The sequence below is a fragment of the Lathyrus oleraceus genome, chromosome 6 (assembly GCF_024323335.1).
Source record: "Lathyrus oleraceus cultivar Zhongwan6 chromosome 6, CAAS_Psat_ZW6_1.0, whole genome shotgun sequence".
NCBI lineage: Eukaryota > Viridiplantae > Streptophyta > Magnoliopsida > Fabales > Fabaceae > Lathyrus > Lathyrus oleraceus.
The window spans coordinates 495,724,219-495,796,307 of NC_066584.1; the positions used below are offsets into that span (position 1 = coordinate 495,724,219).

Below are 72,089 nucleotides of genomic sequence, written 5' to 3' on the forward strand. Positions count from 1 at the left end.
CAAGTTCACTAATGAACTTTTTGATCCAAACAACTTCCTTTGTTGAACTTGGGGCAGCAATATACTCGGCCTCAGTTGTAGAATCAACAACTGTATCTTGCTTTAAACTTTTCCAACTCATAGCGCCACCATTTAAGTATAACACATAACCAAATTATGATCTAAAGTCATCCTTATCTGTCTAGAAGCTAGCATTAGTGTATCCAATTACATCAAGCTCTTCTTGACCTCCATATATCAAGAATGAGTCCTTAGTCCTTCTCAAATACCTAAGGATATTCTTGACAGCTACCCAATGAGCATCACCGAGATCAGATTGGTACCTATTCGTTGCACTTAAAGTATACGAGACATCTGGTCGAGTACATTGCATGGCATACATGATAGGTCCTATTGCAGATGCATATGGGATCTTATTCATATGATCATTTTCTTTCTTATTTGAAGGGGATTGTGTTTTTGATAGACACATGCCATGTTGCATAGGTATGAATCCTTTCTTGGAATCATTCATATTAAAGCGTCTCAGCACTTTGTATATGTATGTTCTTTAACTTAGGCCAAGCAGTTTTTATGATCTATCTCTATAGATCCCGATTCCTAATATATAGGTTGTTTCACCTAGGTCTTTCATAGAAAAGCATTTCCCCAACCAACTTTTTACTTGTTGCAAGGTAGGGACATCGTTTCTAATGAGTAATATTTCATGTACATATAATACCGGGAAGACGATAATACTCTCACTAACCTTCTTGTAGACACAAGGATCATCTTCATTCTTGGTGAATCCATATTGTTTTAGTGTTTCATCAAAACGAGGATTCCAGCTTCTGGAAGCTTGCTTCAATCCATAAATTGATCTTTATAACTTGCATATATTTTGGGCTTCTTTTGGTATGTCAAATCCTTCAGGCTATGTCAGGTACACATCCCCAAGAAGATTTCCATTAAAGAAAGCAGTTTTGACATCCATCTTCCATATTTCATAATCATGATATGTAACAATAGCAAGTAAAATCCTAACAAATTTAAGCATTGCAACTGGTGAAAAGGTTTCATCATAGTCAACCCCATGAATTTGTTTATATCCTTTTGCAACCAGTCTTTCCTTATAGGTATGTGCCTTACCATCCATGTCAATCTTCTTTTTGAAGACCCACTTGCATCCTATAGGGTTAACTCCTACATGAGGCTCTACCAAGGTCCAAACTTGGTTTGTGTACATGGAATCCATTTCAGATTTCATGGCTTCTAGCCACTTGTCAGACTCAAGACCAGTTATGGCCTCTTGGTATGTCACAAGATCATCTTGATCCATGAGTAATACATCACCTTGATCAGTTATGAGATATCCATATCTCTCAGGTAGGTGATGTATCCTGCTTGACCTACGTTGGTCTTGTTCTACTTGAGCAGGTTGATCTTCCACAACTACTAGTGTTTCCTGCTCTAATTCCTCCATAGGTGTGTCAATGCTTTGTGATTCTTGAATTTCTTCAAGCTCTATTTTCCTTCCACCGATTCCTTTGGAAATAAAATCATTTTCCAGGAAGACTCCAGTTCAAGCGACAAACACTTTGCCCTGAGAAGTATTGTAGAAGTAATATCCTCTTGTTTCTTTAGGATACCCCACAAATAAGCATTTTCCAGATTTGAGCTCAAGCTTAGTTAAAATTTGTCGTCTCACATAAAACTTCGCAACCCTAAATCTTCATATAAGACATATGTGGTTTCTTACCACTCCATATCTTATATGGTGTCTTCTCAAACTTTTTGGATGGAGCACGGTTAAGTGTGTAAGATGTTGTCAATAATGCATGTCCCCAAAAGAAGTTTGGAAGATCAGCGTGACTCATCATGGATTGAACCATGTCTAACAAGGTTCAATTTCTTCTCTTAGATACACCATTCCATTGGGGTGTTCCAGGAGGAGTAAGTTGGGATAGAATCCCACACTCTTTCAGATGGTCATCAAACTCTGCTTAAATATTCACCACCTCAATCTGATTGAAGAGTTTTAATATTCTTACATAGTTGGTTTTGTACTTCATTCTTGAATTCCTTGAACTTTTCAAAGGACTCTGATTTGTGTTTCATTAAATACACATAACCATATATACTGAAATCAATAATAAATGTGATGAAGTATTGAAAACCTCCTCTGACTGGTATGTTTAGTGGTCCACATACATCAGTATGTATGAGGTCCAAAAGATCATTAGCTCTTTCACCTTTTCCTGTGAATGGAGACTTGGTCATCTTTCAAATTAAACAAGATATGCATGTCTCATATGATTCATAATCAAAAGAGTCCAAGGGTCCATCTTTATGGAGTTTGGAAACACATTTCTCATTTATGTGGTCTAATCGACAATGCCAAAGGTAAGTTGGATTTAACTCATTAGGTTTCATCCTTTTAGTATTAATGTTATAAGTAGGCATTTCAAGATCAAGGACATATAGTCCATTGTTCATTTATGCAGTATTATAGAATATATCATTCAAATAAATGGAGCAACAATTATTCTTTATTATGAATGAAAAACCAAACTTGTCCAAACAAGAAACATAAATAATATTCCTGCTAATTGCAGGTACATAATAACAGTTCTCTAACTGAATTATTAAACCACTAGGTAAAGTTAATACATAAGTTCCTACGGCTAAAGAAACAACCTTTGCTCCATTTCCAACTCGTAGGTCAACTTCTCCTTTTGCCAAATCTCTACTCCTTTTTAGCCCCTACACATTGGTACAAATGTGAGAACCGCATCCAATATCTAATACCCATGATGCAGAAGTAGATAGATTAGTTTCAATAACAAAAATACCTGAAGTTGAAGTTTCTACTCCATTCTTCTTATCTTCCAGGTACTTTGGACATTTCTCTTCTAGTGTTCGGTCTTACCGCAATGGGAGCAGGTGTCATGCTTTGTTATGCCTCCACTAGGCTCCAAAGCAGGAGCAATGGGTTTGGGTTTGGCAACCTCCTTTCCTTTTCCTTTACCACCCTGCTTGGTAGGTCTTTTGTTCTGCTTCTTTCCATTTCCGATCATCAGAATGGACTTCCCTTTTGACTTCAGATTCTGCTCAGCAGCTCTTAACATGCCTAGCAGATCAGGAAGAGTTTTGTTCATACCATTCATGTTGAAATTAAGGACAAATTGATTGAAGCTCTCTACAACGATTGCAAAATCAAATCAGTCGCAAGTTCCTTTCCGAGGGGAAAACCCAACCTCTCAAGGTTCTCCATATACCCAATCATCTTGAGCACATGGGGACCTACAAGGGCTCCCTCATCTAACTTGCCTTGAAAAAGGGCTTTTGAAACTTTAAACCTTTCATGCCTTGCCTGCTCTTGATAGAGGATCTTCAGGTGTCCAATCATATCGAACGTTGTCATGTTCTCATGTTGATTTTACAACTCCGAGTTCATGGTAGTTAGCATGAGGCAAGCAACTTCATTGGCATCATCAAAATGCTTCTTATAAACATCTATTTTTGCCTTAGGTGCAGAACTAGGAGGTTCCTCTTTAGGAACAGGTTCCTCTAAGACATACAACTTTTTATCATGCTTGAGGATAATCCTCAGATTTTGGTGTGAATCCATAAAATTTGTCCCAGACAATTTTTCCTTATCAAGGATTGATCGCAAAATGTTGTTAGAAGTGTTTGTTGTCATGGTAATCTACATGAAAAATATGAAAATATAAGTATCATTAAAATAACATATTTAATTAGGCCTTTAATTAAATATGCTCACACTATTTTACTCAAAACAAATGACCCTCACCATATGATTCGGAAAATCCCGTTGGAAGATTTTCTAGTGGGTCGAGATCCACATTTCACTTTGTTTTAAGTTCGCATAGGAGGATTACACAAAACTAGGTTATTTAGGTAGGAACTCCTTCCAATTGTATCTAATACTACTCTCGAATATTCTAGTTGGGTGAATAACTCCTTATTCTAATCCATCATATGAATCATTTCTAACTCTTGCTTCTAAACGTATATAATCTTATTATAATTTGTTTAGTTAAGTTTGACACATTATTTTAACAATTGGATATTACAATTTTCCCATCGCACCTTACTAATATAGAACATGCACCTCGCGTAGGCGAAACCTACATTATTTGATACTAATCTTGGTGAGTGCTAAAACTTGGAAAACATAAAATTATTATTTAATTTGAGGGGATTTGTAATTATTTTGATCTCACCGGCTTATTTGTCATATAAATCTTCTCTCACATGCATCAACATACATTCACATGCATCAACATACATACAAAATGAAACAGTTATGGCTCCTAGTACAATTGTTCTCCCAAGCTAATGAGAGAACCTAAGCTAACCTAATAACGATCTAAGCTTCTCCAAACAAGATCTTCAAGGTTGTCCTCCTTTGATATTGCATTCTTCTCTTTCTTCATAATATTACATTACATAAAAGAAACTCGTTTTACATACGAGGGAGTGAGATGACAAAAGAAGTTACATTAAGAGATTAAAAGAGAGGCACGACACGCAAGCCGTATTTTAAAATCCCAAAATCAAAATAAAGGAAAACTAAGGCCATAACTGATCACCACAAGACAATAATAATAAACACAGAGTTAGCCGGGGGTTCCGCTGCCTGGTCAGCGGACCGTGATTCAGCTACCCTTAGGCAGAGCAGTCACAGTTTTCATAAGACCAGCTGCCTTAATTAACTCCATGACTTCCTTTACTTCCACTGCCTCTTTTCCCAATTCTCTTTCAACAGCTACCCTTCTTTGAGTCCCAAACTTCCATTTGGCAGCACCATCTTCTTGCTTAGCTCCAGCCATGGAAGGGGAGCCTGGGACGTCACCTGGTATCATACGCAGAGGAGTCACGTCCATCAAATCTTCATCTAAAAATTCCATGGAGGAAGTTCTTGTATGAAAGGGTTTTGAGCTGGATGTTGATGGATGTTGAGACATGTTGTTGAACTTCTGAGAAGAGTTTCTTTGCCCTAACTGAGGTTCTTTGAGTAGATTGATGAAGATGGAAAGAATTGTGTTCAGGCAGAGCGTGCTAATGAAATAGATACTATTTCCAATACTAGGAGATGATTCATTATTAATGTGGTTTTTTCTTTTCATTGGGCAGACAATATTTTTGTTACCTTTTCCACTCCACATTAATTGTCATATTTTCTCAAGAAACCAAGCCCCTAATTTCCCCCTTTCATATTTCAGTTGGACATCATACAAATCCCTTGCAGTCTTGTTAGTTAGTTGCATTTCATGCTGTAGAACTATGAGTTTGTTTTCCACATATTTTCTAAATGAGTGATGGAAGCAAATAATGTACTTGGTCCAGTTGTGCTGAATATGATCTTTGGACATAGGTCTACCATACAGGTTGTCATAATACAATGTCAAAGCATCGAGTGTGACATTGTATATAATTATCAGCAGTTTCATCTAACCTGGTTGAGAATTGTTGCTTTCATCTGATATCTTTTCTATCTCAATTTTCCTTGCACACATAGTCCCTTGTGTCTTAGTTCCAGCAAAGCTCTTACTAACTTCAGACTGCATACCACCAGTCATATGTTCCCCTTTTTCAGGTGTTTGGGCCATCATGACCTTCTCTTCCATGAGGTTAGGTTTTAGCTTCTGGTGTAACATCCTTGTCTGCCATTTTTCATTTCCCTTGAAGGTTCTTCTCGCAACTGTACTCATCTTAGAGGGGTCATCCATTTGAGAGCTCCACATGTAGCAGTTGTTTTTGGTCCTGATTCCTTTCATAATTACTTCACTGTCTTTGTTAACAATCAGACATTCAGTTTTAGTGAAGATGATATTCAGACCTTGATCCCCTAGTTGACTGATGCTTATTAGATTTAAAGTCAAGCCCTTGACCAGTAGAATATTGTCAAGTTTAGGAGCTCCAGGACACTAAAGCTTGCCTATCCCCTTTATTTCACCTTTTGCTCCATCACTAAAGGTTACATAGCTTAAGTCATGAGGGTGAAGATCAGTTATCAAGTCTGAGTTTCCAGTCAAGTGTCTAGAACATCCACTATCAAAATATCACTCTTCTTTGTGAGCTATTAGACTTGTAACATTAGTCTTAGGAACCCATTGCTTCTTGTTGATAGGCCTGTGTTGTTTGGGTCTGGGTTGATAGTGAGTCTGTTGATGAACAGGGGTAGGGTAACCATACAGCTTATAGCAGAAGGGCCTTGAGTGTCCAAATTTCCCACAGTAATGACATCTCCATCTTTGGTGTTTGCCTTTCTGCTGTTTTCTCTTCTGATGATGTGACATATGATGTGACATCTTAGGACTGCTCTTACTATTGCTGTATTTAGGTTTAGCTTGAGGTTTGCAACCAGTGTAACTACCTTCAGACTTAGATTTATGGTACCCTATTCCAGATTTGGCTCCTGTGATTAGTCCAGTTTGGAGAATCTTGTCTAAGGAGTCAGATCCATTGTTTAGCATCCTTACATACTTGGTTGTCTCTTCTAGTTTTGAGTTTAAGAGCATGACTTCAGTTTTTAGCTTGACGATGGTTTCCACATGTTCTGCCTTTTCCTTCTCCAGTTGTACTATCTTCTGGCTCTCAACTTGTTGACTTTCATCTAGCTTGACCTTCAGAGCCACAACTTCTGTTTTCAATTTGGAGATGGTTTCCAAGTATTCTACCTTCTCATTTTTAAGTTGAGTTATTTCTTTCTTCTGGTTTAAAACCTGCTTGTTCAGCTCTACACTTTTATGACACAGCTCTCTGTAGGTAGAAGCCAATTCCTCAAAGGTTACTTCACCATCACTTGAGTCTTCATCAGATCCCCATCTTCTTGTCAAAGCAGTCACAAGATTTGCAGCCTCCTCTGTATCACTCTCATCTGACCAGGTGGCAGCAAGACTTATCTTCTGCTTCTTGAGGTAGGTTCCACATTTTGTTCTAATGTGTCCATACCCATCACATTCATAGCACTTTACTTCTTTTCCTTCTTTGGGCTTCTCCTCTGACCTTACTTTTCTTCCATTGTTGATGTCAGATGAGATGTTCTTGACATTTGCCTTGGATCTTACATCCATTTTTTTAACAATCTATTAAACTGTCTCCCCAGCATTACAACTTCATTGGCCCATTCTTTATCCATATTTTGACTGTTTTCCTCTTCTGTGTTGGATATGAAGGCAATGCTCTTGGTTTTCTTTTCAGTTCCATCATTCAATCCCATCTCAAAGGTTTGGAGGGAACCAATTAGTTCATCTACCCTCATGTTGGAGATGTCTTGAGACTCTTCTATGGCAGTCACCTTCATTGCAAATTTCTTAGGAAGTGACCTGAGTATTTTTCTTACCAACTTTTCATATCTCATCTTCTCTCCCAGGGCTCCTGAAGTATTAACAATCTCAAGGATACTCATGTGAAATTCATGAATGTTTTCATCTTCTTTCATCCTTAAGTTTTCAAACTTGGAGGTGAGCAGCTGAAGTCTAGACATCTTTACCCTAGAGGTACCTTCATGAGTGGTCTTGAGAATGTCCCAAGCATCTTTGGCCACTTCACAGTTATTTACCAGCCTGAAAATATTCTTGTCTACCCCATTGAATATTGCATTCAAGGCTTTAGAGTTTCCAAGAGCAAGATCCTCCTCCTCCTTGGACCATTGTTCTTCAGGCTTCTTCTCAGAGGTGGTTTCTCCTTCTTTAGTCATGACAGGATGCACCCATCCTGTTATCACAACTTTCCAAGCCTTGTTATCAAGGTATTTCAGAAACGCTACCATTCTAGGTTTCCAATAGGTATAGTTAGAACCATCCAAAATTGGTGGCCTATGAACAGATCCTTCATCTCTCTCCATTGTACTAGAAATTATTGCCCCTAGATCTCACCCAGAACCAGAGCAGGATGCCTGCTCTGATACCAATTGAAATTCTGGTATCAGATATAAGATGTCGAAGGTAATGTCACGACACTAATATCTGTTAACACACAATGGATAAAAAATACAGAATGGTAAAGCGAATAACACAAGCAATTGTTAACCCAGTTCGGTGCAACTCACCTACGTCTGGGGGCTACCAAGCCAGGAAGGAAATTCACTAAAATAGAATTAGTTCAAAGACTCTCTGTACACTTCAACAAGTTACAGTCTTTCTCACCTAATCTCTACCCGTGCAATTTCTACCTAAGCACTCTTAGATATGAGAACCCACTCACTTCCCTTACAATCACACACCAGTGATTTTAAACAAAAATCCCTTGTGAAAAGAAAATACTTTTCAATTACACACTCTTGATTTTACTTCACAGTTTCAATCAAGAAGACACACTCTTGATCTTGCTTCACAACTTTGATCAAGAAGACACACACTCTTGCTTAACAGCTTTAGAGTGACAAATTACAACCACAAATCAGTCCAATTCAATCATCAACGGATGACTTGAATGACCTACAAGTCTTACGACTAAACAGACACAAACCCTAGCTCTCTCTCTATATTTCGCTCAATCTTGGTTGTGTGTTCAAACAGGTTTTCTAAGCTCCAGCAGGTACAACCAATATCAGAAGCCATGGTATTGTATGTGGCATTCTGAAACAATCCTGCATGCACATGTTCTTGAACTCCAGCAGGTACATAGGATATCTTATGTTAAGACATCACATAAGACATCTTGTGAACACTCTTTGTTTTACCAAAATTGTTGCCAACACTTAGAATCAACAATAGGGAATGTTGCATAATCCAAAGTCCAAAATTTCAGATCAAGATCAACAACCCATCAATTTTTTTTTTGGGTTTTTGTTATTTATTAAGTGTTTTAAGGTCCTAAGACCACAAACAAAATCAAAATGCACAAACAAATATATACAATCACAAGATATGGCTCAAATGAGCAAAGTAAAAATAACATAAACATAAACAAATTAAATGAAATGTAAATGGCAATGAATGATAAATAACTGAAAGTTAAATTGCATAAAGTAAATGACTTGAAAGTAAATCAATATTAATAAGAGTTAGTCAAATGTTAGTCAAGATTAATTGAATGTTAGTGGTATTTTGTTTTTTAATTGATTAAGTCATTCTTTGGAGAATACTCAACCATCCATTCACAAGCATGGATCCTTGAACCAAGACATCTTCCATAGGATGGAAAAAATGCCAAGTTTCCACACAATACCATGAAGGATGGGAGACTTACAATCTCACTTACTAGAATGATATGCCTTTATGGTCAAATTTAGCTATATGTTAAGCAATCGTAATTGGACTTATGTAGAAGTCACAACTATCTGAGGTAAGGCAATAAAAATTTAGGTGTTAATGCATGTTAGAGATTTGGTATAATTAACCAAACTCCTAAAACATACCACACACTCAAAGAAAAGATCAAGAGGGATGAACCTATCTCCTCCATACTTATATTGGTTCATCTGACACAAGGTCATTGATAAACCAATCAGCCTTAGGATATTTGAGATTTCATTGGTCAATGAAAGGAATGGGCAAGAATAGGGATGAAAATGAAGAGGGATGAGAGGTAGAGAAACACAAATTGGTCATTGGAGGAATTTTATCAAATTAAAATCATTCATTCATTTTGGGAGATGAAATTTACATTTCATCAATCCTCTAAACCCAATTATTTTAATCCAACAAAAGTCAAATTAACCTTGACCAAGGCCCAAACAAATAGTCAAACATCATAAGACCATAAAAATGGCTCAACATAATTTTTACACAATTAATCAATTAAAAATAAAATTAAAAATGCATTAAGATTCAATTTAATTTGGTCAAAACCTAAAATCTCTTCAAAACACCAAATACATGGACAAGAGATTTATCCTAGGTCAAACAAGGTCAAAGACCTTAGACAATTTTTTTTAATCATTTTTGAAAAGTCAGAAGTATTTTTAAACAATTAAAAATATGCACAAAAATATTTAATTCATGAAAAATATCAAAATTAATCCAAAAAATAATTTTAATTTAGAAAATGAAAGAGAAAAATATTTAAAGATTTTTGGTGAAAGTCCCATATTTTTTGGATTAAAAATGAAATTATTATGAATTAAACAAAATAAAGCAATTAAACATAAAATAAAAAAAAAAGGCCCATCAGATCTCCCTCATTAATTGAGGTGGCAGATCTGATGTCCAAAACGCGTGCTCCATCATGTACCACAGTCAACGCGTGTACACGTATGGTAATTAGAAGTGAAGGCCATGATTAGAAGATGGGGAAAAGATCTGATAGTTCAGGACATTGCCAACACATCACCGGAGCTAGGGCTCTGGTCTTCTTCTCCGGTGGACCTCACCGGACTGGTCCACCACCAACCACCACTAAAATGAAAAACAAGGACATGTATTTTTTTTAAAAAAGCCCAAGAGCTCGAATCTGACCTCAATTTCTCCAATTCCAAGTATATAAAAAGATACAGGGATTTGAATTTTGAGGATCATGAACTGAGTTGCTTCGATTTGACCTCAAAGCAACTCAATCTTGTTGCCTACATTGGTAGGACTTCAACCAACCAAAAATCACAAAGAATAATGAAGAATTGAGAGAGAATCGAAGAGATGAAAATTATGAAAAATTACCTTCAAAAGAGCTTCAACCTTGCTTGATCTTGATCCCAATTGTCCTTGACTTGGATTCAGAAGCTTGTAGGAGGTGATTAAGATCAAAGAGAAGCTTGAACTCTTGGAGTTTCAATCTCAAAACAGAATGAGATTTGAAGCTCGATTTTCAAATGAAAACCTTCAAGATTATCCTTTAATGGTGAGGGTTTGGATTGCAGGTTCAAAGCTTGGGCATGAGGTCCTCTACTCTGAGCCATGAGGGTTGTATTTATAGCCAATGTGATTCATTTCCACACACTTCCAAATTTTGCCAAATTTAGCAATTTGCATTGCATGCTTGCATGGGCGTGTGATAGGCCCATCAAGTGATGTATTCAAGTCCAAAAATGCTTGTGTACAATGCTGAAATCATGTCATATGGCCATGCATTTGAAACTGGAAAGTGAAGGTAAAATTCATCCAAATGGATCTTTGAAAAAACCCATGCGCAAGTCTTTCATTTCTTGGCCAAACGAGATGATATTGGACTTTTTGGAAAGGTGATATCACAGGGAACAACTTTCATGTTGAACACTTTTCCATTTGAAGCTTAGATCATGATGAATTTTGAGGTGCAAGTTTGGAAAATCAAACATATTTGAAAATTTTCTAAGTACCAAGTCAAATGTTCACTTCTTCCACCTTGAATAACTTTTGCTATGGGCTTCAAATGGAAAAAGTACCTTCATCAAAGTTGTATATATTTCAAACCTATTTAATTTGGTCATAAAGTTTAACTAATTTGGATTTGTAATGAAGGAGTTATGTATTTTAGAAGTTGAGGAAAATCACTTGTTCAATGGTAATTACCCAAAATGACCTATAATGTTTCCTCTTGGCACATGTATTTGAAAGTTGAATTTGAACTTCTTCCAAACATAAAATTGAAATAGTACATCTTGAGTTGGATCATGGAACTTGAATGGATTTCAACTTATAAGAATTGAGGAAGTTATGGTCCTTGGAAGTTGACCTCCTAACTAGGGTTCAGACAAAATAAGCTATAATCTTTCACCATAAAAAATGACTTTACAAGCAAAACTAGATCTAGATTTCAACATGAAAGTTGTTTGTAATGTCATACGGAGTAACTTTCCTCTTAGAATCATTTTCATATGACACAAATTGTAGGAGATAGGGTCTAGGGAACCCCAGTTTTGACTAGTTGACTTTCTCTGGTCAACCACCATGAACCAACTTGCAAACTTGAAATTATATTGATCTTTGGGACTTATGGAGGATCATATATGTATAATATGATGTAATATGAAGTATCCCTTCAAATAATTGATCAATTGTTGAAGAAACTTGTTGAGGAAGTCACAGAAGATACCCAGATGAATTAGGGTTTCCAAGGCAAACAACCTTCAAACTCTTGATTAGTTCTTGATCAAAATGATAAATAAAGATCATAGGGATCCATATATGATGTCTAGAGTAAATGTGAACCATATATTGATTGATATCCTTGCATTGAGGGTCTTAAACCCTAGATATAAGCTTGACAGAGCATGGGTGAACACACACACTACCTACAAAAGTAACAAACTATACATTGACATATTTTTGGTATTTTGGTTAGTAAAATAATGAAAAACAAAGTATGATACAATCAAATGTGCTTGGTGACCTCTCCCAATGCAAACCCAATGAATGAAGGGTAAGGAGGATGCCAAGGTGTGATCCTAAAGCTAATGCATATGATGAGATATCATGAGGGATCTGAGGGTCAAAATTGGGATCTTAGAGCTGTCCCTATTTAAGGATATTCTAACTGAGGATGTGAAGGTTAAAATCTTCGTATCAACTCATAAGAATGGACTTAAATAATAACATATAGAAATAAATTTTGGCCCCTAAGAGACCCCATGATGCATATGATATGAATGTTAAAACTAATCTCTGTGGGGAAAATATTGCCATAAAGGAAAAGAATCCGAAGAGACTGAAAGTTCGCAGGACATTAATGCATTCCATAAGGAAAAACTCACTGGGGAGACAGAGACTATGGGGATAAACTGTTGTGCGTAGGCCAGACTACGACTTGAAAACTGCTGGAGACACGAGGGGAAATTTCCATGAAAATAAATCAATGGAAAAACTTGGTTAGGGATAAGGGAAATCTGTAGGGGAGACGGGTAAATCAGAACAAAACTGAAATACTCGAACCAAACAGGGGATTTGCGACTTCACTAGGGAAATACTTACTCAAACTCAACTGGGGAAGAATAATCTTCAACACAGGAGTACCTGAAGTATATTATCTTTTACCGGTTACTAGGCAGGAAGATAATATACCCTGACAGAAGGACATTCGTGACCGATTAGGGTAAACATGTCAAGGATGACTCACTGAGGAAAAATAGGTGTATTCGTTACCGGTCACTGGGTAAGAATAACCTTTTGGGGAAAGTATCAAATAGGTTTTACAACTGCCGGTTACTGGGAATAAGACTAAGAAGAGAATATATGACACCGTTTAAAGTGAACATATCAAGGATAGACTCAGAGGAAAAAAAATTCTCATCGGTTAGGATGAACATTTCAAGGATAGACTGCCGAAGAAAAGTAGGAATTATATCTATCAGTTACCGGATAAAATACCAAAAATAGAATATCTGTCACCGGTTAGGATGAACATATCAAGGATAGTGTCAACAGGGGAAAGCAGGATTTACAACTATCGGTTACTGGGCAGAAGACCGCAAAGAGGAGAAAATTCGTCATCAGTTAAGATGAACATATTAAGGATTAACTCTCTGGGGAATGAAATAGGGATTAAAACTACCTTTTTAGTGGGTAGAAAACCACAAAGGGAGAATATCTGTCATCGGTTAGGATAAACATATCAAGGATAAACTGCTTGGGGAAACGTGAAAATGAATCCGTTGGACAAAGTAAAGGAATAAATTACTTCTACCGGGTATTGGGTAAAAGTAAAGTACTTAAAAATCGAGAAGGATATTACCAGTTACTGGGTAATAGACTCTCAAGGGAACAAAAATATCTATCTAGATAAGAGCTAGAAAGAAACGGTCAAACAAGGACTCAACCCAAATGAGGATATGACTCAAAGGGAGTGGTTCCATCCAGATAATTAACTGGGGAGGAAACTGAAATAATAATCATCCACAAGGAAATAACTCAGTGGGGAATGAGAAAGGTTAAAATCTTTTTGCTTAAGGGGCTGACACTCTATAATTGAAAGAGGACAGACGCACCAAATCTACATGGGGAAATAATATCACTGTAGCAGGGGATCAAAATAATGAAATCAAATGCAATAACAAATGCATAATGAAATATCTGATGATGTGTTTTATGCATGAATATATATGTATATGATTATGATTATGTTGACAAAATAACACAAAGGATACAAATATCACATATTTGAATCACCATTGTAACACTCGACTAATCTCAACAAGATAGAAATACCAATTGGAGAAAAATGCTAGGGATGAACACAAATAATCTGGCTCTGAATAACTCAATCATGGTTGGGGAGAGAGAGAAAATATTTGATGAGGATCCAAGTTATCAACTCTGCGGGGAATTTTAGGTTAACACCATATCAAGTGGGAGACAACCTCGCAGGGGACCAAATCAAATACTGCTCAGAATCAACACTGTCATATCTGAAGGTGAACTCCGTTGGGGAGTACGGGAGATAAAACTCTGCACGGAGGATCTAGGCAAATTGCCGAGGATGTGAGCCTACAACTCAGTTGGGATTTTTTTGTTGCAAAAGGGACCGATCACTAGCTCAACTCTAATGGGGACAAATGATTACTTTTTTGGGGAAAAATCACCAAACCAACTGCTTGGGGGAGACCAACAAGGCTTCGCATTATCAAGACTTACTTGTTCTCGGTCTGTTGTTGATATTCCTTACTGAAATCGATTGCTTTTAAAGTGGTTGCTTTTATATTCTTAAGAAAAAATGGTTTTAAATTATTAACTCCTTTCAAAATTATCATCAGAAAAATTCCATTTTATTTAGCTGAAATAAATAAGAGTAGAAATAATTTGGATAAAAAACTCAACTTTATTTAATAGAATGGTAGTCTGTAAATGACAAGACTCCGTCGATCTTTACAAAAAGTTGAAAATGGTAATTTACACGGAAAAAGGGATACATTGAATACAATGATCACTATTCTCCCTACCAATTTCAATATCCGTTGTGCTCTCGATTTCGGTTGAGAATGATGAATTAGAACCAAATGACTTGCTCAAAACTGCTCTAATTATCAAGACCAACCGAATGCAATTACTTGCCATAATCCCTATTTTTTTGCCTAGATTGCCCCAAGGTTGGATACTCAATCTATCGAGATAGTTTTCTATTTTATGTCTCTAACTTTTGCCTGGATCGTCCTTTCGGGTTTTCTATAATATATATTGGTATTTGTTTGCATTCCATCATTAAAAAACTAAAAAAAGACTTTAGTTTATAAATCAAATTGAATTAACTTGATAAGATCTTAATGAAATTATATTACTATGATTTTTTAGTAAACATAAATAATTAGGATGCAACATTATCTTCCAAAATATAAGGAAAATAGGGTGTTGCACTCACACATTTGGCTATTCAAATTCGAGAGTGTTATATTGTCATTTATCCTAAATTAATTCCTTATACATCTATTATAATTAGGTTGAAATTCATTTCGAACGAGTAATATTTGTGAATGATAGCGAAACAAAGACATTACTTTATACAAGTTTCAATATATAGCTCAAGCACATTATTAGTGCATTCTATAAACTGCTACTGCATACTAGATCACACAAACTGTCAGTGTATTCTAGATCATAGAAACTAATAATGCATTATAGACAATACATATGTACTTAAAGTATTGTACATATATAAATTTTACATTTCTACAAGTAATTTACATATTATGTGTATCCAGATTAAAATAATCTAGAAGAATAAAAATATTATTTGATACTTTAAAATATGAACTATTACATGATGAAAATAGTGATGTAAATAATAACTCTATTTAATCTTAGCTAATCATAGTTGTAACTGAATTAGTCTTGGCTAAGCTCGGAGCTAAGTTAGGAGTTAGTTAGTTCCCTAGTTTATTATATATATTAATTACACTTGTATATTGGAATTAGGTTTTTATAATGAATATACTTTCTTTAATGAATTTCTCTCCTCTGATATTCCAAAGTTAACATGGTATCAGTTTGAAACCTTTTTTTTTCCGCGATTCATCTTCTTCCTTTTTTTTTCGTTATTCAATTTCCTTTCTTGCTGAATCACCTCAACAATGGTGATTTCTTACTCTGATTTTGCTACCAATCCCTCCAATCCATATTATATGCATCCGAATGAGAATCCATCTCTTATTCTCGTTCAACCTGTGCTTGATAACAAGAATTATCAAATCTGGTGCAGATCGATGAAGGTGGCTCTTATCTCCAAGAACAAGGTAAAATTTGTTGATGGCACTCTTTCTCCTCCTCCTATCTCTGACCCTCTCTATGAACCCTGGCTTCGATGTAACAACCTCATCCTCTCATGGCTTCAACGTTCCATCTCTGAAGATATTACGAAATCTCTCCTCTGGTGTGATCGTGCTTCTCTTGTATGGAAAAGTTTAGAGAATCGGTTCTCTCAGGGTGATATTTTTCGCATTGCTGATATTCAAGAGGAAGTAACTCGTCTTCAACAAGGAACTCTTGATATCTCTTCGTATTTTACCAAATTAATGACACTTTGGGAAGAAATCGAAACGTTTCGCCCAATTCGTGATTGTACTTGTGCTATACCGTGTTCTTGTGGTGCTGCTGCAGATCTACGCAAATTCAAGGAGCAAGACAAGGTAATCAAGTTCTTGAAAGGTCTTGGTGATCAATACTCTCATGTTCGTTCGCAGATTATGTTGATGTCTCCACTTCCAACCCTAGACAATGCGTTCAATCTGATTCTTCAACAAGAACGCCCGTTCAATCTTCATTCAACCACTGATTCTTCATTTGAGAATCAATCGTCAGTGAATTACTCCTCTCAAACGCCTTATCATTCTTCTCACAACTCCGGTCGTGGCCGTGGATATTCCTCCGGTGGCCGTGCCAACCGACTCTGCACTCACTGTGGTCGCACCAACCACACTATTGAGACTTGTTTCATCAAGCACGGGTATCCTCCTGGTTTTCAACATCGTAAGCAACATCTCTCATCACCTGCTGGAAATGCTTCTGTGGTGAACTCTGTTCAAGATGCTGGTTCTGCTCCAATTTCCTCATCATCATCTGCTTCCACATCAACAAATGGATCAAGTGCTTTTTTGTCCACGATTCAAGAGCAATATACTCAGATTTTACAGCTTCTCCAACAATCCAACTTGCAGACTCATTCACCGTCTTCAGTTAATTCTCTTTTTGCTACAAATTATGTCTCTCATACCTTTCCCTCTCCTTCATCTGGTAACAATCTCTCCAAACCCCAAGGTGATAATAATAGTCAATGGTGGATTATTGACACTGGTGCCACTGATCACATCACTCATATCTTTGACAGTTATTTTTCCACATATCACATTGCACCCAAATCTATGACCATGCCTAATGGTGACACTGTTACTACCACAATAGCTGGTTCAGTTTTGTTATATGACTCCCTTGTTCTTCATAATGTTTACTATTTTCCTTCATTTCATGTCAACATTATCTCTGTTACTACTCTATTTGATTCCACCTTATATGATGTCAAACTCTTCCCTAATTGTTGTAAAATTGTGCAACTACACCATCCCAAGATGACTGGATTTACAGCTAGGAGGATTGGCAAATTGTATGTGCTTGACACTACCTCATTTCTGGATCTCTCTCCCACACCTGATTCTGTCAACAACTCCATCTCTACTCATTCACATTCTTCCAAACCTCATCCTGCCACCATTTGGCATTTTAGACTAGGACATTTAAGTTCTCATATACACAAATGTATTTCATCTCACTTTCCTTTTGTCACTTTCAATGACAATCATAAACCTTGTCATACTTGTCATTTGGCTAAACAAAGAAATTTACCCTTTGCTCATAGTAATACTAAATTTGTTGCCATTTTTGATTTAATTCATGCTGATATATGGGGACCTCTTTCCACCCCTTCCATATGTGGTCATAAGTATTTTCTAACACTTGTAGATGATTACAGCAGGTTTACTTGGATAATTTTCATGAAAAATAAAAGTGAAACCCGAACTCACTTAATTAATTTCATTTCTTTCATAGAAACTCAATTCAATAAGAAACTCAAATGTATTCGTAGTGACAATCGGCCTGAGTTTCTCTTGACTAGTTTTTACCTTTCTAGAGGTATCATCCATCATAGGTCATGTGTTGAAACACCTCAACAAAATGGCATCGTGGAAAGAAAGCACCGACACATTTTGAATGTTGCACGTGCTCTTTCTTTTCACTCTCACCTCCCTCATAACCTTTGGCACCTCTCCATACAACAAGCTATTCACATTATCAACAGACTTCCCACCCCTCTTTTGAACAACCTCACCCCTTATCAAATGCTTCATTCTACTCCTCCCAGCCTTAATCATTTAATTTTTTTTGGATGTCTTGCATACTCCTCGACCTTACACAACAATAGAACAAAATTTGCACCACAGGCAAGAAAATCCATCTTTCTTGGATATAGGGAAGGCACCAAAGGCTACCTCATTTATGATCCTCTCACCCATGAATTTTATGTTTCAAGGAATGTAACTTTCCATGAAACTATCTTTCCTTTTGCTTCACCTCCACCTGAAAATAATTCTGTTAGTGTCAACCCTAATACAAATACCATTGACACAGTTGACATTCTCACAGATATTCCACCATCCTTAACTTCACCAAATGAACCTACCTCTCCTCCATCTCTTCATAATTTACCTCCTCCAACACATGACATCACATCTTCTCCCTCTCCTCACCAATTACCTCCTTCACCACATGACACAATCTCTCCTACTTCCCCTCCTGTACCAACCAAAAAATCTAACAGACTCCCAAAACCACCAGCTTATCTCTCTGAATATCACTGCAATTTGCTATCCTCAATGCTGCCAGCATCTAATCCAGGTAACTCTCCTTACCCTCTTTCTTCTGTCCTATCCTATGACAAATGTAGTCCATGTCACAAACAGTTTTGCCTATCCATTAGTTCCCTTACAGAATCCAAAACATATAAACAAGCCTGTAAGTTTGACTGTTTGAATCTTGCTATGAAATCTGAGTTAGATGCTCTTGTATCCACAAACACTTGGTCTGTTGTTGATTTGCCTGCAGGTAAGCAACCAATTGGTTGCAAATGGGTCTACAAGATCAAGCATCATGCTGATGGATCCATTGAACGATACAAGGCCCGTCTGGTGGCAAAGGGATACACTCAACTAGAAGGTGTGGATTATTTTGATACCTTCTCACCAGTTACTAAGCTCACAACAATTCACACCCTTCTATCTCTGGCTGCTATTAAGGACTGGCATTTATAACAACTTGATGTTAACAACGCATTCCTTCATGGTGATCTGCATGAGGAAGTGTATATGGCTCAGCCTCCTGGGTTCTTGCCCCCTAATTCTTCTTCTAATACAGTCTGCAAATTACATAAATCCTTATATGGACTGAAACAGGCTAGTCGATAGTGGTTTTCAAAATTATCCACTGCTCTTATCTCCCTTGGATATTCACATTCATATGCTGACCATTCTTTATTCACAAAACTACATAATTATCATTTCACTGCTTTTCTAGTCTATGTTGACGATATTGTCTTGACAGGTGATGATCTACAGGAAATACATTCTGTCAAACGATTTCTTGATTCCACATTCAAAATCAAGGATCTTGGCAAGCTTAAATACTTCCTTGGATTGGAAGTTGCACGATCCACTCAAGGTATCTTTCTCAATCAAAGGAAGTATGCATTGGAATTGCTTGAGGACAGTGGTTTATTGGCTACAAAGCCTAGTGCAACTCCCTTCGATTACTCCTTAAAACTACATGACAGTGACTCACCCCCCTATGAAGATGAAACAACCTATAGAAGACTTGTTGGCCAACTGTTATATTTGACTACAACCAGGCCTGATATTGCTTTCATTGTTCAGCAACTTAGTCAATTTATATCTAAGCCATTACAAGTTTATCACTCTGCAACAATTAGAGTGCTCAAATACCTCAAAAGTGCTCCTGCTAAGGGATTGTTTTATTCTTCCTCCTCCACACTCAAACTTTCTGGTTTTGCAGACTCGGATTGGGCAAGTTGCCCTGCTACTCGCAGATTAGTGACTGGTTACTGTGTCTTTCTTGGCACATCTCTGCTGTCCTGGAAATCCAAAAAGCAGTCCACAATATCCAGGTCTAGTTCAGAAGCGGAATATAGAGCTTTGGCTAGCTTAACTTGTGAACTACAATGGTTACAGTATTTGTTTAAGGATCTTCACATTCCTCTTAATCAACCTAGCTCAGTCTACTGTGATAACAAAAGTGCAATCTATCTTGCTCACAACCCCATTTTTCATGAGAGGACAAAACATATTCAAATTGACTGTCATGTCATTCGTGAAAAAGTACAAACTGGCCTTATTCACCTCCTGCCAGTTCCTTCTGTTGCACAATTGGCAGATGTACTTACCAAGCCATTGCCTGCTTCCTCCTTCAATTCATTGATTTCCAAGCTTGGTCTATTAGACATTCATAGTCCAGCTTGTGTGTGTGTGTGGGGGGGGGGGGGGGGGGGGGGCTATTACATGATGAAAATAGTGATGTAAATAATAACTCTATTTAATCTTAGCTAATCATAGTTGTAACTGAATTAGTCTTGGCTAAGTTCGGAGCTAAGTTAGGAGTTAGTTGGTTCCCTAGTTTACTATATATATTAATTACACTTGTATATTGTAATTAGGTTTTTATAATGAATATACTTTCTTTAATGAATTTCTCTCCTTTGATATTCCAAAGTTAACATGAACATAAATTTCTCAATCTAGATGTTAATTTATACATTATGTTTACTTGAATTGATCAATTTGAATGTATAAAACACATCAATTTAATCTACCGGTTACATGACTAAAACTTAAAATATATTATGATTGAAAACTAAAATTACTTTTAAAATAAGACATACATTCAAAATAATTAAAATAAATCAAAATTTAAAATATATTAATCAAGATAACTATAAAATATAGTTGAAACTTAGGTGAACCCCTCTAGAATTGTTCATACATATATCATTTTCTTTCGATTAGTTCTGATAAGATCCACAGACATTTTAACCTGACAATACTAATACAGAAAAAAAATAATATGAACATAGAAGTGAAAGGAAGTGGATACTCACATGTGGCTTATAACTTCACGACTTGCGAATGTTTATTGATCACAAATGTTCTCAATGAAAACTCCAGAATTCAAGATTTAAGTTAATATATTGTCATCGATGAGAAATCAAACCAATTTAACCTAAAAGTTAGTTCGATTGATATTTCAATAAAATCTAATGTTATCAAAGAGAATTCCAACCCGCCATTGCCAAATTGTTAGTTTGACAAAGATTTCAATAGAATATAATTTAATCAGAGAGAATTCGGCCTTATACCTAAAAGGTAGTTCGATAGATATTTTAATCAAAGAGAATTTTAATCCGCCATAGCCAAATATAATGTCATAGAAGAGAATTTTAATCCGCCATAGCCAAATTGTTATCTCGACAGAGATTTCAAAAGAATATAATGTTATCGCAGAGAATCCAACTCCACAGTAACAAAAAAAACTGACCTGTAACATCATTAGATCATAATGTAATCGGAGAGAATCCAAACCCAAATTAAAACACCTTTGACACAAAATCTAGCCAACTCTCCACTTTCAACATTCAAAACTAACCCCATCTCTCATCCTTACATGTTAGGCCCACTTCCCAAATAAACCATCTAGATCAACACAAAAAAATCAAAAGAAAACATCCAAGCCGCGCGTTAATCCAATCCCATAATTAACTCGTGAAGTTCACAACTCAACTACTGCCAACATAAACAAGCATATTTTGGGTATATCTTATTTAAAATCATAGAGAGAAAAGAGAGATTTTAGGGTCACTCTCGTTTTCTTTCCTTCATCCGTCGTCGTTTCGGTCTCCGAATCCCTACCGCGCCGTCGCGAATTTCGAAGCTCTTCGTTGCGGCGATCGAAGATTTTTGTAGCTGTAACCAAGATGAAGGTTTTTGTGAAGACTCTTAAAGGAACTCACTTCGAAATCGAAGTGACGCCACAAGACACGGTTTTCCCTAAACTCCTTCTTTCGACGCAATTTTCTTTCGTTGTGAATTTCCGTTTTTCTTTTCGTTTCGTGAATTGTGTTTTGTTATTTGAATTGTGTGGTTCTTCCGATGCGCGAGATCACTGAATTTGATTGTTAATTAGGGTTTAGTGTTTTGTCTGTTTGGTTAATTACTGACTTTTGTTATCGATTTGAATTTATTTTATACTTGGAACTTGAAATTCAGCTTTTATAAGTGATGATTTGGATGTGTTATATAGAATATGTTGTGGAATTAATGATGCATCACTGATTTCTGACTTTGTGGGAAATTTGTTGTTAGGTTTGGGATTATTGGTAAGTGATTTTGAATAAGTTCCACATTGACTGTTTAAGTTATTACTGTACTTTATAGGAATATCAAACTTTATTATGCTATAAGCAAAATCTCTGCATAAGTACTAGGTCTAACTGATGTGCTATTAAGGTGAATGGGATGTCGTGGGTTCGAACCTGCGCCCCTTAGTATGATATCCCTGACAGCTACCGACTGAGCTGGCTTAACGGAAAACTTATGTGCTATTCTATCCATGAGAATTTCAATAACTGAGCACATATGCTAATACTACTAATTAATACCCACATCCCTGTCATTATTAATTAATGGACTGTCAACAGTGACACTGTGCTCTCACACCTTTGGGGCTGTGTTTTTTTCTGTCTCTTCCAAGGTTGCATTTGTCTGTTAATAGCTGAATTTTTGTAAATACTTTAGCCCACTCAAATGTGGAATTATACACTGCAAACTGTAAGTGTTTGATCTGTTAGTTATGTGGGTTTTGCGAATATCTTTCTACCGTGATGTGTATATTCTGAATCACAATATTTTTTTTGCTATATTATAATCACAATTGATTTTTTGCTATATTAGTTGTACTAATTAATTGTGAATATTCTCTTCAGATTTCTGAAGTGAAGAAAAATATAGAAACTGTTCAGGGTGTAGATGTCTATCCTGCTGCACAGCAAATGCTTATTCATCAAGGGAAAGTTTTGAAGGATGACACCACCTTGGAGGAAAATAAAGTAGCTGAAAATAGTTTTCTTGTAATTATGCTTTCAAAGGTAAACCTTTCATTTATCACTTTTTCGTGTTGGAAAACTGCATTGATTTTGCTTACTAAAACTTCCATTATTTTGTTGCAAACATGCTTTTTGAACTTTAAGAGCTTCTTCTGCTGCACAATTTTTATCATGTTGTGTTTTGGTTGGTTGGTGTGGAATTTCATTTGCCAATTGAAATACTAGAATTTGGAGTGGTTAAGATCTATCATAAATTGCAGTTTCCCAGAGTCACCAATCCTGGTTGATAGTGGCTCTATCCTGGGAGAGCGGATCGACCGCTATGAAATCGCAGATCGTCGGGTGTTTTTCTATCCGGGCTGCTTTTTGAGCAATCACGGGTCACAAAGCGGCTTCCTGGCCCAACCTCCTTTTTTTTTTTTGCGAAATCCCCAAAATATCATTAAATTTTTGTTCATTTGCCCTAAATTTCATTTCCGCTTTCACATTCTCGACTCTGTTCTTCTTCCCCTCTCTCGCGTTCGCCTCTGTACTTCTTCTCCTCTCATGCGTTTGATTCCATTTGAAGGGCAAGCCATTGCCGCCGTCTTCGTACCTTTCTTCTTCCTCTATTCTTCTGTTCTTCTTTTCTTCTTCTTCCTCTATTCTTCTTTTCTTCTTCATCCTTTATAAAATATCTAAATCTTTTACCGAGATCAATATATTCCTCTGTTTTATTGTCAGTTTCAGCATCTGTTTCTTTAAATTAATGCAAGGCTGCTTTGTTTGAAGAAGAAGAAGAATAGTTTGAATTTTAATTCTTAATATAATAGTACTCTAAGATTGAATTTTGAGATGTGTGACGCTTTGAATAAATTCAAGACTTGTTGATGTTGAATTAAGAATTTTTTACTAAGCCTTCTGTTTTGATAGTTTGATTTATGAATCTTTTATGGGTATTGTTGTATTATCGAGTTATTTGTTTGATTTATTTTTATAGTTATTATTTATTTAATTTTTTAAAAACTAATGAAATAGCGGTTATCCCGCTATCTGCTATTCCATTTTTGTGGTCGGCCACTCCGGTCCGCTATCTGGGATTGATAACTCTGGTTTCCCCCATGACCTATGGGTCTGTGGTTTTCTCTATGTAGACATGATTGGATGATGAGATCCCGTTGTGCATAGTTAGAATTCATCCAGCGTAATATAACTTTAAGTCGATTATGTTGCAACCTAAATCAATGAGAAATCATTATTACCTTTTCGATATCAATACTTATTATATTCATTTATTCAGTACTAAACTAGAAATATGTTCTTAAAATGTGGCAGAATAAGACTAAATCTGGTGAAGGGTCTACTGCTTCAAATGCTCCTCCAGCAAAGGTGAGTTAAGTTTGCTGTGTTATGAATATTCTTCATGTTATCATCTTTTTTATTATTATACTTTCTGGGTTATTGTAAGAAGGATAATCCAGCAACTGAAAATAGTATCTAACAATTATCTATTCACTGCAGGCCCCACAAACGAGTTCTGCTCCTACTTCAACCCCCACAGTGTCTGTATCACCTCAAGCTCCCGCTGCTGTTGCCACACAGTGAGTGGCTTGTTTTACATGACGTTTTCTTGAGTTGTTTAGATAACTTTTGTTTCAACTATCTATACATATTGTATTTTATTTAAACTCTGAAGCTTCATTTCAACATGACAGACCTGCATCTGTTGCTGCACCTTCTCCAGCTCCAGCTCCAGCTCCTACTCCTGCTCCCACTCTTGCTCCCACTCCTGCTCCTATATCTTCAGCAACTGCTACGTAAGTATTCTCTTTACTTCAATGTTTGGAATTTGGTCTTTATTGTTCCTGTAATGTATATTGAAAGTGGAAATTCTACAATTATCTTGATTCTTCCATTAAACTCTGTTGCTTAAAAAATTGTTTTCAAGCAGGGAAGGTTCTGATGTTTATGGGCAGGCGGCATCCAATCTGGTTGCTGGTAGCAACTTGGAGGAAACAGTTCAGCAAATCCTAGATATGGGTGGAGGAAGCTGGGATAGGGATACTGTTATTCGTGCTCTTCGAGCCGCCTTCAACAACCCTGAGAGAGCTGTTGAATATTTGTATTCTGTAAGTAGATTTTTGATGTTGAGTGTCTTAATATTAGTATTTTGCTATATATTTCAGTTACCAGTCTAGGATTCCTGTTATTTCTTGATGATACTTACATATTTTGCAAAGGTTGTTTAGTCTTGTATTATATTAAAAATATAATTCATAATTTAGGGTATCCCTGAACAAGCTGAAGCTCCAGCAGTATCCCAAGTGCCTGCAATTGCGCAGCCTGCGAGTCCTGCAGCTGCAGCTGCAGCTCCACAAGCAGCACAGCCTGCTCCTGTTACATCTAGTGGACCTAATGCTAATCCTCTAGACCTCTTTCCCCAGGTAACACTTGCTGTTTTTTAAACTAAAAAATGAATTTTCTTTAGGGTGGTATACTTAACTCTATGTTACAGGGCCTCCCAAATATTGGTGCTGGTGCTGCCGGTGCCGGCTCTCTGGATTTTCTACGCAACAGTCAGCAAGTATTATTTTTCTCCCTCTGTGTTGGCATTTGCTCTGAATTTATTATTTTATAGGTATGTTCTAAATAGATTAATCATGTTTTTTCATTTTCATTTCAGTTCCAAGCTCTGCGAGCTATGGTGCAGGCAAACCCACAAATATTGCAGGTTTTCTTCTTCACCTTAGTAGCATATTATATCCTATATTCTCTTGTGAATTCCCCTGATTCTTGTTATTGCTGCAGCCCATGCTACAAGAACTTGGCAAACAAAATCCTCATCTTATGAGATTGATTCGAGATCATCAAGCTGACTTTCTTCGCCTGATTAACGAACCCATGGAAGGTGGCGAAGGGTGAGATTTATCTACTAATGGTCTTTGCAAATTCATTTTCGATGGTTTCTGTAGATAGGAGTGGGTGATCTTATTATCCTTTTTACATGTCAATATATGTCCGTTGGCTTACTTTTTGGCTTTCGATATGCTTTAGGAACCTTTTGGGACAAATGGCTGGTGGCATGCCACAAGCAGTAACAGTCACACCCGAGGAGCGCCAAGCTATTGAACGGGTAAGTTTGGCTTCTTCACTATAGATGTCATTTTCCTGTCAAAACCTATAAGGCTATAAGACAAAGAAACAGTATAAACTACGGACATAAATCTATTGTATTTTCTTGACTGTTCCCTTACACATGTTGACCAAGTTTGTCAAGATTAATGGTATTTGTACAATTAGCATTACACATTTCTGCAAATGGTGATATTTCTTATCTGTTGCAGCTTGAAGCAATGGGTTTCGACCGTGCTATAGTATTGGAGGTGTACTTCGCCTGTAACAAAAATGAAGAATTGGCGGCCAACTACCTTTTAGACCACATGCATGAGTTTGACGAACAATGATCTCCTTTCCAATAATTTCCAAATTATTTTTCGTTATCTTTTCTCTCGAGGGACCTTTTTAAAATTTTTATACTTGGTGTTTAATGAGGTATTGCTTTATAAAGACAATTTCAAGTTGACTTTGGACAAGGGATGTTTTTACCTTCTCATTGCCGCCCTTATTTTTATCATTTTCGCCCCATCGAGGGATCCTTCTCAGTAGTCATATACATAGTCGTTTGCTTAGCTTCTCTATTATTGGTTTTGTGCATCTTTTTAACAAGTGTAACTGTGCATCTTTTTTTTTATTCCAAAGTCTTGAGTGCCCTGTATGGATAAATTGTTTATTTTCATAAGGTATTTTAGAGAACTTTTAACGTTTGGTTAAAAATAAAATAAAATTTCATTTCATTTTTGGAAATCATTTAATGTGTTGTATTTGAATTCATTAATATTTGACAGTCTGAATTCGTTAGTTTTGAAATTCATTATAATTAAGTTAGTATAATTTGGATATATTGTTCTACATGCTTACCAAAATAATGACGTGGCTCATTTTGAAGTTTGGTTAAGTATGAAAAGACGAGTGAGAGTCGGTTCAGTTAAACTATTCTTCAGGTTTCCATGGTGTTGAACTTTTAATTGTTTCAGCTTTAATTGTTTAAAAAATCTATGTAATTTGTGTAGATTGTTTTTGTTAGATAAATTACATATTGTGATAATTTGTGTTTCCATGTTTTGTAATCTACCTTTTAAAATTCCTAATTAGTTTTAGCATGTTATTGAGTGCACTTTATCAAAAAAACATTATCTTTTTCTTTTTTATTGACCATAGTCTCGACTAATTTTAAGGGGGCTACTTTGTATGCCCCATGTGGTGTTAGTTCACTAGGGTGAATAGTAACAAATGTTGATAGATTTTGGAGAAACATCTTTATCTTTAGATGTATTTTTTATGTATCTTTGAATTAGATTTTGGTATAAATGGGTTGTGTAACATTTGCAACACTATTTTGAATGTAATAAGTGTGTTGGGAGATGCATTTTAAAAATATGAAAATAGCAAAATTGAATTTTTTATGTGTTTATTTTCATTCTATAGAGTGGAAAAAGTAATCTCCAATTTTAAGGTTATGCCAACATGGGTGGTGTGATATTAAGGAGTAATTAATGTATTATCATTTTTAATCATAGGGTCCGGTAACATGTGTGGTGTGATATTAAGGAGTAAGACAACACATTAATGAATTAATAATCAAATTTTGATTTAAGAAAATCATTTCGAGTTTAGTCTTGTTAGTAAGCGTCTTAAGATAATAAGTTAAAGAATTAAAGGTTAAATTTGATGTCTAATCGATTAGATCTTTCTTCTAATTGATTAAGGAGCGAGTTTGTCTCCTAATCTATTAGGAAGTCATTTAATCATTTATGGAGTGAATTTGTTCAGGGTTTCTTTCTCTTAGTTCAATTGGTTAAACCGTCGTTTATAATTAATTGGAGAGTGGTCATGCCTATAGATCGTTGTCTTTTTGAGTTAATTTTTAAAAATATAAATGAGTGTTTTTCTCACTTTTAAAGTATAAATTTTATGAACTATTTACTTTTGTATGTCACTCACTCTTTTTTTGAATTTGTTTATTCAATAGCTTAATTCTCTTGTGCATTTGTAAATGATTTGAAAGTTATTAAGTTAGAATTGTAAACAATTTAGTGTAAAGGAGGTTGTTGGGTGAACCTAATAGCTCAAGTGTTGATACTGAAAATCTCAAGAGAAAACTCTTAGGGATTGGAGTAGGTTGCACGATTTAAAGTCGAATTAGGATAATTTCTAGTGTGATCTCTTTAAACTCTATCTCTGTATATTCTATCTTTTATTTTTAGCTGTTTAATCTATACTTGTACCCTCTTAAAACTAATCAATTTAAAATTAAACTTTTTTTTTATAAAAGATTTTAAAAAATAAATATCACAATTCACCCCCTCTCGTGTTTACAGTCGATTGTTTAAGAATGATTTGATATCTAATTATGACAATTCATAAGTACCCACCAAAGAGATTATTTTTTGTTTATCGACTGCTTTTTACTCGTAATTTCCCTTTAAGGAGAAAGTTATTGACAATAATTCTTGCAGAAAATCTTGGATGCAATCGTCATTCAATAAAGGGAAAAGGTAAAAGAGGTTAGTTCTTCTGGACATCGCCCATTTGACGTCAACATCGTAGACTTTGATACACGTCTAAAGGAGACACGTCTGTGGATAAACACGACTCAGAGAAACCTCTCCCCGTCAAAGCTGGAATAAAAATTACGAGGCTGGTCCATGATATAAATTTCATATCCATCCAACTCAACAAAAACCTGACATGAACAATAAAGATTTGAGCTAATCTCCCCATTCCATTGAGGCGAAACTCACAAAATGTCTCAAAGCTAATTATTATCTAATCGTTGTTCCCCCCTAAAGAGATGGCAACCATCGATCTCAGTATTTCTTATGACTATGTGAATATTGACCATTTTGTTAGATATGTCACCCAGAGAAGACGACACCAGTCATCGAAGAAGGCTAAAGCTCTCAGGAATACCATCTGCGAACTCCTCAAAGGAAACTTCATCTCAACCTAGAAGTATAATGAATGACTTTCTAGCATAGTGCTTGTGAAGAAAGAATCTGGAAAATGGCTCATGTACTTCAATTACACTGACCTCAACATATCATGATCCATAGATTCATACCATATATCCATCATTGACAAATTGGTGGACAACTCTGCAGGGTACAATTGGATACAATTAGATTCTCATGCATGAGCAAGACAAAGACAAGACCACCTTCATGACATAACAAACTAATTAAAGGTAATGTGATGCCCTTTTGTTTGAAAAATACAGGTTCAACATATCAGAGGACGATTAATAAAATATTCGAGGAAGAAGTTATAGATATGCTAGAAGTGTACATGGATGACATGATAGTCAAATTCAATGAAGCAGAGGATAATGAAACTAAATGGGATGTTTACTACCATAAAAAGTTCATTTCAAGATTTTCTAGCACGCATTTTCGTTCTACATGTTCACGAGGAAGGAGGTACAATTTGATTGAACACCAAAATGTGAAGCTTGCCTTCTCCAAACCCCAAATACTATCATGGCCCATGATCGGGAAAACTTTATTCATATATTAAAAGATCTCAGCAGAAGAAGTGAGTGTCGTCCTTGTCAAGGAGGTAGACACTAATCAAAATCCATTTTGCTTTATTTTCAAGGCGCTAGTGAGTTCTAAATCATGTTACTAGAAGATTGAAAATATTAATCTAACACTGATGGCTACTTCAATAGAGTTATGATGTTATTTCTAGGCATCTTCGAAGCAAGTTCGTTTTAGACCACATTAGGAAGGGCAAATAACTAAGTGGTTCATTGAGATTTTAGAGTTCAATATCTCTTTTGAGCTAAGGACATCATTAGGGATGTCAATTTGCATCTGTTAATAGGGATCCCTGTGGAGATTATTTTTATGAGGAGCTCTGAAGTCAAGATTTTCTTTTTCCCGTGGGGATGTGGATGGAGGGAAAAGTTCCTCTGATGACATTTTGGGGTGGGGATCAGGAAAGTACCCTTCGTCCCGTGGATTCCCTGACCCCGACCATATTATTTAATTTTTATATATAAAATATAATCATATAATTTTGCATGTTTTTTTCTTTCATAAAAATAATAATTAATATATTAGAAAATGAAGAGTTATTAGTGAATCTTTTTTTTGTTTCATTGTATAATATATTTTTCACTACCTAAATACCCAATCCTAAAAAAGTGCATCCCGACAGTTGGAAGTTCATGAGAAGAATTATCCTACACATGACTTAGAATTGGCGGCAGTGGCTTTTGTATTGAATATTTAGAGACATTGCTTGTATGGTTCTAGGTTCGAAGTATCCAGTGATCATAAAAGCCTAAAATATCTTGTTGATCAGAATAAGCTTACTATGAGGTAAAGGAGATGGTTAGAGTTCTTGAAGGACTACGACTTTGGTCTGAATTTCCACCCTGGTAAAGTCAATGTTATAGTCGATGCTTTGAGTCAAAAATCGTTTCACATGTCAGCTATGATGGTGAGATATCTGGACTTTATCGAATAATTCAGAGATATGAGCTTAGTATGCAAGGTGACTCCTAGTAGTGTGAGATTGGGCATGTCGAAGCTTACCAATGGTTTCCTCGATGATATCAGAAAAGGCATAAGCTAGACACAAACTTGGTGGATCGACTATCTTCCATTGGTCAGGATGGAGATGAGGATTTTAGTGTTGACGAGAATGGTGCTTACAAGAACCTCAGGGTACTAGATTGAGGTTGAGTTCTTCCTATCACCCTCAGACAGATGGTCAGACTGAGAGAACTATCTAGTCTTTGGAGGAATTGTTGAGGACTTGTGTCTTAGAGCATAGAGATGCTTGGGACAACTATCTGCCACTGATTGAGTTCATATATAACAATAACCACCATTCTAGTATCGGTATGGAACCTTTTAAGGATCTACATGATAGGAGATGTAGAACCCCTTATGTTGGTATGATTATGGAGAGGGTGTTGCACTTAGACCTGAGATTATGTAGTAGACGACTGAGAAAGTCAAAATGATCTAAGAAAAGATGAAGGCATCTTAGAGTAGGAAAAAGAGTTATCACGACAAGTGGAGAAAGGATCTTGAGTTTCAAGATGGTGATCATATTTTTCTGAGAGTCACTCATGTGATCGGTGTTGGTCGTGCTCTGAAGTCTAAGAAGCTTACTCATCGCTTCATTAGATCATATCAGATTACTCAAAGGGTTGGAGTTGTTGCATACCGTGTGACTTTATCCCTATCTCTTTCGAACTTTCATGATTTTTTCCATGTGTCACAACTCTAATAGTTTATTCATGATCTGTCTCATGTAATTCAAATGGACGATGTGCAAGTTCGGGATAATCTGACTATTGAGGCATCACCTATTCGAATTGAGGATAGAGAAGTGAAACAACTATGTGGCAAAGAGATTGTTCTTGTGAAGGTATTTGGGGAGGACCAGCTGAAGGTAGTGTGACTTGGGAGCTGGAGAGCCGGATGAACGAATCATATTTGGAGTTATTTTTGCCAGGTAATTTTTTAGGGCGAAAATCTTTTTAAGTGGACGAGAGTTGTAACACCCCTAATTTATTTTAATATTTTAATAAAATATTAGGATATTTAATTTTGCGTGTCGTATGATTTATTTTGATTAGTAATTTTATTTTTGGTGATTTGAATGTTATAAGAGTATTTTGGTAATTTAATAATTACTAAAATAATTGAGTTGAGAGTATGAGATTTAAAAATTAGAATTATTTAAATTATTGGTGATAATTAATTAATTTTAAGATATTTATTAATAAAGGAATAATTAGAGTTTTAATAATTAATTATAATGTTTTAATTAAATATTTATTTAATAAAAATATTTATTTAATTAAACTATTTTAAAATAATTATTTAGAAATAACACGTAGGATAACATTTTATTTAATTTAAAATAATTATTTAATTGAGATTATTTTATTAATAATAAAAAGAAAACATATATTAACGTTAGAAGTTTTAACGTTAACATTTGAGGGTGTGGGAGTAAGTTTGGGATTTAGGGTGTTATATCTACCGTGAATTTAATCTAACTTCTCACATTTTTTGTGATGTACCTACAAAGTAATGCGTAAGAAGTAGAAAAGACTTTTGCATCGAATTCATCAAAGTGGTATCGCGGTCGGTGACAATTACTTTCGACGTCTCTTCTTTGCCCTTCAACATTGCCCGACACACTTCTAAAGCCCAAGTAACATTTTCTTCTTTTTTACTCTCCAGAAATACAACTCTGATAGATAATTCTTCTAAGTAGAGGTAACACTAACAATTTCCAATAGTGGAAGTCTGTGCTTGTTGGTCATATACGTTGAATCAGTGACGAGCACAATAGGATACATGAGCACTCTTATGGAACCAAGATGAGTCCATTAAAACATATGATCACGAAATTCAAACTCTTATTCATTTGTAAATTGGTTGCCAACATCTACCTCCTTAACATCAACACATTTGACATTCAGAGACACAATAGGTTTGGAAACAACACCGATGTGCACCATATCTAATGCAAACAATAACACAAAATATTCAAAGACATATACACAGACAATTTGAAAATGAAAACCGACAGACTTCAGAAATGCGCTTATGGAGGAATTCATACAGAATCCAGAAATGCATTTTTGGATGCAAGGTAATTTTTTCAACTACAAGACAAGATTAATGTGAGCAATGAGGGATGAAATAAACGATATTTACCTTGAATTCCAGCTTCTTTTACTCCTTTTGATGCGATGAAACACAATGTTGAAGTTTTGGAGTGCAAATATCGATTGAGAATGGAAGATTTTTTTGTAAGGTTTTTGAGGAAAAATGGTTATGGAGTTTGATCATGCAAGTTATTATTTTATTAAAAATCACGTTTAATATTTCTGAAAATGCATTTACAGAAACGACTGACATGCAAAGGTGACAAGTTTTCAAATTCCCGCTTCGCAATTCTATAAGTATACTTCCAGAAAAGTCAATGAGTTGTTAATTAGAAATAAATTATTAGGGTGAGTTTGGAAATTTTAAAAATATATATGGAATGAATTTCAGTTAGAGCATGTTTCAGTCTAGAAATGCATTTCCGAAATCCAAAAGACATTTTCGAATTTTTGGAAAGTGTTTTTCAATCTCTTATGTTGGGATTAACAATTCCCAAAAATTGGACATGGATATTAGGCCCAACCCAATAAGAGAAAATGGGCTTTAACGAAAGGATACGAAGGTTGAACCACAAACCCTTTACCGTTTCCAACCTCAAACACACCGTATTCATAGGGAACCTTCCTTTACAAAATCACTCATCAACTTTTCCAGAAACAAAAAAATTCCATTTTATTTCTTCTCCAACACGCTTTCCACAAATTCATCATCATACGACTCTTTCAACCTTTCACACTTTTCCTTTTTTCTTTTAAATAGAAAGAAAATAAAAAATCACGATGTTGCCTTTATCATAAACGATGGTCAGTTGTGAATCCGTTATGGAACATTCGGATTCAGCAATTGCGTCGCCTCTTTCTGCCATAGCCGACGCTTTTGAAGATCTCCTTGAAAAGGTTAAGGATTTCAAGAAGGGTTCATCCGATCACATTCGATTAGATAATTTCTGCGAAATTGCATCTCTTGTTACTGTTCTTTTCCGTTGTCTTGGCCTTGCTTTCAAATTCGCTGAAATGGAATACGTTTCTAAGGTATATATAAAATTAATTTAATGATTGAATGACGTCGATCCCTTATAAATTGATTAATTTTAATCAGAAAATTTGACCTAGAAGTCATGTTCACAAGGAATTGTTTATTATTGTTACTGATTAAAGTATATCAATATTAGCAATGGATAGTTGGTCTGGTGATTGACGATGAATTTAATAGGGAGGATCTCTTTGATCCCCGCAACTGCGATCAGGAGGGGTTGGAACCTCTTGTTGTATGAACCGACCCTCGAACCGGTACAGGACTAGGATACTAATGGTGAAAACAAAAAAATAGATTAATATTTAACCACTATAATAATAATCAAGGTTTTGAATTTAGTAAAGTTGTGATCCTAATATTGTGGAAATAATCTTCAAATACATGTTTAAAATGTGTGTAGGTGTCCGTGTCTGGAAACATGTGTTAAAATTTGTGTCGGTGTCGGTGTATGGATTTATGTGTTAAAATGTGTGTCGGTGTCGGACACGTCTGATTATTTTTAATTTATTCATGTTTTAAATTATCACAGATGTCGACGTGTCACTGTCTGGGTCGTGTTTTCGGTGTCGATGTGTCAATTTCATATTTCCAAGTGTCCATGCTTCATAGATAGTTAGGTATTAGGTTAGTATATGTGATGCAACCTAATTACGTTGCGGAGATATCAAAAGCTTAGTAATGAGGGGATTATGATGTTCTTATCATTTTTTTTTCGGGTTCTTGTTCTAATGATCATATGATTGGTATGATCAGCTACATGGACTAGTGGAAGCATCAAAGAAGTATGAGATGCTACAAGATATAATTGACCATGATGTGGCCAATGACACAGTCAAAACATCAGGAAGCTATTCACGTAACCTACGCAGAGTTCGGCAGGGTATTGATCTCGTGAGAGCTATATTTGAACAACTTTTGTCAACCAGGTATGGAATTCTGTTTATACATGTATCTTATCTTTTTTTCTGAATTATCCATGTTTTTGTTTGCTTTTCTGTCGTATATGGCTGCTTTAAGTTTCTGAGATAGTAGTTATTTACCATTTTCAGTGATACTTCTCTGAAAGGAGTGGCTTCAACGGCCTATGGAGAGGTTTGTGCACCGTTTCACTCGTGGACTGTCAGAACGGCTGTGTATGCTGGGATGTATACACTTCCGACGAGAGACCAATTGTTTTTAAAGCTCAATGAAACAGGTAACTTGCATTGTTTTGTTATGTTCGTTCAGTGGATATCAAATTATACATATAGTGTGTTTACATAGAGATTAATTGAAAAACAGATTCCTGGATGGAATATTATGTTAGCCGACGACTTAGTGGGATAAAGTTTGGATGTTGTTGTTGTTTAATTGATTCAATCAGAAAGATAAAATCTACTTCTTTATTTGTGGTGTGAAAAACAAATGAAAACTTTTTTCTGTACAAAAAAGCAAATTTTCACATTAGCATTTAGATATTTTATTGTTTCAGTCCTTCATCTTACATAGACCTAAGCTTTTATCATAAATGTTATTGCAGAGCAAACAGCGGAAAAGAAGATGAGAAGGTACATTAGTGCTACGATTCCGGTTATAGAATACATTGATAAACTATACCTTTCTCGAAATATTGTATTGGATTGGTGAGTTCGTGTAGCAGGCTGTGATGTGCTCCATTGGTATAGCAGTTTAATTAGTCAGTTTCTCTGCTGCTATATGGAGAAAGAGGGAGACACCAGAAAAAAGAGGGAAAAAATTAGGATTTTACTAAAATGGTTAGCAGATTTAATGTTTTGTTTTTGTATATACATAATTTATTTAGAGGACAGAAACAGTGATTTCTAATTCTCTTGAAAGAGAAAATAATGAAATGTGGAAGGTTATTTAGTGCATTATTTATTAGTGAAAATATCCCTTTTGTTGTCTTCAAAGATCACAATTTTTTGTAATTTTCATACATTCAATTTATTTGTATTGTGAGTCAGAAGGCATATAACGGAAGATTTTTTAGATGTCTCTTTTTGATCAATTGATCAATTGACCATGTGTTATTGAGACATTTTGTGAGTAAGTCAACTTTTTTTATAATACTAGTAGCATTTAGACGTGTCCCTCTATTCGCTTTTTCTCTAATACTGATATTCATAAAATATAAATGGTATTATATTTTTAATTAATTTTAATTTTATTTTAAATTATTTATAAAATAGTTAATTTTATTTTAAATTATTTATAAAATAGTTAAAGATAATAGTATGAAAAATAACAAACTGTTGTATAACCGTCGAGAAGTTAAGATTTAAAATAAAATTAAAAAATAGTATATTTGAAAGAAAAAAAAATACATCAAATTCATATTTTTCATTTATATATTAGTTATTTATAAAATAGTTAAAGATAATGAAAAAAAATTGAGCAATGTTAGTCTAAATCAAGGCATCTTGTTAATAAATTTTGTTACATTACTAATTGAAACTAGTGTTATAATAAAAATTGAAATACTAATTTAAGTGACGATATTTATAAGGACGAATGGAGATATATGTCAGAGAGTGGTGAGATGATCTATGGGGAGATATGGTGGAAATTGCATTATCGAGTGTAAGAAGACTTTTTGGTTATGATATGTAAAGAGTTGATGCATTTTTCTATCGAGCGTAAGACTTTTTGATTATGATATGTAAAGAGTTGATGCATTTTTCCAACTATTTATTGAGAAGTCAATAGAGAGAGCAACTCTCATGTCTATAAAATCGACTACATGTTTTATAAGTTCTGGTTTATTAAAGAGATGAATGGGGTGCATCATCCTTTTATGCTGGAAGTCAGATCATCCTTTTGTGTTGGAAGTCAGATCAATCTGAAGGATACTTAAGTTATCCATTGTGAGAATATCGTTTAGCTCACATAACATGTGGCATAACACATCTTTTCACTAGATACATCAAGGAAGAAGTGGGTAGGACTCGATCACATGCTCGCCATGTGACCTCATGCTCTCCATGTGACCTCGTCGCTTACTATCTGGGTATTCCTAATGATATTTAAGAGTCAGAGAGTTGGTGGGTCATACCCTTTTGACTTTAACTAAATATATTCAAGTCTACAATCTCTAAAACACATGAGTTTTGTAAGGGCAAAATGATTACATAAGAATATCTCAGTTCACAATCCCAAGCACGAGGCTTGTAAGAGCGTAATGATAAAGCAAAAATATTCCGATTGATACTCCCTTAAGCATGAGGCTTGTAAAAGAGAAGTGGTTAAGGCGTTTTCCAAGGCGACATCGAATGACCTGCTTGCTTGACACACTTATTTAAGTTTGATTTTTTGTCGTGATATGTAACATGGAATTGGTGGCGACTTGTTTAGGACTAACGATTGAACTTTGGGTAATATGACAAACTTTGGAGTTAATTGTGCATTTAACTATGTTGAAATGATTGAAAACATATTAGAATAACTAAACGATCCTAGTCGTTTGTCTATTTGCATTGTGATTAAGGCCCTTGATGCTATGTCATAGTAATGATGGCTAAGACCATATGGATGCCTACTCGGTCTAGATAGTCATTCTTCGTATATAGACGTATGACCCTCGATCTTTCCATTTTCATTATTTCTTCAACACTCTTCTTTATATTTGGAATCACATTTTCCATCATTTCGTTCATCCATCACTCCCTCAAGATAATCTTTAATGCAATATCAAGTTCTTCTTCTCTTTATATATTATTAATTTTAGAGAGTTAAATGATGGTGTTTATTAGATAATGCGAAGAAAACAATTATTTAATAGAGCCCGAGACATGTGAAGATAGATGTAGGGTGTGCGATTACTATTAGAAAATTTTAGGTGACATAATGGGAATGTTGATTGGAAACTGTTGAACTCAAAATGCTTGGGAGTTATGATATTACTCTAAATGCATCGAGAGACATTGAGTATATATCTTCTACATTCCTAAAAGGAGTCGGTCCATGTAAAGTTCCCGGACCAATTATGTATCGTCTACACGTGAGACTTTGAAAAAAGGTTTGTTCACATAAAACTTACTCACCAAAAAATTTAATATGATGAAACTCTATCAAAGAGGGATTAAGTACCGACTACCTAGACGTCCGATATTTTTTAAAGAGCCAGTCCACATAAAACTTGTCCACAAAGGGATTGAGTATGATGAATTCACCCCAAAAGGTATCAATTACACATTCTCTATAAGTTGAACTCTCCTTAAAAGAAGTTGGTCCACATAAAACTCACCCACCATGGTATTGAGTATGATGAAATTCTCCATAAAAGGAATTGAGCATATATCGTCCAAACCTAAATATAATGCAGAGTCATATATAAAACACTCATCTTAAAAATAACACTAAAAGGTGTAATAAAACAAAGATGGATAATAAAAGGAGGAAGTTTGATTTGATAAATGTGAATGAATCATTGATTCATTGCATTTTAGTATGACTCTAGAGAAAAATCACTACAAGGCAACATTATCATAATATATGCTTTATACTTAAAAAATGAAATTACACAAACAAACAAAAATCTATTTGAATGAGTCTCCTTCAGCAAAATTAAATTAAACAAGTTTTTCATAAATAATGGACTTAAGATAAAATATTTAGGGAAGGTATACATTTGGAAACATAAGGGACACTCAATATCAAAGTTAAAACTGTTTTGAAATTTCACGACTTCATATAGTTTTAGGCCATCAATTTCAGCCAAGCTTTATTTTAGAGTATGAACCTCTATGACTTATCTCCTTCAAGGGCGCAAATTATTTTCCAATGCCTTCACTTTCCTGCTCATATTTTCTAGTTTAGCACGAGTGATAAGTTCCACCTTCAAGTTGTTCATGATTTTCTATGCCTTTTCCTACCTATCATTAAGGGTTTTGGAGACCAACTTTAGTTTTTAGCGATCACAAGCAACCATCATCACACAAACCTTCTTTAAATCCACTTAAAGTATTTTTGTTGATTTGGAATTCCTTGTGTCGAAGTAGGTTGCTCGACAAAATAAAGAAGTGTTGAATCACCTAGTGTGTTGAATTGTATTAGCGTGTTGAAGTGTCGAAGCATGTTGTTTCACACATGATATCGACTTAAGCCTATTTTTAGTAGTGTTAACTATTTTGGACTTTTATAGTTTTGAGCTTTGTCTTAGGGAGTAAGCTAACCTAAATCTATAAATAGAGGGAGTAACTCTTATTCTTGTATGAAGAGAAGTGGGAACTTAGAACATTGTATTTACAGAATTTTGCAGTTGCAAAGTGAATAAAGAAGTTTTTCACAGGTTGTGGGCAGAGAGAAAACTCTGCAGAAAATATTCTTATTCTCCATCGTTCTTTTTTTTCTTTCTCAATTGTTCTCTTTTTTACATTGTCATTGTGTGAGTGATGACAATCTTGTTCATCAAGATTGATTGAAATTCTCCATAGGTTGTGGTGAATTTCCAACATCTGGTATCAAGAGCTTCGGTTTGAGCGATTCATGGAAAGAAAATCATGATTGCAATGAATCATTCAAATGAGCATTTTCCAACGAATCTCCCGATTCTCAAGAACAATAATTATGAGAATTGGTACAAGCAGATAAAAAGTGTGTTTTTTTATCAAGATCTTTGGGATCTTGTGAAGGAAGGAGTAATAACACTTACAGAAAATGCGACGGATCAAGAAAAGGATGCACATAAAGAATTGAAAAAGAAATATTATAAAGCTGTCTTTATAATCCATCAATGTGTTGTTCAAGATAACTTTGAAAATGTTGGTGATGTAGAGTCAGCGAGAGAAGCATGAGAAATTCTAGAGAAGTCGTTTGGAGGTGGGAAGAAGGTGAAAGAGGTAAGGTTACAAACTCACAAAAGGACGTATGAATTACTTCAGATGGAAGACAATGAAAGCATAACTGATTTCTTCACTAAGGTTACAAAACTGGTGAATCAAATCAAGGTATTTGGAGAAGTGTTGATATCAAGATCTGTTGTTGGAAAGATCTTGAGGTCGTTGGCTCCAAAGTTCAACCACGTGGTAGTAGCCATAGAAGAGTCAAAAGATTTGTCAAAAATGACAAAGGAAGAGCTTTAAGGGACGCTTGAATCTTATGAACAAAGAATGACTGAAAGAGCTGCAGGAAAGTCGAAGAGTGATATGACTTTGCAGGTGCAATCAATAAAAGAAAGGAAAGGTAAAGGAAGCTGGAATGGCAACAAAGGCAGATGAGGCTACAATAATTCGACTGGTAGAAATAAGCAAGAAGGAAACTGGTCGAATCAGAGAAAAACCTGGAACTACGGCAACCAAAGAGGTGGTGTTGCAGGTAGAGGAATATGTGATGGTCAAAAGCTAAACAAAAGTCACTTTCAGTGTTACAATTGTCAGAAGCATGGTCATTATTCTAGTGATTGTCCAGAAAAGCAGAAGAATTAAGAAACTTATGCAAAGCTGGCGAAACATTAATAAGAAGAGATGTTGCTGATGGTTACAATGAGAGATGAAGAGAGATTCAAGGACCTGTGGTACTTGGACTCATGATGCTCATCACACATGTCTGAAAGGAAAGATTAGTTTGTCAACATAAAGCCCTCAATGAAGAACAATAGTGAAATTTGCAAATGATAATACTCTAGCAGCTGAAGGTGTTTATGATGTTCTGATTATGAGGAAAGATGGTAAGAGGTCAGTACTTTCAAATGTGTTGTATACCAGGCATGAAGAGCAATTTGCTCAACATGTGGCAGTTAGTCGAAAAGAACTACAAGGTGTCGATCAAAGATAAGATGATGAAAGTTCTCGACTCAAATGGAAGGTTGGCCTTGAAGGCTCCAATGTCTCAGAATAGAACCTTCAAGATTGAGCTAAATGTGATGGAGCATAAGTGCCTTGCAATAACAGCTAGCAGAGATGAATGAATATGGCATTATAGACTTGACCATCTCAATTTCAAAGACATCAGAGATCTGAAGAGAAGAAATATGGTTTCAGGATTACCAGAAATCGGTATTCTAAATGAAGTGTATGAAGAATGTGCGCAGACAAAACAACATAAGAACAACTTCAGTAAGGATGCAGGAAACATGTCGAAGGCAATTCTTGAAGTCATATACTCTGATGTATGTGGTCCTATCTAGGTGGGTTCGAATGAAGGTAACAAATACTTTGTTACATTCATAGATGATTTCATTCGAAAACTGTGGGCTTACTTGATCAAGAAGAAAGTGAAGTGATCAAGGTATTTATTAAGTTTAAATCTATGTTCGAAAGGAAAAACAGTCGAAAGCTCAAGATTCTGAGGACTGATGGTGGCGGAGAATATGTGTCAAAAGACTTTGATGTATTATGTGTGAAAGAAGGGATTGTGCATGAGGTAGTCCCACCCTACACTCCATAGTAGAATGGAGTCACAGAAAGAAAGAATATAACCATCATGAATATGGTGAGAAGTATGTCGAAAGGCAAGCATCTACCCAAAGAATTATGGGGAGAAGTTGTGTCAACTGCAACATATATCTTGAACAGATGTCCGACGAAGAAGCTAGAAAGAATCGCGCCAAAGAATGTTGGTCTGGTGTCAAGCCTGACTTGAGTCATATGAAAGTGTTTGGATCTATAGCACATAGACATGTGACATATTAGTTGAGAAGAAAACTTGATGACAAGTCGAGTCAGATGATCCTGATATGATATTATTCGACTAGAGGATACAAGTTGTTCGACCCAGTAAACAAGCAAGTGGTGATCAACAGGGACGTGATCATAGATGAGCTTAAGGAATGGGATTGAAATGAGAATGTTAAGAAGGATTCAGTGAGAATCTTATGTGATGAACCAACTAGTGAAGTCGAAAGAGAAGTTAGACAAGAAATCAGAGGTGAAACAGGCCCAAGCAGACCTCAAAGAACAAGACACATGCCTGCAAGGTTGCAAGAATGTGTGATTACATAAGATGATATGGTAAATGAAGAAGGTTAGCTGGTACATTATGCTTTCTACGCAGATGTCAAACCAGTCAATGCAGATGAGGCATTGAAAGATTCGAAGTGGGTGAAAGCAATGAACGAAGAACTGAAGTCAATAACACTTTGTCACTTGTCGAATTGCCCCAAGACAAGAAGGCAATCAATGTGAAGTGGGTATATAAGGTGAAGTTGAATCCCAGATGAGAAGTGACTCGACCTAAGGTGAGACTTGTGGCGAAAGGATTTCTTCAGAAAGAAGGAATCGACTTCAATGAAATTTTTGCACCTGTTGCTAGGATCGAAACAATCAGGTTGGTTGTTGGTCTAGCAAACATGAATAACTGGAAGATGTTTCAGATGGATGTGAAATGTGCATTCCTGAATGGCCCCTTAGAAGAAGAAGTTTATGTTGTACAACCAGTTGGATTTGTGAAACAAAGCGAAGAAAGAAAGGTGTATAGGCTGCATAAAGCCCTGTATGGACTTAAACAAGCTCCAAGAGCATGGAACAAGAAAATAGATGGCTTTCTAAGGGAGAAGGAAATTGTGAAGTGCACAAATGAACATGGAGTATATGTAAAAAGAAGCAAGACTGAATTGCTTATACTATGTCTCTATGTCGATAACTTGTTGATAACAGGTAGCTGCAAGAAGGAGATCGAAGACTTCAAAGGTGATCTCAACAAGGAATTCGAAATGTCAGATTTGCATGACATTTCATATTTACTTGGCATCTAATTATACAAGAGTGGCAGAGGTTTTATGATGCATCAAAGAAGGTATGCAGGCGAAATCCTCGAGAGATTTGAGATAGATTGCAACCCAACTTCGACTCCAGCTGAGTCCATATTACAATTGTCGAAAGATTCAAATGAAGATGATGTCGACCCAACCCAATATAGAAGACTTATTGGGTTACTTAGATACCTTTGTCACACAAGGCCCGACTTAGCATGCAGTGTAGGTATGGTGAGTAGATTCATCCAGAAGCCAAAGATATCACATATACCAGTTGCTTGGAGTTTGAGAAAGGAGCTAGTAGTGGCATTATCATCGTGCGAAGCAGAATATATAGCTGTCTCCCTTTGTGAATTTCAAGCAACGTGGATGGTGAATCTGGTCGAAGAGATAATAACGAAGAGTCATGGAGAAATTACCATGAAGATTGACAACATGTCAGCTCTTAATCTAGCGAAGAATCTGATAGCACATGGTCGAAGCAAGCACATTGAAATGAGGTTACATTATCTTCGAGAGTAGGTAGTAGATGGGAAGATGAATGTGGAACACTGCAAAACTGAGAATCAGATTGCAGACATCATGACGAAGGGAATGCAGGTCGAAGTGTTCAGAAGACTAAGAGCTATGATGAATGTAGATAGCTTAGACACAATGAACTAGGTGGTGTGTTGAATTGTAATTCCTTGTGTTAAAGTAAGTTGCTCGATAAAACAAGGAAGTTCGAATCACCTAGTGTGTTGAGTTGTATTAGTGTGTCACAGTGTCGAAGCATGTTGCTTCACACATGATTTCGACTTAGGTCTATTTTTAGTAGTGTTAACTATTTTGGGCTTTTATAGTTTTGGGATTTGGATTAGGGAGTAAGCTAACTTAAATCTATAAATAGAGGGAGTAACCCTTTTTCTTGTATGAAGAGAAGTGAGAACTCAGAACATTGTATTCACAAAATTTTGCAGTTGCAAAGTGAATAAAGAAGTTTCCCACAGGTTGTGGACAGAGAGAAAACTTTGTAGAAAGTATTCTTCTTCTCCATCGTTCTTTCTTTTCTTTCTCAATTGTTCTCTTATTTTCATTGTCATTGTGTGGATGATAACAATCTTGTTCATCAAGATTGATTGAAATTCTCCATAGATTATGGTGGATTTCCAATAATTTTACCCTTATAAACTTCGTGCTTGAGGAATGTATAAATACATAAAAGTAAAATTATGAACTCAATCATAACCATGTGTAAAACCATATGTCTCGTTCTCCAAAGTATATCTAGGTATCTAGAAACATATATGCTCATCTTAATCAACACATATTCCGAGTCAATTAATTCCTCAACAAATGTTTCTAATATGAGAGGGGAGGCTACTAACTACTATTCGTTTAAGATGGTCTCCCTATAGGCCACGAACGAGATAACAACTTTTGTAAATTATTAACCATTAATAACTTTGAGTGTGTTCTAAAATGATGAGAAAATATATGCAAGTGAAAGTTAATTTTTTAATTTAGAAATAGACAACACTTCATAAGTGTTGTAGTAGGCAATTTGTATTTTGAATTCAGAAATAGACAACTTTTCATGAAGTGTTGCAGAATGCGAAATAGTACAACCTTTAAAAAATGTTGTTGTAGGCGAAACAATGCAACATTTAACAAAAGTGTTGTTGAAAGTGTGTATTTTATCAAATATCGCAATTTTATGAAACAACACAAATTTGACCTATAATGTGTTTTTTCTAAAACCGGAATATTCAATTTATAGGTCAAATTTGTATTTATATCAAGGTCTAAAACCATAATATTCATTTTTATTGAAAAAATTTATATCAAGGTTCATCCTAATAGTATTTATATCAAGGTTCATCCAAATTTATAGGTCAAATAATGTGTTTCTTCTTCACACAAAATTATGAATTTTATGACGATATAATTTTTTAAAAAGATTTATATGTGAATGTTGTATAGTAGACAAGGATTAAATTTTGGTTATATAATAACTATTGTTACTTTGTTATTCTTATTATGCATGTTTGTCTTCAACGGTCATTTTTCTCATTTGGTTTCATTTCATATGGAGGTATATGCATGTATATTGAAAATGTGAGTACTTCTATATTAGTAATCATAATTATGATATGATGTACATTAATAAAAATAATAAAAATTGATCTCTAATAAAAAATACAATTATTTAAAAAAGAAAAACTTTGTATTCGTCAAAAAAAAATGTTAATGCATTCACTTCTTTATGAAATCATTGTATTTTTCATCGTCGACATTAGCTATAACTACTTCCTAAACACTATTAGGATGAACCTTGATATAAATTTTTTCACAAGTAAAAAAATAGTATAAATTTGTAGGATGAACAAATTTTTTCACAAGTAAAAATGGTATAAAAAATGGTATAGGATGATATAAATTTTTTCACAAGTAAAAATGGTATAAAAAAATGGCATTCACTTCTAAATAAATGATATAAACACTATTAGGATGAACCTTGATATAAATTTTTTCACAAGCAAAAATGGTATAAAAAAAATGGCATTCACTTCTAAATAAATGGTATAAACACTGTTAGGATGAACATTGATATAAATTTTTTCACAAGTAAAAATTACCAAATTAAGATTATAAGCTAGATATGATAAAAGTTTTAGACAAGAGAATATCCTTACATAAGCAAGAGTCTTGCAATGACCACATCTAAAAAGGTATAATAAGGAGGTATGAATCCACAACCTTTACCACCATGTTTAAAAATCGATCTCCTACCAATGACAAACCCATATTTATTTTCCATTTTATAATTTATTTAATAAATTATTAAATATATATTTCACTTTTATTAAAACAAAATAAGACCACATAATTTGGAGCCCCTGAGCTAAGGACCCTCTTGTCCTTGCTCAAGGTCGGCCCTGGATGTCGTATATCATAGTTTATCTCAATAACATGTTACGACACTGTACATAATAAGAATTTTGCAATAACTTGTTTGTATATTAAAGCATTTTGCATGAACGACAATGTACTGTAGAGAAAAATAAAATAAAATAAAACTTCATTCTTTGCTATTATTATTTAAATAAATAAATTGTAATTTAGAAATTATTTATCAAAGTAGAATTTATTAATCACTATGTGATCAAATTTATAAAAGTTTATAATTTTAAATTTTAATTTTATTTTGATTATAAACTTCAATCTATTATTTAATTTTGAAGTGAAAATGTATCGTCTAATTTGAAATTATTTGAGTTAGAAATTTGTTAATTACTAAAGTGATTAAATTTATTAAAGTTCATGAATTCAAATTATGCAATTCAATTTTGATTTGGATTCGATGAGAATAACATGTTTGTGTTCAATGGGATTTATTATTATTAAGCATATAAAGATCATCCGAAAATAGATCATGACTTATAAAGACTTATGAATTTAGAGTCTAATGTAACTATTGCATTCCAAGATGTGAAGTTTTGATACTGTCATGATGTTGAGCCAGAGTTTAGCCAGCACAGGTTTAGACTCCCTCCCTGGAAGAACAAAGTTGGTCATAAATGATTCTCTTTGGCTGTGCAGAGATTGATTTTTAAAGCCAATCCCTCTCAGATCTCCAGCTGCATTTCTAATTTGCAAAACTTCATCTAACATATTAGATCCCTTGTTTAGCATTCTTACAGTTTTGTCATGTTGTCAAGCTTGGAAGTCAACAATATCACCTCATTTTGGAGATCATGGTGAATTGAAATATTTCTTTTTCAGCCTGCATTTGAGATATAATTTTCTTCTGTTTTCTCCCAACTGACATACTTCTTCACTTTTGATGCATAGTTCTCTGTAGGATGCAGCCAATTCCTCATAAGATAGTTCTTCATCATATGAATCTTAATCAAATTCATATCTTCTAGTTAGAGCAGTAACATGTTTATCAGCTTCATCCTCAGGTTTACTTTCATAGTTATCCTCATTAGACCAAGAGACAAACAATCCTTTTTTTTTTATTTCTTGAGGTAGTTAGGATATTCATCTCTAATGTGTCCAAATCCTTCACACCCATGACACTGCATTCCTTTACCTTGATTTGATGTCTCTCTCCAGTTCTTGTTCTTTTCTTGAAATCATTAATATTCCTGATGTCATAAGGTATGTTCTTGACATTTGGTCTTGACTTCCTGTCAATTCTCTTTAGAACCTTGTTTAATTGTCTTCCCAGAAGAATTATAGTATTGCTCATTCCTTCATCAGTATCCAAGTCACATTGGTTTTGTTCATCTTCAGTGTTGGATACAAATGTTATGCTCTTGGTTTTCTTTTCAGATCTGTCATTAATAACCAATTCAAAGGTTTGGAGAGATCCAATAAGTTCATCTACTCTCATGGTGTTAATGTCTTGAGCTTCCTCAATAGTTGTGACCTTCATGTCAAATTTTTTAGGTAGAGACCTTAGAATTTTGCTCACAAGTTTTTCTTCTGACATCTTTTCTCCCAAGGCACTAGATGAATTAGCTATTTCAAGAATACTCGTGTGAGAATCATGAATATTCTCATTATCTTTCATCTTTAGATTCTCAAATCTGGTAGTGAGAAGCTGAAGTCTAGACATCTTCACTTTGGATGTGCCTTCATGAGTAGTTCTAAGGATTTCCCAAGCTTGTTTAGCTACATTACATGTATTTATCAACCTGAATATATTTTTTCCACCCCATTGAATAAGGCATTCAAGGCTTTGGAATTTCCAAGAGCTAATTCATCTTCTTCCTTAGACCCCTCTTCAGGTTTCAGTTAGTAGCCTTCCCATCTTTGTCATTCACAATAAGATGTTCCCATCCTCTAATGACAACTTTCCATGTTTTGTTATCCATGGATTTTAAGAAAGTCACCATCCTTGCCTTCCAATATTCATAGTTGGATCCATATAAGATAGGGGGTCTGTTGATAAATCCTCCTTCCTTGTCCGTGGAGTCAGAAAGTATCTTCCCTGAATCTCACCCAGAAACAGAGCATGATGCATGCTCTGATACCAATTGAAATTCTGGAAAGCAGATCCTTGATGTCGTACATGATGTCACGACCTCAGGGTCTGCATATTATCACACCACAAACAATAACATGATTAAAATGACAGTATGATAGTAAATAACACAATCAGTTGTTAACCTAGTTCGGTGCAACGTCACCTACATCTGGGGGCTACCAAGCCAGGAAGGATATCCATTATCACAGAATTAGTTTGAAGTCCTGAACAACCTTAAGTTTTATAGACTTATCACCTAATCTCTACTCGTGGAAGTTTCTATCTAAGACACTCCTGGATATGAGACCCTTCTCACTTCCCTCAACCATACGACAACAAACAACTGATAAACATAATCCACTCTTGCTTAAAAGCTTCTGAGGGATTGTTAGTTACAACTCAATACACCAGGTCCAATTCAAGTATCGAGGAGATACTCAAATGGCTCACAAAAAGCACACACATGAAACCCTAATGATAACAATATACTACACTACTTCAATACTATCTTAGGTTTAGAACTTCTCTATAAATAGCAGAGAAAAGGCATTAGCTTCAGTTTTGATTTGCAGCAGATCCAAGATCTCTACAAAATCTTCTGAAGATATGATCTCAATCAAATCAGATGTTCTCTAAGATGCCTTGACATCGTTACTTCAAAAATAAGTCAAGACACAATATTCTTCAGGTACAAGGAAAATGCTCAATAATATACGTGAACTAAATCTTCAGAGAATGTTCAGATAAAATATTAAAGAGACTAAATCTCACAAGATGCTTAAGCTCGGTCACGCTGTAATATTGAAACAACATGTCAGGGCATCTTGTTTAACATCTGTCAAAAATACTTGTTTTTCAAAATGCAGCTAATCATAATATGTCAGACCTAACAAGAACAATCGGGTATACTAACATATGTTCAAGTGTGTAGGATCATAAGCTTAAAATCCAACTCAAAATGACCCTGTTGAAAGCATATGTAGAAAAGATAAGAGTCTCAAATTCTAAAGGATTAGAATCTGATGACTCTGAATGTGATATTTCAACTTCTGAAGGATTTGAATCTGAACGTGGTATCACTACTTCTGGTGATAGATCAAACTCTAGAGATCCCAGCTAAAGGTGCTCAGCCTCTGATCTGTACTCTGTCTCCATAGTAGACCAATCTTGTCAATTCCAAACTTATGGAAAAAGTCAACTAGAGTTTCTTAGTGTAAGACTAAAAAAAAGTTGATGTGATATTTCAAGGCTGCCCCATCGTTTGATATATATATATACCTAGTATGACAAAGAAGTAGTGGATAATTTGTTACACAATGGTTGAAGATCTTAACATGATTCACCTTCTAACGTCTCTTTCTTGGAACTACTGTTTTTCAAAGATCACTTGTGCAAGCTACTTTCCAATAATTTTTTTCTATCTTTATAAAAGGGAGCTGCAAATTCGAAGGAAAGTTAACAACCAACAAATAAACTAACAGAACAACATTGAGCTAAAGTTTTTATCTGTTTACTGCACAAGTTCTTAAGATTTCTTATCTTTGTATATCTTAGAAATCTTAAGTGTTAAGAATCTTTGTGGTTGTTGTATTACTTATATACCTCTGATTTACAAAAAGTATAGTTTACATCTTTTCTACTAAACTATTTATTTAAAATAGATGAAGTCTCTTGCTAGTGTTTTTGAGAAATGGAATGCTCTTTCTAGTTCGCTTGAGTAGTTGAAGCCTCTTGCCTGTGTGCTTAAGAAGAAGTCTCTTGCTAGATTGCTTGAGCAAAAGTCTCTTTCTAGTGTGATTGAGCAATTGAAGTCTCTTGCTAGTTTGCTTTAGCAAAGTGTAATTAGTTTGATTATAGTGAAAATCTCTTGTTGGACAAGGGGATTGGACTACTCTCAATTTAAGAGAGGCACCAGGATAACTCTGTGTGTTGCTTTATTTCTTGCTTTTGAATATTATGCATTCCGCTGCTATTAACTCTGAGGTCGAATTCTGAACTTATTCAGATTCTGAAGTTAGTGTTTCAGAAGTGAAAAAGAATTAAGTTACACAATTCAACCCCTAATTTTTGTGTAATTTTCTCACCTTCATTAACAACATCAAATTGGACACAAACATATCTTTTAAAATTGCTTACTTTAACATCAAATATGGGCACAAAATAAACATCATCATTGAAGAAAATCATTACAACATCACATTAACAACTTGTCTTACAACACTAACTTCAACATAAACCATAATCACCACTTATTGATCAACATACACATCAACATAATAAAAATCATAACTAAAAACATTATGACAAAAACTAGCATCTTCAACATCTTCAACATGTTCTTCATCATCTCCTTTGTGTAGTAGTCATCTCCATGGATCTTCATCAACTTCTTTAACATGTTGATTTCTGCGTCCTTTTCATCGCATTTTGAACATCTCCTTTGTGTGTTGATTTCTGTTTGCCCTTCACTATTACACTCTTTTTCAACCCACTAAAAAAAGTTGCAGCCACAGTTTGAACTTTCACTCTATTAACATATAACAGTTAACATTATCAAATAAGACATATCAGACAATAGTAATAAATGTACCACAAAATTTCTGCAACACCAAAATAACTTCCCAAAGTTTCATCCTTTCATAACTGTTTGTATCGCTGCATTTGCTCCATAAGCACACCTTGGTTAGATTTCACCATGAGTTACACTAGAAATGAAGGAATTACAGTTCAGACTATGTGAATTTGAGAAATTTGTAATGTATGAAGCCATTGTTAAAAAAGGGAGAAGATGAACCCGATTGGGAGAGGATGATCACAGTTCTAGGGATTTGATAAATAAGAAAGTGACTTTTTCTAATTACTTAAAGTAATATTCAAAACAATTGCATCTCAACAACGTTACAACCAAATAAACACCGTTAATGACAACTATGCATTTTTGGAAGATAATCATTAAAAAATGTCATCGGTGTAGATATTATGTAACTTAAATGACTAACTTCTAGAAAAAAACTTAAGGAATCAACCTGTTACAATTAAATATTCTAAAAGTCTTTTTTTGTATAATTTTACATTATTTTAAATTTTATAACTGATTTAAACATTCGAGTGTTAATCTTGCAGATCCAGTCTACGCCACCATACTATAGATTAACATCACCGATTTTAAAATCGGTGTTATCGATCAATATCCATAGCATATTTAACATTATGGAACAAAGTGTAGAACTAGGTTTGTAACAAAAAAAAACTAGCTCATTAAGATTATTAAGTTGTATTTATCGAACATAATAAATAAACAAACTATTTGCATCGATGAGGTCGTTGGACAACAAGCATTACTTGTATATAGAGAAGTAAAAAGAGTGACAACTACATAGCTAGCTATCAACTCTCCCTCGTCGTCTCCGCCCCTCTCAACTGTCCTTCTTCATATCACCTCTCCTCTCATTCCATTCGATTTCACTCTCACTTTCCAAAATGAACGCACATTCCTCTTCGATAATCTCAATGGCTTCTCCTTCTCCTTCCCAATCTCTCCGCAACTCAACATCCCTCCCTTTCTCAACTCTCATCCTCCCCCGCAACTCCTCCCATCGCCGCCGTCACTCTTCCTTCAAAATCCAAGCCAAGATCCGCGAAATCTTCATGCCTGCACTCAGTTCCACCATGACCGAGGGTAAAATCGTCTCGTGGATCAAATCCGAAGGCGACACTCTCTCCAAAGGTGATAGTGTTGTTGTTGTTGAATCGGATAAAGCTGATATGGATGTTGAGACTTTCTATGATGGAATTCTTGCTGCTATTGTTGTTTCTGAAGGTGAAACTGCTCCGGTTGGTGCTCCGATTGGTTTGCTCGCTGAGACTGCTGAGGATATCGCGGAAGCTCAAGCGAAAGCCAAATCGGTCAAATCCGGTTCCGGTTCTTCTTCTCCTCCTCCTGAAATACCTGACACTCCTCCGGTGACTTCTCAGTCTCCTTCTCCTCCTCCGCCACCACCGGTTAAGGCTGTTTCTGATGGTCCTAAGAAAATCACGGCAACACCTCAGGCTAAGAAACTTGCGAAGCAGCACAAGGTTGACATTGCTTCCGTCAATGGGACTGGTCCGTTTGGTAGGATTACTCCGGCTGACGTGGAGGCTGCTGCTGGGATTGTGCCGTCGAAGAGTAATGCACCTTCTGTAGTAGCTTCTGCTCCGGTGGCATCGGCTCCACCAAAAGCTGCTTCTTCTTCTGCTGCACCGCCTGCGTTGCCTGGTTCCAGTAATGTTGCTTTCACAACTATGCAGTCTGCTGTTGCTAAGAACATGGTGGAGAGTCTTTCTGTTCCTACGTTCCGTGTTGGATATCCGGTTACCACGGATGCTCTTGATGCTCTATATGAGAAGGTATAAATTTGAAATTTGAAATTTGATATAGGATGATGATGGTAATGATGATGAAACTGGCATTGTTTGATTTTGAAATTTGATATATGTTTTTGATGATACTGACATTGTTTGATTTTGAAATATTATATGATGATGATGGCGATTGATGATATGATGGCATTGTTTGGTTTTGAAAATTGATATATGATGTTGATATGATACTGACATTGTTTGATTCTGAAATATTCCCTCCATTTCAAAATGAGTGTAGTTTAAGATTAAGGAATGTAATAATGTTGTCATAAGATATTACACTTTTACACTTTTGCTAAAACGACAGTTATTTTGAAATGGAGGGAGTATGATGATGATGATGATGGTAATGAATATATGATACTGGCTTTGTTTGATTTTGAAAATTGATATATGATGATAATGGTATTATTTGATTTTGAAATTTGATATACACTGTTGACGGTGGTGATGATGATAATGGCATTGTTTGAATTTGAAATTTCTGTGATGTATGGTTGAAATTGAATATTATTGTGTTGGGGTTTTAAAATGTGATGTTGAATTTTTATGCTCAGGTGAAACCTAAGGGTGTTACTATGACGGCTATATTGGCCAAGGCTGCTGCCATGGCACTTGTTCAGCATCCAGTTGTCAATGCCACCTGCAAAGACGGCAAGAACTTTCACTATAACAGTAACATTAATGTTGCTGTTGCCGTGGCAATCAATGGTGGTTTGATAACCCCAGTTCTTCAAGATGCTGATAAGGTCTGTGAATTTTAATCTATTTGCTGTTTTATAATTTTTTTTGTTCAATTTCATTGGTTGATTGTTTTGTTGTTGTCTTGTAGTTGGACTTGTATCTGTTGTCCCAAAAATGGAAAGAGCTAGTTGGAAAGGCTCGTTCAAAGCAATTGCAACCTCATGAGTATAATTCAGGTTTGTTTATTGTTGTTGTTGTTATTTGTTGTTGGCAATTTGATTTCTGTGTTACTTGAACGTTTTAACCCGATATTAATTGTGCCTGGTTACCTGCAGGAACTTTCACGCTTTCAAACTTGGGTATGTTTGGAGTTGACAGGTTTGATGCCATACTTCCACCAGGCCAGGTTAGTGATTATTTCAAGGATTTTTGTTTATTTTCTTCCTTATTTGATAAATTGAGAGATTATCTGCCTTATTTTCTAGCAGCTTGAACCTTATTTTTGGGGAGGTTAAACTTTTTCATTTATTTTCAGGGGGCTATCATGGCTGTCGGAGCATCAAAGCCTACTGTTCTGGCTGATGCAGATGGATTCTTCAGGGTGAAAAATAAAATGCTGGTGAGTTATATAATATACACTTTTCTTTCTTTTTATGCACTCATGATTCGAACAATAGATAAAGCCCGGGTTAACATAAGCAAACACTTTTGTCATTGCACCATAGTCAGCATATGAAGGCATAAACCTTTGTCATTGCACCATAGTCAGCATATGAAGGCATAAACCTTAGAATTCATTTGCACTTTGGCACACTAGCAATATAATTTTCAAAAGGGTTAACTGTTGTAGGGTTATAGCCTAAACCTTAGATTATATCTGGGTGGTGTTGTGCCACGAGTATACTTTTCTCAAGAACAGAAATTAGATTACATCTGCAAGGTGTTGTGCCACGAGTATACTTTTCTCAAGAACAGAAATTAGATTACATCTGCAAGGTGTTGTGCTTGGGAACATAGTTTCTGCAGATTTATTTTACTGGCTCTGTTTAAACATTCACCATAATGCTTTTTTTCTAATCACTTAAACATTATTTGCTGGATTCTGATATTCACTGAGGAAACCTACCCATAAGGGCACACTCTGAATTTTCTGTTTCTTGAATTTCTGATTCCTTCTCCTCTTACCCTAATCAACCGAAGTTTTCAGTATTCAGAATGCTATCGTCTTACCTGGCTGGCCTAGATCGTAGTCTTTCTCTCTTGAAGAAAGTATTATCGAGACTTTTCACACTCCATCTTGAGCTTTCTTTATGGATAGGTTTCACAGGAACCTTATTCAGATGATTCGATTGATTCCTAGTGGATAAGGTGCATTTTAAAATACCACATAGGATGATTTTGTAGTTTAACATATTTCTTCTACTAAGTTCCTGGGCACAGTAAACGATTGGACTTGTTTCTTATTCTTATCCTCAAGGCTGAAATTCATCGTTCTATTTTATATTCGTTGACACATAGGACTCACAACCACAACTTCCTCTGTAGTGTTTTGTTTTTGTTTTTCCATTTGAAAAATCTATACACCTGATTCTCTGCAAACAAATTCCAAGGCCGCGTTTGGGGTGTGAACCATGAAACTAACGATTGGGAATGTCTCCAAACCATCATGTCGAGTGCAGCGTTATTTCCTTCATAGTCAGTTAATAGATATCCCCTTTTATTAGCAGATATTGTAGAGCAACACATCTTTTTTGTTTCTTTTCATAGCATGTTTTTTTTTGTTTATGATATAATCTTAGTTGTAGAGTTAAGAAAATGAATAATTGAAAAGTTAGAGATATGTCAATAAGCCTTAGAGTCAATTTCAACCTAAGTGAGAGTAAAAAGGATTATATGGAATGCTAAACAAATTTTATCGGGGAGGTGAACATAATACAAGTCGATTGTTTTTAAGGTACCATGGATCTGTAAAACAAAGTAACAGATAGATAAGGGAAGATGTCAATCATAAAATAGAAATAGAAAAGAGTGGATGAAATGGAGGAATGCTTCATGTATGCTATGCAATATAAAAATACCACTCAAGCATAAAGGAGAAAAATTTATCGCATAGTTATAAGATTTGCAGTGTTTATTTTCACAACCAAAAATCTGCAAGAAACAGTGACTCCTGCTTATCCTATTAAAATGCACAGTTTCATTACCTTGTTAAAATTTTATAAATTAATGACCTCACATGCATGATGCCTCACTTTGGTGATAAGATGTAGAAAACATTTTTCTTTCTTCATCTGGTACGCATCATATATCACAAATCATAAGAAGCACCATGTCAAATACTGGTTCAGATGGTTCTCTTCTGTCAGTTTTTGATACGAACCTTATGGAATCATTTTTTATTTTATTAACCAGGATCAAATTAATTGATTCTTAACTTTCCTTTTTCAGGTGAATGTAACAGCTGATCACCGAATAATTTATGGGGCTGACTTGGCTGCCTTCCTTCAGACATTCTCTAAAATCATTGAAAACCCAGAAAGCCTAACATTATAGTCATTCTTCAGAGATATATATTTAGTTCCACCGGAAGGTGTTTCTTGAGAAGCTGTTTGGCTCAATTCTTAAACTTTTTGCACTTTCTCTTTACACTTTCATTTTGTTATACTTTACTAGATCAATCACCCGGGAATTCTTAAACTTTGTACTTTTTCTTTGCACTTTCTTTTTGTTATATTTTACTAGCTCGATCACATAGAGATGCACATGCATAAGATTGTAATAATATTTGTGAGAGACCATAATTTAATTGTCTACTAATTTATTAATAAGTTTAAATGTTTGGTGTTTAGATAAGAAATACAAAGACCTGTATCTTGAAAGAAAGAAATGTATATAATAGTAGTTGTACCATATTTCCTGTAAATTTGACTAGTGGTGGGAAATGGTGGCAAACGGGTGGGCATGCCTACCATGTTAAGATCCGTCATGTAAAAGTCCGTAAAAAATGGAGTGGGGTTGGGCGAGCACAATTGAAGATGCAGGCTTACAACTTCTGTCCGCCTCGCACTAAAAGTGAGGGCTGGGCTGCGTGGGCATTGCAAATTGCAAGTTTAAAAATACAAATTTATGTTAATGTCTATACCCGTAAAAGCTTCCAAAAAAAAAAAACGGATGTTAATGTCTATACCCGTAAAAGCTTCAAAAAAAAAAACGGGATAAGATAAGCTAGACACATTATAGGATGTAAACATAAACTCTTGACCCTCCCTGTTTAGTCTGTATTTTGCATTTGCATTTAGTGTTGCATTTGAGTTTGAGTTTGGTTTTGTATTTCATTTAAATTTGAGTTTCATTGAGTCTTTTTATAAAAACTCAAATGAAAGTGAATATGTAACAAAATCTTGCATTTGAGAAAGTTTGAACGTCTCTCTCTCTCTCTCTCTCTCTCTCTCTCTCTCTCTCTCTCTCTCTCTCTCTCTTATTCCTCTTCTTGTGTATGGTGGCGTGGGATACACTGGTATGGTGCTATGGTGGCGACGTATTAGTGAAGAAGGTCAAACTTCAGTCCCTACGTAAGCAATATAAGAATCTCAGCATGTAGAATAATGAAAAGGTATCTGATTACATCTCTAGAGTGATTGTGGTCACTAATGAGATGAAGTCTTGTGGAGAAATGCTCTTTGAACAAGTAATCATTGAAAAGGTAATGAGATCACTTACTTCTTAGTTTGATTACATAGTTGTAGCCATAGAACACTCTAAAGGTACCAACACCATGAGAATTGAAGAACTTTAGAGTAGTTTAGAGGCACAAGAGTTGCGTCTGACTGAAAGAAACTCTGAACAAGAGTTAGAACATGCTCTGAAAGCTCATACTCTGAAAGCCTATTCTGGCAAGAAGAACCAGAAGCAAACATGACTAGAGAATAAGAAGAAGTATGATGTTGGTGTTCGGAAGTCAGAACTCTATAATTATGATAAGAAACATCATGATGTTCAGAAGGGAAATGAGAAGTTTGAGAAGAAAAATGTTTAGTGCTACAGTTGTAACAAGTTTGACCATTTTGCTGCTGATTGCTGGTCAAACAAGGTTAGCAAGGGTGAAGAAGCCGACATAGCCAGAGCAAATTCTGATGATGAACTTATGCTATTGATGGCATCTGAGAATGTAGGTGGATCAATGATAGACTGGTGGTATATGGATACTGGCTGCTCAAATCACCTATTTGGAAACAAACAATGACTTGTTGATTTTGACTCTAGTAAAATGACCAATATCAGATGTGCTAATGATGAGTATCTGAATGCTAAAAGAATGGGAAATGTCTGATTTATGTTGGACAATGGAAAAATGTAATGATCAAGGATGTATGGTATATTCCTATCATGAATAACAATCTGATGAGTGTAGGCCAACTGATTGAAAAATGATTTATAGTAACCATGAAGAGCAATCTCTTGAAGTTGTATGAATGTAAGCATAAGCTGATAATGCAATATGAACTGGAAGAAACAAACATTCAAAGTGAATGTTGAAACAACAAACACTCAATGACTTAGTGCAAGAAGTGCTAAAGGGGAAAGTGAGACGTGACATAAGAGATTGAGACATATGAACTATAGAAGCCTATGGCGTATGAGTTCAAAGAATCTGGTACATGAAATTCCTAAGATTCTGACACCATAGAAATCATATGATATGTGCATGAGAGACAAGAAACCAAGATTTCCATTCTCATCATAAATTCCTTCAAGAGAAACTCATGCTTTGGGTGTGGTACATTCTGATGCATGTGGTCCATTTGAGGTACCTTCACTTGGAGGAAACAAGTACTTTGTTTCATTTGTAGACGAGTTCACAAAAATGACATGACTAGTACTCATCAACTTCAAACATGAAATGTTTGTTGAGTTCCAGAAGTTCAAAGTGAAGGCTGAAAATCAAAGTGGACAAAGGTTGAAGATCCTCAGAACTGATGGTGGAGCCGATTTTAACTCAACAGAGTTCAAGAAGTTCTGTAAGGAACATGATATTATTGAGCATGAGGTGACTGGTCCATACACTTCACATCATAATGGCCTTGCTGAAAGGATAAATAAAACTTTGTTTGACATGACTAGGAGCATACTGAAGGAGAAGAATCTGCATATGCAATTGTGGGGTGAAGCAATTGCCACTTTAATATATGTGCTCAACAAATGTCCAAAAAAAAAGTTAAAGGAAGTAGTTCCTATTGAGAAGTGGACTGGAAGAAAGCAAAGTGTCAGTCATTTTAAGGTGCTTGGTTCAATATGTTACAAACATATACCAGAAGCTAATATAAGGAAATTGGATAACAGAAACAAGGTAATGTTGCTTATAGGTTACCACAGTACGTGTGCTTATAAGCTCTTTGTCCAATCACCAACAAAGTTGAAGTCAACAGAGATGTCATAGTGAAAGAATCAGAAACATGAGATTGGAGCAAGTCTCAATCCAACTCTAGTGCAATGTCAACACTAGAGTCTGATGCTGCCTCTGAAGGAGATTCTTCCTCTGAAGGTGATTCTGACTCTGAATGAGATTCGGGATTTGAAGATGACTCCGACTCCGAAGGTGAGTAGATGCCACCAAGAGTTAGACAAATACCAAGGGGACTTACATATTTTGAGTTGCTGCGAGATACTAAGATTGATTTTGAAGGAGAAGTCATACAAAGTGCCATGACGGAAGACTCTAAACCTGTTATCATCAATCAGACTCTCAAGAAGAAGGTGCGGGTGAACGCCATGAAGGAAGAGCTTGAAGCCATTGGAAGAAACAAGACATGGGAATTGACTATTCTACCTCAAAACAAGAAAGCCATCAGTGTGAGATGGGTTTTTAAGATAAAGTTGAAGTCAGATGATTCAGTTGTCAAGCATAAGGGAAAGTTAGTAGGTAGATGATTCCTACAAAAGTCTGGTTTAGACTGCTTTGACGTGTTTTCACCGGTAGCCATACATGAAACCATAAGGTTGATTATTGCTATAACTACAAATAGGAATTGGCCTTTGATGCATTTAAATGTAAAGTCAGATTTTCTAAATGATCAATTGCAAGAAGAAGTTTATGTGTTACAACCTCCTGGATTTATGAAAGAGAACAAATAAGGGATGATGTACAAGCTGCATAAAGCCTTGTATGGGCTAAAACAAGCTCCAAGAGCTTGGAATCTGAAGATTGATTCATTTTTCAAGCATATGAGATTCAAGATATGTGAAATGGAATATGGTGTGTATGTGCAACATACTTTTGATGGTAATGTGATTATGATATGTCTTTATGTGGATGACATACTTTTGACAAAAAGTTATACTTCTGAGATAGACAAGTTCAAGAAGGTGCTGATGAATGAATTTGATATGATTGACCATTGGAAATATGGTATATTTTCTAGGGATGAAGATTTTGCATTCTAAGAAGGGAATTATTGTGCACCAACTGAAGTATCAACTTGAGTTGCTGAAGAGATTTGAGCTGATGAATAGTAAGTCAGTAGTCACACCTGCTGAGACAAACCATAAGTTGGATTCTAATGATGATGACGAGGATTTAGATGCTACAACCTTCAAATAGTTGGTTGGCTATCTTAGATATCCGTGTAACACCAGACCTAGCATATGTTATGAAGTTGGAATGGTGAGTAAGTTTATGAGTAAACAAAAGTGGTCAGATTATCAAGTTGCAGTCGGGATTCTGAGGTATGTAAAAGAAACCCTGAGGCATGGATTTTTTTTCCATCTGGAGTGTCAGATGCTGCTGAGTTGATATGCTACTCAGATTCTGACTGGTATGGTGATAGAGTGGACAAAAGAAGCACTACAAGATACATGTTCAGTATCTGGAAGCCCTAATTTCTTGGTGTTCTAAGAAGCAACCAGTGGTTGCATTGTCAACATGTGAAGCTGAATACATAGTTGGTGCTTTGTCAACTTGTCAGGCTGTTTGAATGATGAATTTACTGAAGGAACTGAAGTTCAAGGTGAGCAAACCAGTCAGATTGATGATTGACAACAAATTTGGTATAAGTCTTGCTAATACTCTAGTGTTGCACGGAAGAAGTAAGCACATTGATACCAAGTACCATTTTCTGCGCAATCAAATTCATAATGGAGTACTTGGGGTTGACCATGTCATCACTCAGAAGCAATTTGCAGATGTGCTGACCAAAGCAATCAAAACTGAACACTTCATCAATTTCAGAGATGAAATTGGTGTTGCTGATTTTCAACTTGAATGTGAATTAGGGGATGGTGTTGAATGTAATTCAACATTCAAGATTGTTTAGTTTTAATTTTGCAATTGCATTTAGTATTGCATTTGCATTTGAGTTTGATTTTGTATTTCATTTGAATTTGAGTGTCATTTGAGTCTTTGTATAAAACTCAAATGAAAGTGAATTTGTAACAGAATCTTGCATTTGAGAAAGTTTGAAGGTTAGTTAGAAAAGTCTCTCTCTCTCTCTCTCTCTCTCTCTCTCTCTCTCTCTCTCCCTCTCTCCCCCTCTCTCTCTCTCTCTTGAAAATTCAAGATTGTTTAGTTTTCATTTTGCAATTGCATTTAGTATTGCATTTGCATTTGAGTTTGATTTTGTATTTCATTTGAATTTGAGTGTCATTTGAGTCTTTGTATAAAACTCAAATGAAAGTGAATTTGTAACAGAATCTTGCATTTGAGAAAGTTCGATGCAGGTTAGTTAGAAAAGTCTCTCTCTCTCTCTCTCTCTCTCTCTCTCTCTCTCTCTCTCTCTCTCTCTCTCTCTCTCTCTCTCTCTCTCTCTCTCTCTCTCTCTCTCTCTCTCTCTCTCTCTCTCTCTCTCTCTCTCTCTCTCTCTCTCTCTCTGTGTGTGTGTGTGTGTGTATGTGTGCATTGTTTTTCATCTTCTTCATCTTCTTGTGAATTGTTAATGGAGGTTCATTGTTGAACTCCAACACGTCCTACACTAAACTACAGACAAAACAAATTTATCTAACGGGCCGTGCCCGTTTTGTCACCCCTAAATTTGAGGGAAGCCGATTCTCTAACTTTGATGTGGGAACCTCGCACTAACTTTCACTCATTTTTGTCAATTAGATAAATAATCAAGACACACTATCAAAAGTCCATATACACTTACATCCATCTGACTTTCTCGTCAGTTGATGTCTCCATGCCATTCAAAAGCCTTCTTCGTCGCTAGGCTTATAATTATTTTTGTGGGAATGATTATTCCAACATTCATTTTTTTCATTCAATCGTGAGGGAAGAGTCATTGTGAGTTTATTTCTCTTTTGGTCTTCAGTTCAGTTTTTATTAAAAAAAAGAAGCAAAATATCCTTTTTGGTTCCTTAACTATACCATTAGATTCATATTGGTCCCTTAATTTTTGTGTGTCAGATTAGTCATTTAACTCTTAAAACGTGTCATGTTAGTATTTTTTGTCTAATTAACGACGAATTTAGTGACCGTTTTTTGAATTTTTTTGTCGATTAGACAAAAAGACGAACATGACATATTTTAAGAGTTAATGGACCAATCTGACAAAAAAATTATGGACTAATTTGAACCTAAGGATATAGTTAAGGGATTAAAAAAGATATTTTGCCTAAATTTTTTTATGGCCACCTTATTTTTCAATGTTAGATACACTCGCATCCTTGAAAGGTAGAATGCAATTGTCATTAGGAATATTTATATAAATTTAAACCGACTCAAAAATATAATTGAAAATTGCAAAAAGCTGAATAATTTTAAATGTGTTTATATTCTCTTTTATTAAAATTATTCATATTTGATCAAATTTGAGATTGATTTTTTAAAATTGATTCAAACTATACTGAACGTTTATATATTTTAATATTTATTTATTTATTAGTATGATATCTTATGTCCATTTATTATTTGTTGATATGTCTTGTATGTTACTTCTAACATGTTATTTTAAAATATTTTTATAATATTAATATGACTTAAATGCATTTTTGCTCTTTTTGTTTGGGCGTTTTAAATAATTGATCTCTATTATAAAATCAGCGATATTAGTATAATAGTCCTTTAATTATTTTTATGGTTTTTGAATTTTTTTTAGTCCCCTCCAGTTTTATCTAGGTGACGATGATGATTAGAATAAAAAAAACTATTTTTAATTACATGTCATTGATAAATAAGATATTTTAATATTTAATAATATTTTTAACTAATCTCAGTTATCGCTTTCTTCCATCCTTATCTTCCGCATCCCAATTCAGCCAAATAATGCCCTTGGAGTGCAGTAAAATATTTGTAAAGTCTCACATTGTTGTCTTCTTATATTATTAAAATGTTTATAAAACTTGATCGAATATAATGTATTGCATTGGGGCATCGGACAATTCCAATGACATTATTTGGTTAAATTAGTTAAAAATATTATTAAATATTAAAATATCCTAATCATCAATGGTTTAAAACACCCAATCAATAGAGATAAAAAAATACATTTAAGTCCATTAATATTAATAAAATTATTATTTATAATTTAAATATTCAAAATCAATTCAAATTTAATCACTTTAAATTGGATGAGTCAGATAATTTTTTTTTACATAATTATTTAAATCAAACCAAATAATTTTAATTTTAAATTAGATGAGTTTTTTTCCTCAAAATTAATCCAAACTACACACAAATATCTTTAATTGCCAGCAAAAGTGAGAGGAATAATTTCGAGGTGTTTTATAATGCAAACTTTGTTTGAACATAAAAATTATACATCAAAATTTAATATCAAAGTGTAGGAGAATGATGATAAAGAAACAATATTTAATTTATTTTTACCAACAAAACAAAAAGAAAGTGATATAAGGAAAATAACTTTTGTTGATTCAAATTACAATAAACTGTGCACTAGAAATAAAAAATAAAAAAAAAATATTAGAATCTCTATTTCTAAAATTCAATCTGTGTCACATTCTAAGTCTAGAATTACCTTTTCATCCCATCTTAAGAATTTTTCTCCTTAAACTACTCTGTTGAATTATTGATTCACTTCACCCAATCAATCTTGTGACAAAGTATTTAAAATTTACTCCTCTTAATTGTTTATGATAAAAATATTGTTTTTTTAAAAACTTTTTTATTTATTAATTTTAAATTTTTACAAAAAAAAACTTTTATTTTGATGTTAATAATAAAAAAATGGTAAATTAGAGGAAAGAAAGAGCAAAACTAATTTGGTGGAGTGAAAATTGTTTTCACATTGACTACAATAATTAATTTTATTAAATTTTTTTCCAAAAGAATTGAACAACTATATCAAGATATGTAACACTTCACCCAATCAATCTTGTGACAAAGTATTTAAAATTTACTCCTCTTAATTCTAAAAGGTGGCATACAAAATGCATGCATCGAAAGAAAATATAAGAAGAATGATTCTAAAAAGTGACACCAATAATTGAGATTACACAGATAAAATTACATGGCATATAAAATGTTGATGTATCAACTAACTAGTTTGAAGGGCTATTTAATAAATGATAGGGGTTGGCGACATCTCCTCTCCGTCCCGCAAAAGCTCACAAAAAAGTGGGGCACAGCGGGACGGACATAGTTGAGGATGCGAGTCAAAAAAGTGAGGGTGGGGTAGAAAAAACCTGTTGACACTATCTTTTAAGTTTAAAAATGCAAAAATTTATGTAAATGCTCGTGCCGTAAAAGCCCATGAAGAAAACGGGTCGGGACGGGGACATTAAAGGGTGAGAGCCTAAACCTTTGTCCATCCCGCACTAAAATGCTGAAAAACAGACATGTTCAATGGACCAGACATGTTTTACCACCTCTAATAAATTATAATAGATAGTTATTTTGGAGCAAATCATTTTCTAACAAGATTACCTTAGATTGTGGATAAGTCTAGACAAAACTCACATGCTCATTAGAAAGTGACCTAACCGAATGAGTTTGTTGAACACGAATGTGTCTGTATGATTTCATTTGTAAATTGAAAAATATAATGACATGTAAATTTATGAGTGTGAACCCCTCTTTTATTTTATATTTTATTTGGAGTACGGAAATCCCGTCGAAGAGTAATGACAATCCCTCTACAAGCAGTTTTTGATCTTCTTTGGAGTATGAAAATCCCATCAAAGTTTCTCATTTTTTCGTGGAGATTATTATTAGACAGGTTACCAACAAAGAATAATCTGTTGATTAGAGGAGTCATTAACAACATTCGTGATGCAAAGTGTGTTCTTTCTTCCTCAAATGAAGAGAACTTGTTTCATCTCTTCTTCCCGATTGCAAGTTTTGTGTGGAGCAAATTGGGAGCGTGGTTGGGTTGTAACCTTCATAGTCATGCTAATTAGTGTGCGTTGTTTCTATTTTTGAGTGGAAAGTTGCAACTAACTTTTGGTAAGGAAAAGGGTGAGATGTTTTGGATAACAACATGTTGAATTATCGGTGGGAGAGAAACAACTCATTGTTTAATGGTAGAAGTTTTAGTGTTGATAAAGTTGTCCTTTCTATTAAATTCATCACGTGGAATTGGTTCCTTTCTATTAAATTCATCTCGTAGAATTGGTTAATTGTTGGTAATCTTATATATAAGGCTTTTAGCTAGATTGATTGGTTTATCGTGTCTTCTCTTTGTACGTAGTTTTGTTGTGATTGTTATCTTTTATGTAAGGGTAATCATACCCTTTATTCTCTCTTATTTTATAAATCTCTTGCTTATAAAAAAATATCTTAAATATCACAAGAAAATATTTTATTATTATAATAATTATTAGGATCAATTTTTTAACTCAAAACTCAATTATCTTAAATTATTATGTAACACATGAATGATTTAATATTCCTAAATCAATCATCTAACAAATAGTTATTGAAATTAAAATTTAGCTGTCAATAAAAATTTACAATCTAATTTCATTTCATAATTGGCCAGAAGATTAAAAACACTACACAAAAAGATAGTTAAATGATAATTGACATTTAAATATATAAAATAGGATTCAAAATTACATAATTTAAATAGATTAAAAAAGATTCATCTACCTTTAAACTGGGAGAGAGTTATTTACTTATTGAAATTAATAAATAAAATAGATAGAAATAGAGAGCTTACACATAAGATTGCGCGCAAGAGATAATTGACGTTATTTGAATCACTAAAATGAGCCTTTGAATATTATTTCGTTGAAAGCTAGGATTCTCCGAATATATCACTTCAAGAAATCCAATCATTAATGTCTAATATTTTTAGCGGAATTTTGATTCCACGCAAATTTATGACGGTCTTAACGATATCAAAACACATATTACTCCGACCTGATTTATAAGCAAAAAAAAAGACAAATTTTACGTTTATTAAGAAATATAGTTAAGTCCATTTAAGTTTCTTGATTTCATGTGAGAGAGACAACACAATTATTAGTATACCCTCAATTAAATTGTCTTCTACTAACAATATTAAGTAATTAATGCATGAATATTTTTGGAATAAAGACATTAAATGCATCTAGATTTGTTGACATTTGCTTATATTTAAGGCAAAAAATATTAGAAGACTTTTTCATATAAATAAGGCCGGAGGGAGTACATACATATACACAATATAGTAAAAAAAAGAAGCTTTGCTAGGGACAAACCAATCGAGTCACACTAAAGATGATGATCTAAAGGAGTAGAGTACCAAAAGAATCAAGGAAGGAGTTACAAATTTCACAGATACTTCTTCAATGACGTTGATTTATGATGAGCATGGTTACGACCATAAGCATGAAAATAACAACATTTTAGTTAGTGATAACAATGATAAAAATTTAACAATAAGAATAGAGAATGATCACGACGACAAAATATTTTGAAATCAAATGTTACATGAGAATACCACAAAGAAGAGTATGAGTGTGATAGGGAGATATATAAATCATACATGGACATGGTTATAGGGAAGGATGTGGCCACATCTGGCATATTAAATTTAGAGAAGGAGGGGGAATATGAAGAATAGGAAAATGGAAGTGAACGATTGAAGGTAAAGGAGAGGAAGGTAGGAGAGTATGAATGTCCAAACTTCACCATCTCATATTATAAGGAGAAATAAATCTATCGTCCATGGAGGAGATTGATGATAGTTAAGTTGTTAGGAAGAAGAATAAGGTATAAGGCATTGGAGATAAGGTTAAAACAGATGTGGGTCAGAAAGGAATAATTAACATCATTGATATGAGAAATGACTATTACCTAGTAGCCTTTTCCTATGAAGAAGATAAGAATGCAACGTTATTGGATGAACCTTGGTTCATATATGATCATTACTTAACAATGAAAAACTTTGTTAGCGTCTTTGAATTTTTGGTGTTGCTGCAAAACTAAGAACAAATGGAGTTGAAACAGAGAAATTAATTTGCACGATAAACTTCCAAAGCGTGTAGTTTTACACTAAGCTTAAGGAACAATTCACCCCCACCAATCTTTCTATGTTGGATGCAAAAGGAGTTACCGGCGAATTTCCTGCAGGATACTTTGGAATCCTTAACGAGAATTGCACAATCTCTCTAAGCGTATCTGTTGATAATATTTTACAGAAGAATGTTTCTTTCAATTGCTCTCATGCATTAGAGAAGAGAAAGATGATTTAGAATGAGAAATTAATTGAGATTGGTTTTTATGTGTTTTCCCACCATGACCATAACCTGTAATTTATATTGAAAATCACGTCTGTTATGAAACAGTAGCAACTCTTAGAAAAGGCATGACACTATTCCAATTGCAACTTAGTAACAACGTTTCGCATAAGAATAACAAATATTTGTTTATACGTTGCAACTACTCCTAAAAGAAAGGAAACCAATTAAATGACACTTTAGACCAATAATAATTACTATAGACCATGCAATTCAAATATGAAAACTTTGAATATAATATTTATATTTATATTATTAATTCAAATAATATAATCATACAATTAATTATTATTTTGGAATTTTTCTCACAATCCCCCACCATTTTCAAAATAACTAAATCTCATAATTCTGGAAAAATCATGGTTTCAGATATTGGTATCTCACAATTTGAACCAATACTTAGTAAGATATGGGTTTCACTCATCCCGAATAGACATTGGTAGACAAGCTTTGAACCAACTATTCATTAGAACAAGTGTGCAAAACTTACACATGAAATCTCAATACTATCAAAAGAATTGTAAATATGACACATTTGATAAGGCCCTATGTCATGTATCCTTTTCATGAGAATTTAAGAGTCAAGCCCTTGAACTCTATGAAGCAGCCTACTTCATTCTCATATAGGTAGACTATATCAAAAAAGCTCCCATAATAAGCATTCCAGCAAACATATGCTATATATCTATTAAGAGAATAATCTCATCCTATCACTTTTACTTTTATGGTCTGAGTACTTTTTGCCCATTGGGATGTTCCTATTGTTAAGTACTTCAATCACTCTAATAATATACTTTCATCATTAAACTCAAGACTTGATTTTAATCAAGTGTGAGTTGAGTTTCCACTATTGGTGATCAATAAGATATGGGCTTGAGACCCATCCCCAATGATGTCTTCAACACCATGTCTTTTGTCAGACCTTTCGTCAAAGGATCTGCAAGATTATTATTAGTTCTTACGTATATTATGGAGATTACTCCATTTGAAATTAAATCTTTCACATAGCTATGTCTTATACCAATATGTCTAGATTTTCCATTATATACTTGGCTATATGCTTTAGATAGTGTGGATTGACTATCATAATGTATGGATACAGGTGCTATTGGCTTTGGCCAAATAGGTATCTCATACAACAAGTTTCTTAGCCATTCAACCTCTTTACTACCTGCAGCCAGAGCAATAAATTCTGCAACCATGGTGGAGTCGGCAATGCAAGTCTGTTTCTTTGAACCCCAAGAAACCACACCTCCACCAAGATTGAAGGTCCATCCACTAGTGGATGCATGATCTTCTATATATGTTACCCAACTGGCATTTGTATACCCTTCTAAAATCGAAGGATATCCACTATATGTTAAAGTGTAGTTAATCGTCCCTTTCAAGTATTTTAATACTCTATTAATAGCATGCCAATGATCTTTACTTGGATTACTTGTATACCGACTTAACCTACCAACAACATATGCTATATCAGGTCTAGTACATGTCATAACATACATCAAGCATCCAATTACCTTTGAATATTCAAGTTGTGCCACTGGACACCCTTTATGTGGTTGCAAATTAACATTTTGATCAAATGGGGTAGAAACGGATTTGCAATCAAAATGATCAAATTTCTTAAGCACCTTTTCAATATAGTGAGATTGGGATAAGCCAATATGTTCACCATCTCTTATGATTTTAATCCCTAAAATCACATCTGCTTCACCTAAGTCTTTTATATCAAATTTTTTGGATAAGAAAGCTTTAGTCTTTTCTACCTCTTTTAATTCAGTACCAAAGATTAACATATCATCCACATATAAACAAATGATAACTCCTTTTTCATTGTTGAATTTACTATAAATACATTTGTCAAATTCATTTATTTTGTATCCATTGGCCAACATAACTTGGTCAAATTTTTGATGCCATTATTTGGACGCTTGTTTTAACCCATATAAAGACTTAGTTAATTTACACACTTTATGTTCTTGGCCTTTGATAACAAACCCTTCAAGTTATTTCATATACACCTCTTCATCCAATTCTCCATTTAGGAAAGCAATTTTAACATCCATTTGATGAATGACAAATTTATAGATGGAAGCGAGTGTCATAAGCACTCTAATTGATGCAATTCTTGCAACAGGTGCATAAGTATCAAAATAATCAATTCCTTCTTTTTGTGTAAATCCTTTAGCGACAAGTCTAGCTTTGAATTTTTCAATGGTACCATCAACTTTCATTTTCCTTTTAAAGATCCATTTACAACCTATGGGTTTTGACCCTGGTGGGAGATCTACTAATTTCCAGGTTTTATTACCCATAATTGAGTCCATTTCCTCTTGGATGGCTTCTTTCCAAAAGGCTGAATCTTGAGATTTTATTGCCTCTTCAAATGTTTCTGGATCATTCTCTAGGTTATAGCAAATTGGTACATAACGATTTATAGAATCATTATTTCCTTAGGAACATGAAGAAGTCTGATCCATAATTTTTTACTTTTCGGATTCTTTTACTTTTTCTAGGTTCTGAACATCCCAACATATCATTATTTGATACATTATTTTCTAGACTTTGAACATCATAATGAACATTGTCTTTGCAATTTTGAATTGAGGTAAATCTACTTTCTTGAAAAATTGCATCTCGTGACTCAATCACGGTATTAATAGGATATGAGTCATTGGATTCAATAACCATGAATCTATATGCTTTGCTGTTTTCAGCATAGTCCAGAAATACACATTCAATTCCTCTTTCTCCCAATTTCTTTCTTTTTGGTTCAGGCACCTTAACAATTGCTCTACAATCCCAAACTTTTAAATATTTAAGATTTGGTTTTCTTTTCTTCTAGAGTTCATATGGGGTTATCTTGTTCCTTTTATTAGCAGGGCTTCCGGACTAGGATACTGAAGAATGGGAAGGTGGGAATAAAGGAATATTATAAAATTTTGTGGAAGAAGAGAGGGGTGAATGTATTTCTAAACAAAAAGTTCAGGTTGATCCAGAAATGGATGTAGAAGTGTCCAGGAAACACATGTGGGTAGTGTTGTTGTTTAACAAGATTAATTGACTGATGCGTATTGTTTTTATGATGAGTAAAATAATAAAATTTTATTTTTGAACTGTAGAGGAGCTTCGAGTAAAGCTTTATTTAGATATTGTAACCCATATGTGTCCCAATATAAGCCAGTTATTTTGGTAGTGATTGAAACAAGATGTGATCCTATGAAACTTAATAAATCGTTTCAACTTACGAGGTATAATGATAGTATCATGATGGAGAATAATGGTTATGCGGGATGAATTATGATAACTTGGAGAAAGAATCTTGTGACACTGGAACTGTGTAAGAAAAAGTTACAATACATTCATGTAAAGGTCAAAAATTCGACTGGTAAGGAGTGGATGTTCACAACTATACATGCCCCTCCTAATGAAGACAACAAGAAGGCTCGTTGAGAATATTTGGAAGACATTGCAATGGACATGGAGCTGCCATGAATGTTAGCTGGTGACTTTAATGATATAGCTAGTATCTCTTAAAAGAAATGAAGGGGGTGCAAGTTTCCATTCGAAAATGTAATGTGTGCAGATAAAGAATAAATGTTAGTAAATTGTTGGATATGGGATCTGTTGCGCCTAAGATTACATGGAGAGGTCCCATCACCGTGGGGGTAAAAGAATTAATGAGAAGCTTGATCGAGCATTATGAAATGGAACTTGGAGAATGGAGTTTCCATAAATTCTCATATCATCACCCTATTCTAATCATCCTAAAATATATTAAGTATGGCGAGACACCGAAACAATTTAAGTTTGAAAGTGATAGAATGTTATAGGAGTCTTATCACGGCATGATATCAAAGGTATGGAGAAGTGATAACAGTTTAGAGGAAACCATTAAGGTGGTTAGGGAAGATATAAAAATATGGAAGTTCAAACCCTTTGAAGAAGTTATAAAAAAGAAAAGAGAGAGACCTTATCTAGATTAAATGGGATATTATCATATGAAGAATATTCAAAGGAGGATTAATAAAATCAGTATGCTAAAAAATAAGCATGGGGAGCCGGTGAATGATTATTATAGAAAGCTTTTTGTGATTAAGTAACAAGTGGAATGGGTGGAAGCAAACATATATCACATATCCTATCATTGAAATCAAAGACATGCAATGACTAGATGAGCAAGTGAGTCATGTGGAAGTCAAGAATGCAGTTTTCTTCTTGAACCTATCAAAAGCTCTTGGTCCGGATGGATTTCCAACAGGATTTTATCAACAGTTGTGGGATATTATCGGGAAAAAAGTTTGTGGTTTAGTGATAGAAGTATGGATGAACTCTAGCGAAATTGCAAAAGTTAACCAGACTGATATTTTCTTAATCCCAAAAGTAATGCTACCTCAAACGGTTAACCAATTTTGACAAATATTTCTTTGTAATGAGATCTACAAAATGGTGAGTAAAATGGTGGTTAATAGAATAAAAGCTTGCATTCTAAAACTTGTGTCGCCTTATCAAACAACGTTTATGCCAGGTAGAAATATTCATGAAAACATAATTATTGCTAAAGAAGTCTTGCATAACATGCACGACAAGAAAGGTAAGAAATGATACTTTGTCATAAAGGTAGATTTGTCAAAGGCTTATGACAAGATTATCTAGGAGTTCATATGGCATATCCTTCCGAAAATAAAACTTCCAGATATCATCATAAACATTGTCATGCATTCAATTACGAGCACGAAAACGAATGTGAAATGGAACGGGGCTAGAAGTGAATTCTTTATGCATTTGTTCATGTTACTTCACCAGTACAATGACATATCATCGTATAAACATAACAATTCGTTAACCGATCATACAAGTCAACACAAACATCTATACAGTAGGCACATGACTACCAACTATATCACCAAGCACTACAATGATGTAGCTCTGAGCGTTATCTTTCTAACACTTCAAACATCGCGTCATTTGGATCTACGAATCAAAAGTTATGGCGTAAATCGTCAGACAATTACACATGTAATTTTAGTCAAATATTCAGGTATTAACTGCAAGTGCACAGTCTAATCGCGTAGTTCTAAAAGATATCAATCCCACAGGGACTTAATGAATCGATATACCATTTTTCTAAGGTTACTTCGTAAAGCTAAGGCGGATGATCCTTTGATGATTAGGGGGAAAAGTAAAACTAAAATTGGATCTAGATTAAATATCAAATAACGCGGATATCAGTATGTAGTTCGTCGTAATTAGGGAATCAAATCTTCGTTGGTTTCTTAGTTTTAAAATAAGTCTTTTCAGTAGACACTATTAATTAAAAGTCTTTTCTCAAACTCTCGCTCTGTTAAATCAGACTATGACTTTATATTAACGTACGCTCTCACTATTTAGTTAAATCTAAAATCCCTTTTTGAAAACAATAGAATCTATAGAAACTCTTTTTAAGAAAATACTAACCGTTTAAACGCCCTCGTCTCAAACTCCCGCTCTGTTGACTTAGACTATATGATTAAACTTAAATGCTTAACTCTCGTCCTCACATTTAACCTTTAAAAATAATTTTTGAAAATGATTAGAATTTAATTAACTTTAAAAATTGCTTTCGCCCTGATTTAAAGTTAATGTTCAATTTACAATGTCCAGTTAAAAGCTCAAACTGTCGTTCAATTGATTTTAACTTCTTTATGTCTTTTACTTTCGTACAAAAACTTTGGTATTAACCCTGTAAATTGAGACCATAAAAAGAGTGACTAAATTTTGAAACAAATTTAAACCAACTAGTTTTGATTCCTTTATTCCGCTTACTTTACATACCAATATCTAAATTAATTAGCCG

General features: G+C 34.7%; 3 protein-coding genes across 3 annotated transcripts; all 3 read left to right on the forward strand.

The window, feature by feature from the left end:
* Nucleotides 1-21,604: 21,604 nt before the first annotated feature.
* Nucleotides 21,605-26,582, forward strand: LOC127091220 (ubiquitin receptor RAD23c). Its single transcript, XM_051029787.1, has 12 exons — nt 21,605-21,948; nt 22,891-23,052; nt 24,325-24,378; nt 24,511-24,590; nt 24,705-24,806; nt 24,941-25,118; nt 25,275-25,433; nt 25,505-25,573; nt 25,673-25,720; nt 25,798-25,907; nt 26,044-26,122; nt 26,334-26,582. The coding sequence occupies exons 1-12, from the start codon at nt 21,883-21,885 to the stop codon at nt 26,451-26,453; spliced, it is 1,227 nt and encodes a 408-aa protein (XP_050885744.1). The 5' UTR covers nt 21,605-21,882; the 3' UTR covers nt 26,454-26,582.
* Nucleotides 26,583-33,336: 6,754 nt separating this feature from the next.
* On the forward strand, nt 33,337-35,656 carry LOC127091221 (ACD11 homolog protein). The gene is made up of 4 exons (XM_051029788.1): nt 33,337-33,778; nt 34,536-34,708; nt 34,832-34,977; nt 35,302-35,656. Exons 1-4 carry the CDS (start codon nt 33,548-33,550, stop codon nt 35,406-35,408), a joined length of 657 nt encoding a protein of 218 aa, XP_050885745.1. The 5' UTR covers nt 33,337-33,547; the 3' UTR covers nt 35,409-35,656.
* A 15,141-nt stretch (nt 35,657-50,797) lies between these two features.
* LOC127091222 (dihydrolipoyllysine-residue acetyltransferase component 4 of pyruvate dehydrogenase complex, chloroplastic) lies at nt 50,798-55,411 on the forward strand. The gene is made up of 6 exons (XM_051029789.1): nt 50,798-51,877; nt 52,450-52,641; nt 52,725-52,812; nt 52,912-52,982; nt 53,112-53,195; nt 55,025-55,411. The coding sequence occupies exons 1-6, from the start codon at nt 50,969-50,971 to the stop codon at nt 55,127-55,129; spliced, it is 1,449 nt and encodes a 482-aa protein (XP_050885746.1). The 5' UTR covers nt 50,798-50,968; the 3' UTR covers nt 55,130-55,411.
* The last annotated feature ends 16,678 nt before the right edge of the window (nt 55,412-72,089 follow it).

Coding starts and splice junctions, on each gene's coding strand:
- LOC127091221 (XM_051029788.1), top strand. CDS start 33,548: ATGGTCAGTTGTGAATCCGTTATGGAACATTCGGATTCAGCAATTGCG. Junction 34,709..34,831: donor GAACAACTTTTGTCAACCAG/GTATGGAATTCT, acceptor TACCATTTTCAG/TGATACTTCTCTGAAAGGAG. Junction 34,978..35,301: donor TTTAAAGCTCAATGAAACAG/GTAACTTGCATT, acceptor ATGTTATTGCAG/AGCAAACAGCGGAAAAGAAG.
- LOC127091220 (XM_051029787.1), top strand. CDS start 21,883: ATGAAGGTTTTTGTGAAGACTCTTAAAGGAACTCACTTCGAAATCGAA. Junction 25,908..26,043: donor CCCATGGAAGGTGGCGAAGG/GTGAGATTTATC, acceptor GATATGCTTTAG/GAACCTTTTGGGACAAATGG. Junction 26,123..26,333: donor AGCGCCAAGCTATTGAACGG/GTAAGTTTGGCT, acceptor TATCTGTTGCAG/CTTGAAGCAATGGGTTTCGA.
- LOC127091222 (XM_051029789.1), top strand. CDS start 50,969: ATGAACGCACATTCCTCTTCGATAATCTCAATGGCTTCTCCTTCTCCT. Junction 51,878..52,449: donor TTGATGCTCTATATGAGAAG/GTATAAATTTGA, acceptor TTTTATGCTCAG/GTGAAACCTAAGGGTGTTAC. Junction 53,196..55,024: donor GGGTGAAAAATAAAATGCTG/GTGAGTTATATA, acceptor TTCCTTTTTCAG/GTGAATGTAACAGCTGATCA.